A 71,297-nucleotide genomic window follows, 5' to 3' on the forward strand; every position below is an offset into this window, starting at 1 on the left:
GATCTTCATCCTTTTTTAGCTCACATGAGCAATGCTCAGGTGAGTTATTGTGATCGCACGATGCCCGGCGTCTGTCGTCTGTCAACATTTAGCTTGTGTATGCGATAGAGGCCGTATTTTTCAACTGATCTTCATGAAATTTTGTCAGAATGATAAGCTAGATGAAATCTAGGCCAAGTTCGAAAATGGGTTATTTAGGATCAAAAACTAGGTCACTAGGTCAAATCAAAGAAAAACCTTGTGTATGCGATAGAGGCTGTATTTTTCAATTGATCTTCATGAATGTTTGTCAGAATGATTATCTTGATGAAATCTAGGCCAAGTTCGAAAATGGGTCATCTGGGGTCAAAATCTAGGTCACTAGGTCAAATCAAAGAAAAGCCTTTTGTATGCGATAGTGGCTGTATTTTTCAACTGGTTTTCATGAAATTTTGTCAGAATGATTACCTTGATGAAATCTAGGCTAAGTTCGAAACCTTGTGTATGCGATAAAGGCTGTATTTTTCATTTGATCTTCATGAATTTTGGTCAGAATGATTGCCTTGATGAAATCTAGGTTAATTTTGAAAATGGGTCATCTAGGGTGAAAAACTAGGTCACTAGGTCAAATCAAAGAAAAACCTTGTGTATGCAATAGGAGCTGCATTTTACATCGGATCTTCATGAACTTTGATCAGAATGTTTGTCTGGAAGAAATCTAGGTTTGAATATGGGTTATCTAGGGTCAAAAGCTAGGTCACCCGGACAAATTAAAGAAAAACATTGTGTACACTATAGGGGCTGCTTTTTACAATGGATATTCATAGAATTTAGTCAGAATGATTGCCTTGATGAAATCTAGGTCAAGTTCGAATGTGGGTCATCTGTGGTCAAAAACTAGGTCACTAGGTCAAATCAAAGAAAAACCTTGTGTATGCAATAGGGGCTGCATTTTGCACCGTATCTTCATGAAATGCGATCAGAATGTTTGACGAAATCTAAGTCGAGTTTGAATATGGATCATCTAGGGTTAAAAACTAGGTCACCGGGTCAAATTAAAGAAAAACATTGTGTACGCAATAGGGGCTGCTTTTTACACTGGATATTCATAAAATTTAGTCAGAATGATTGCCTTGATGAAATCTAGGTAAAATTTGAATATGGGTCATCTGTGGTCAAAAACTAGGTCACTAGGTCAAATCAAAGAAAAACATTGTGTATGCGATAGAGACTGTATTTCTCAATTGATCTTCATGAAATTTAGTCAGAATGATTACCTTTATAAAATCTAGGTCAATTTCGAATATTGGTCATCTGGGGTCAAAAACTAGGTCACTAGGTCAAATCAAAGAAAAACCTTGTGTATGCAATAGCCAATAGGGACTGCATTTTGCACCGGATCTTCATGAAATAAGTCAGAATGGTTGCCTTGATGAAATCGAGGTCATGTTTGAATATGGGTAATCTTGGGTCAAAAACTAGGTCACTAGGTCAAATCAATTAAAAGCTTTGCACATGCAACAGGGACTGCGTTTTACACCTGATCATCCTGAAATTTGACCAGATGTAATCTAGGTCAAGTTCGAATATGGGTCATCTGGGGTCAAAAACTAGGTCACCTGGTCAAATCAAAGAAAAACCGTGTGTATGTAATAGGGGCTGCATTTTGCACCGTATCTACATGAAATGCGATCAGATTGTTTGATGAAATCTAAGTCAAGTTTGAATATGGATCATCTAGGGTTAAAAACTAGGTCACCGGGTCAAATTAAAGAAAAACATTGTGTACGCAAAGGGGCTGCTTTTTACATTGGATGTTCATAAAATTTAGTCAGAATGATTGCCTTGATGAAATCTAGGTAAAATTTGAATATGGGTCATCTGTGGTCAAAAACTAGGTCACTAGGTCAAATCAAAGAAAAACCTTGTGTATGCGATAGAGACTGTATTTCTCAATTGATCTTCATGAAATTTAGTCAGAATGATTACCTTTATGAAATCTAGGTCAATTTCGAATATTGGTCATCTGGGGTCAAAAACTAGGTCACTAGGTCAAATCAAAGAAAAACTTTGTGTATGCAGTAGCCAATAGGGACTGCATTTTGCACCGGATCTTCATGGAATTAAGTCAGAATGGTTGCCTTGATGAAATCGAGGTCATGTTTGAATATGGGTAATCTTGGGTCAAAAACTAGGTCACTAGGTCAAATCAATTAAAAGCTTTGCGTATGCAACAGGGACTGCGTTTTACACCTGATCATCCTGAAATGTGATCAGATGTAATCTAGGTCAAGTTCGAATATGGGTCATCTGGGGTCAAAAACTAGGTCACCTGGTCAAATCAAAGGAAAACCTTTTGTATGCATTAGGGGCTGCATTTTACACTGGATATTCATAAAATTTAGTCAGAATGGCTGCCTTGATGGAATCTAGGTCACGTGTGGCCAAAAACTTAAGTCATTAGGTCAAATCAAAGAAAATACTTTTTTGAGACCACATTTTTGGTCCAATCTTAATGAAAATAGGTCAGAATAGTCGTTTTCATGAAATCACTAGGTCAAACATGTTAACACTGTTATGGTGTGTTTCTGAGGTGAGCGACCTAGGGCCGTCTTGGCCCTCTTGTTTTTTGTTTTAATCTAGATAAATCAGAATAATTAACCATTTCCAGAAAAGTAAATTAGCCTGACCATCTCTCTTTTCTGTATCTGGCCAACCAATACCACATGTTCCTTTATTTGTTTGTTTTGACCTTGTATGTCTGCTTTGTGTGTTGATCGTGTGTGCGTTTGGGGAGGCTGCGTTTTTAGGACGTGGCTTACCCTGTTGGATATTCTTTCTTGTTTTAGCCCTATTTACCGGTAAAAAAAATGAAGGAAAATTAGATATAGGTACCGCACATCGACGGGACCGGTTAAGTCATGCTTGTAACGGGTCTTAATACAAACTCATTTATAAACTCCGTTAAGTTTCAACCTGAAACGTCAATATTTTTCCATAATGACGTTCAAATTTCATATCGTGTGAGTGACGTCATTTGTGACGACAGTTTCATGTATGCTGTCGCGTTCAAAGTTCTTTAATGACGATACTTTCAATTTAACTCAGGCTTAATAACACATTTCAGCGCCGTAGCCACACTGAGGCAAACCGAGGCAGCCTCGGTTAAAATTTGAGGAGCCAAAAAAAAAGTAAAAAGTATAGGCCTATCACACTGATGAAAAATTCAGTTACAAAACTTCAAAAAAGTATATAAATATGAATAGAATATATCAGAATATCATTTGCCTCATCAATTCCTTGAGGCAAGGTGAAATAGAAATCCTAGAAGATATATTGATAGCCATGCCAGGCCCTTTCCCCATCCCCAGTTTGCTTTTAAGTGACCTATACTCATCAAAGTTAAACCCAATTGTTTATTATCATTATCAAATTTAAAACCCAATACGCACCAGTGGCCACTATTTCATACCTATATTTCACAATTTTCCAGGGGAAGAGTCCCCTGACCCCACTAAAATGAAGGTACTCCTATACCTTAAACTTAAGACTATAAAATGCACAAGAAGCCACCACTTTATATCTGTATTTCATTTTTTTCAAGTGAGAGAGCCCACTAACCCCTCTAACAAGAGAGGGTTCCCCATTCAGTACCTAAACATTTACACCAAACAATGCACCACCATTTCGTATCTGTATTTCAAAATTTTCCAGGAAGAGAGCCCCCTGACCCCAATACAATGATGGGGGAAGACCCTCCCATCCTTTAAAATCTAGACCATACCTGTATTTCAGTTCTATTCAGCGAGAGAGGCCCCTAAATTGGACCCCCTACAGTACCTCATAATCAAGACAAAAAAAATGCACCATAGGCCACCATTTCGAATCTGTATTTCAAAATTTTCGAGGAAGAAAGCCCACTGGCCCCACTAAAATGAGGGGGAAATCCCCACCATACCTTAAACTTTAGCCCGAAAAATGCACCAGAGACCACCATTTCCTACCTGTATTTCAAAAATTTCTATGGGGAGATCCCCTGACCCCCCCCCCCCCCCTCCCACACAACACGGACAGAGCTCCCTCCCGTACCTACCCCATCTCGGCCTATATAAACTAATAAACTACTAGTAAACTGATGAATACATGTTCTTGTATGTCTTTATTGCTGGTTTTCTGATTTTATTGCCTTTTAGTTACAAAAATGATTGTATCCGACCATATCCCCAAATATCCTTGTTATCAATATTTCTTTCTTAAAATATGAAAGTAGAACTGTGATAAATAGGGCTAAAAGGACGATTTTAACTGTTATATAACACAGTCTGAGAGGGCTCCAGAACGCACCAGAGCCTTCCTGGGGACAAATGTTTCAGGGAGGAGGGTATGCCCCCGGACCCCCTAGATTGCCTCGGTTAAAATTTGTGTCTGGCTACGGCACTGCATTTGAATCATTTATATAACAATTTTAAATGTAGATGCATATATAATAAAAAGCTTATTAGATTTGCATCTAGATATTTGCACTCGTTCTTTCGCAGAATCATATTGTGCTCCTATAGTCGCTCAATACTACCGCTGCAGAACTGATACAAACCTAATAACCTACGAGTATAATTATGGAGCTTTTATGAAATGTTTAGCAAAAATATCAATCTTTGTTATGGTAATGTATATTTGACAGATTTCTTTGCTTGTTCAGTGACCCTGTCAAAAAAGAATGTGGCGTGAATACACCACTTAAAACAAACGTAATCGGCACAAATTAATCATTTAATTCATCAATGTTATACTTCGAAGCAGTTTTTTTAGAAGATTCCGCTTCTTTTTGAAAATAAATGCGACGACGTGTAACTAGAAGTGTTTTTGGATCGATTGTCTCAAAATCGATCCAATGTTAACAATGTAGAAATTCCCTTACTGCAAACCGAACAAAAGTAGTTCCGTAGGTACAAACAAGTAGTTCCATGCCATACATTTATTTAACCATCAAAATATAATTATATTGCTACGACGGTATTTTCAGCTGTCGAACAACAAACTTCTAACGTACTTTCAGTCAGTGTATTAAATATTTCTGCTGTTTTCTTTTGGTTTTTTTTCTGACTGCAGTAACATATTAATGCGCGGAAACTAGGTCACCAAACAAACGCCGAAGATATAAATAGATTTACTGGCTAATATAATTACAACTATTTTGGATTCTGACATACATTTACGATTATAGTAGCATAGTATCGCGAGACACGGGAAAGTTGTAAATACATACTTTTGAGCTGTAAATATTTGCGAATGAGTAATATACAGTCGAATACCGTTAACTCGATATTCAAGGGACTGTAAAAATTGTATGTTCGATTTTATATATGTTTTGTTTTGGTTTTTCAAGTCTTAATCATTCATTCCGTTTGTAGCGTTTAAATACAAATGTACATGTATTCCATCAAATGTTGATACAGTAATGAAATGACGGCGCTAGGAACATTACACGTTATCATTAAATCAAAGGTTCACATGTGACAGCATGTTACGGTGGCACAGAGGTGACATGCACTACTCTTTTTTTTCAATTGTACTTTTCTTTTTTATGTCGTTCCCACGAGATACTAACTCGAGGGAACGACTTAGTATGTCGTGGTAACGAGTTACATAGTCGTGGGAACGACATAAAAAAGAAAAGTGCAATTTAAAAAAAAGTATTGCTTTGAAAAAAAGGAGTAGCGCAATAAAAAAATAGTGTAATAAAAAAAAAGAATAGTGCAATAAAAAAAGTAGTGCATGCTAGCTATGTCGAGGGAACGACTTACTAACTCGTGGGAACAAGTTAACTATGTCGTGGGAACGACTAACTGTCTCGTTCCCACGACATAGTAAGTCGTTCCCACGACATAGCTAACTCGTTACCACGACATAGCTATCTCGTTCTTACTAGTTAGTCAGCCAGTCAAATTGTTTTTTATATTTATTATACCTGTGATCATCATGGACGACCGAGGAACAAACTTGGACATTGTCTGTGGTCCCAGATATGGCTGCTAAGTTTCGCTTTCTGAGTCAATCCGCATTAACTGTAGTGGGTTGGACGCCCTATTGAATGGTAGAAGCCCTTTTGGTATGCCAGTGACACTGTATAGCTTACGGATTACTGATCAGAGGCTAATAAATTGTATGTTTCGAGAATCATTGACGAGGAATATGTATTAAATAGTCATAATTTTACATGCGGAGAAAGCCATATCTATAGGGAATCTATGGAAGGCCGGTGTGCAATGCTAATTGTCAAATACCAAATGCAGAATAATTAATGTTACATGCCAATAATTTAATGCAAAACGGCAGTTACTTATTGCTAAATGACACTTACTTAATGCTTCTTACCAACTGCTTTATACCATATAATTTATGCTGAATTTCTAATGCTAATTGTGAAATTGCTAATATTAGTTGATAAATGACAAATGCTAATCGTAAAAATCTTGTACAATCTGTGTTGTTTAGAGACAATCGATCCTCCAGTACTTTCAGTCCTTTGATTAAAACATGGGACTTACCCCTTAAACATTTAGAAAAGTAAGTCAAGAAAAAGGAACTTTCGACGCAAGTGTGCAGCATTTGTTATTGAAGAAGACGCCTTGTTTTACAACTCCGGACAGAAGCTGCTTAAAAAAGAAAACCACGAAAGAGATAATAGCAAATAATCATTGTTAGCTGCACGGCGGTCACATTGGAGTTCTAAAGACGTGAGTAAATTAGTTTGACTTTCTTCCTTTTTAGAGTAAAGTATATGTCATAATGTCGGGAAAATATTGAATGATGACTTTGGAAATATAGTCACTACCCTCCTTAAGTGAACCAAATTCAGAAAAATGTAGCCTCCTCGACAGTCAGATGAGTACAGAACAGCTGTGCTATAACTGTAAACAAGTATAAATACTTTCAACATTTTATCTCAATCAATTTGAGAGAAAAACTTGTATTTGACTGGGTAATTTATGTATTCATGTTAAACATATCTACGTAAGAGAGATATCGAAGTTCAACACTGAGAGAATAGTGTAACTATATTTTTACATTTAACAATGTTTAGTAAATCTCTATTGCTGCAAAACATTAGTAGATATAGTGCGTTTTATTTGTTAACACACAAAACGAGCACTATAGTAGAGCTACAGTGATACAGTGATTAAGTGTAAGGTAGTTGGCCAGTGAATAAGAAATCAGGTTGCCGAATATACTACATATCTTGCAAAATAATGCAGTGGACCGTCGCGAAACTCCGCCCCGCCAGGTTGATTAAAATTGACTATATCATATAATTTTGAGCACTGATATTTTACACTTTATGTCAATGTGTTTTACTTTAAATAAGATTTAATTAGATGCACAGTAGCATTAAACATTTTAAAAAGATGAGGCAAAAACTCACGCAAGGTAACATTATTCGTATTTACACATTTATACAACATGTTTAAAGTGATTTTTTTACCGGCATGAAGGTGGCATAAGAGCAGTAACAGAGGTATTACTGAACCATGCTGTCACTGCTTGAAGTTATAGCAGTAAGAACAGTTACTGTTGTTACTGGTAAATAGTTATAGCAGTTACAACAGTAGTTCGAGATTGTATGAGATACTTTTGAAGTCAGTTTTAGCAATTAATGTATTGTATGTCGACGAAAAACGTTCCGATTTGTTAAAACTAGTTTTGTCATTTTTCGTGTGTCAGGAAATGGACTCGAACCCTTGTTACTGCTGTAATTTATAATGTTCAGGAGGGATATATATATTATAATTCAACGTTAGATGGATAGATTTATTTCTGCATACAATGTACAATTTCATAGCACCATATAAAACATACAAACAACAATGAACAAAATGTATGTTAAATACAACCATGTCATCAACATTATATAGCAAAGGATGACACAAAAAAGAGATAGAAGAATCCCTTATTTCCATTGTGGTCCTTGGCATATAATAGGGTATGACATAGGAAGACATATCACAGGCAAATAAGAAAGACTCAAACTTATCACAAAAATATTGAAAAACTGGGTAATATCAAGCAGTCATTGCAAAATATGACAACTAGAGGATTTATATTAAGACTCTTAAAGGTTAATATAACAATAAATTGGTAATAAAAACTGTATCTACAAATGAGGTTGCAAGTTAATCACCTAATCTCATAAAAGTATATAAAAAATGCCATGACTAAACCAAAATTGACTAGAATGAAATTTAAGACTAGCAGAACTCGCAATGCTCCGCTAACCAAAGCAGGAAATAAACCTATCAAATAGTATACAATAGTAATACTGAAACTTAGAAATGATACTTCTACATTAAAAACTTAAAAAATAAAACAACTTTACATTACATTAAACATGTGCTCCCTTAGTTTTAGTTTGAAACTCGACAAAGATATGCAGTCCCTCAAATACTGAGGCAAACTGTTCCACAAGGTAAGCCAATGTATGCAAAAGAGTTTTTTTCCAAAACCTTTAACTTTTTTAATTGCAAAACACTTATTATCAGAGAATGGTATATCTCCATTAGTAATTGTATTTCTAGAGCTGGTATTAACTCTGAATCTGGTAGGATAATTGTGCACATGGTTAACTGGAATAAAATGTTCACCCATATAGGATGGAGCTTGATTAACATAAATTTTAAAAACATGACATAGGATATTCTGATTGACTCTGCTAGACACTGGAAGCCGGTTAAGTTTTTTAAAATGTACTTTATCAATGTGTGACCTAGGATGAAGATTTAAAATAAATCTGACTAGTTTGTTTTGAGTAACCTGTAACTTGTGTTTTAGCTCTTCTGTTAAGCTATTAAACCAGGCAGAGGAGGCATAGTCAAAATGACACTGTATAAGGGACATAACCAGAAGTCGTTTTGTGTGCTGAGTGAGAAATTCACTCTTTCTGTATAAAAATTTCAACCTAGCATTAGCCTTTTGTATAACCGCCCTAGCCATGAATTCAAAAGTTAAACTTTGATCTATGGTAGCTCCAAGATATTTGACAGATGACTTGCTAGCAATCGTTTGACCATTGCAGGAAATATCGAGTTGGGAGTTAGATTTTAACTTTTGCTTAGACCCAAAAAAGTATGGACTCAGTTTTTCCAAGGTGCAGGGAAAGTTTGTTACCAACAAGCCATTGACTAACACTTTGCAAATCCTGACTGAGAAGCCTTTCAATATCTGACTTACGTTTGGCTGAAATAAGAATTGCAGAATCATCTGCATATAGTAATAACATATTTTTTATTACTGACATGTCATTGACATAAATTAAAATCAGTAAGGGGCCTAATATTGACCCTTGTGGCACACCAAAGGTAATATTTACATTTGAGGACATAGTACCAGAAATATCAACTAACTGATGCCTATCTGTGAGATATGAGGAAAACCAGGTTACAGAAGGGGTGTTAAGACCTAACGCCTTTAATTTCATCAAAAGAATTGAATGGTTGACGGTATCGAACGCCTTCTGTAAATCAAGTAGGATCATGCAAACAAGATGGCCTTTATCCATCTGAAGACGGATGAAATCTGTCAAGTGAATAAGGCAGGTATCAGTGGAGAATCCACGCCTAAAACCTGACTGAAACTGATATAAATGACTATTTTGCACAAGATAAGCCTCCAGTTGGTCATAAATTACACGTTCAAGAACTTTAGACACAATACTTAGTATTGAGACAGGACGGTAATTTCCAACATCAGTCTTGTCATTTTTTTTAAATAAAGGAACTACTCGAGCGGTCCTGAGGTCATCTGGCACCACGCCTTGAATAATTGACAAGTAAATTATATGGGTGAGTGGCCCAGAGATTATGGAAGCTGAATCCTTAATAAAACGCGAAGGAATCCCATCTAAGCCTGTAGCCTTATTTGTGGAGAGATTGTTAATGTAAATAAAAACTTTGCTTTCTGGCACAATGCCAAATGAAAACATATCAGGTCTAACGCCCAAAGATGAATAAAAGTTATGAACAAAAGTGCTTCCAAACTTATTTGTTATTTTTGGAAGTTTACTAACAAGCTTGTCTGCAAAAGTAGTGTAAAAAGAATTGAACTTATCAGCAACTTTCAACTTATCAAAACAGACTTCACCATCAATATTCAACCCTATGTTACTAGTGCACTGGCTTTTCTTGTTAGGTAACCCTAAGTTTTTAAGACTTTTCCACAGAGATTTTGAGTCTGACTTATTGTTTTCAATAGAAGTTTAACTAACTTGAGTTTTATTCAATCAGGGCTGTTATATTTCGATCATCTCAGATCGTTCAGCACGACTTTTATGTCGTGATATTGGTACTGTTTAGTTTCTCAACATGACCATTTCGGCCTGGGTGGTTCCAATACTCCCGCTTTCATAGCCTTGGGTATTGTTTAATCACCCCTTGGATATGGCGCCTGCTTTTTAATTTGGTCTTTTGACAGTTCCTGTGATACACAGGCTCCATAACCTCAGATCCCCTTCCTAAATTCCAGTTTGTTTAGTTCTGCCCATTGTTTTCTCGTTTAGGGCAAACCCTTTACTTTATCTGGGGACCAAACGCCGCTCTTCATGGAATTACACGCCTCAACACGTGTATCATTGAAGGTTCCATGTTCACCGCCGTTTGAATACATCTGCGGATGTCTCTAAATTGCTTTTTGTACTTTTAGCATGTGTAAATGTTGAGTTCTGCTCCTGCAACATTTTCGTTTTTGTCGTGTTGAGCGACCTGTGAAGTTTCCACTTTTCTCTATTTTAAAATAATTCTTTTTTGCATTTAAAATAACAGAATTAGCTTTATTTCGCATTGCTCTAAAATGGTTCAATGTTTCTTCACATTTATTTCTTTTAAATGAGTAAAAGGCCTTATCTCTATCCTTGATGCATTGTAAAACTTCGGAATCTATCCATTCTTCTGTTCGTTGTTTAATACGAACTGATTTACAGGAGCAAAACTATCTATATGTAGCAATAAAAATAGATTTAAAATTTTCCCAAGCTTGATTAACATTATCACAAAATAAAACTGAGGTCCAGTCAGATCCTTACAAAGTCTGTTGAAAACTATCTTTATCATAATTTTTTAACGAACGAACAGGTACTGTATTGTGCTTTCCTACAAAATTACGGAGAACCTTTCTAGTACAGTATGTTATCATATGATCACTGACACAACAGTCAATTACTCCACTCTGGGAAATTTTATTTGGATCCGAAACTAAAATAAGGTCTATGGTTGTAGATGTTGTAGTAGATATTCTGGTACAGTTCTTTACTATTTGAGTAATGCTAAACATATCACAAAATGATTTAAATTCAGTAAGCAAAGGACATCTGTGGGTAGCAGAAACATTTGTATTAAAATCGCCTAAAATCACTGATTCGACTGTATTAAAAGATGAGCATGATAAAAGTACAGATTCTAAAAAATCTGATAAAAGTTTGGCTGTTTTGATGGTCTATAAGGCACTCCACACAAAACAGGTTTCGTTTTAGGTAGTAAAATGTCGATAAAACAAGCTTCAAGTTCTTCGTGTACGAGATCATCCCTGACATTAAAAGCAATGTCCTTGTGGATATATATATACACTCCTCCCCCGTGACGGTTTCTATCTCTTCGTTGAATAATATAGTTGTCGATCAATACCTCAGAGTCGAAAATAGACTGGTCTAGCCAAGTTTCAGTCAGTAATATACAAGATGCATTGGAATTTCCTGCAATAAGTCGAACTTCATCAATTTTGGGAAGTAAACTACGGATGTTCAGGTGAATAAAGTGAAGGCCTCTCTTCTTAAAATGTTAAATTTGTTATTACCGGTGTGTTCCTTGCTGGATGTTGGACCTGGGCAGGGGTGAATGTCACCACATAACAGAAGACTTACACGTAACCACTTTGAACTGAAATCTGTATTGTGATTTAGGAACAAATATTTTCTTGGCTGTTTCTCAACCATTCGATATGAAGTAACAAAGTGTTCATAAAAGGTTAGATTCCCAAATGTAATCGTATCCTGTAAGCAACTATGTATATGGAAGTCAGAGAACGGTTGAACCGTGTACTGTCCGAAATAAGTTTTGTCCGGATATACGGCAAGTGTAATTTCTCCATGATAAAAATAAGCACACAATCGTAAAAGAGTTGGAAGTATATACAATAAAACGTTTAAAATGTCCATTTTCTAATGATCCTGGTATAAAATTTCTCTTCTTTCTGGAAACTGTAAAATTCATTAATATTTTGTTTGTTTACTTGATTTGGAAGCCTTCCGGCCGCAATAACTCATCGTTGTCGTCTCGATCTCCGGTAAATATTTCTTACAATGTAAATGTCTCTCAGGTAGTGTTTTGAAATTAAACCTTTACATTTAAGCATTTATATGGAGTCCGGTTGTGTTATCGGCCAGAACTGATTTAACAAACCTCTTTGACCTATCAATATATTGGGTAAGTTCGTCTAATATAACGGGTCTTATGTCTTTCCATGGGTCGTTTTCTCCTGAACTAAGTAACAATTTGAGATCAAGATTACGTATACCAGTTCTGAGATGCAAATTTGTTTTCATTATCTCTCTGTGATTCTCAATAATTGGGCATTCCAGAAGGTAATGCTCTACTGATTCTGGGTCACAACATTCACAATGAAGGTTACTGTCCAGTCCAACCTTGTGTCTATGCTCTTTTAAATTACAGTGGCCATTCTGTAATTGTATAAGAATTCTTTGATTTGTACTTGTGCTGTAATCCATTTGCTTCAGTTTTACTTTTGGCTTCAAGTCATACAATGGCTTTCCCTTTCCTGATGTATCCCATCGTCTTTGCCACAACATTGCAATTGTTTCCTTGGCTGCCTTCTTTACATCCCCTTGAGTGATGGGTTCTTGTGACTCTCCTTTCATTTCTTCAGCCTGTAGTGCAGCTTCCTTAGCTAGTCTGTCTGCTATTTCATTTCCAGCAATTGCGGCATGCCCTGGTGGTTCAAGTTTTATAGTGGTTCCACCCTTTTCAGCTGCTTTCCAGATACTTTTAACTTCTTGAACAGCCTTAATATGTAACTTGTTTTCCCATCCTAATGTCAAAATCCCAATTACTGTCTGACTGTCTGAAAATATGTGTAATGAAGGTATTCTGTATTTTGTTTGCTCCTTTACAATGAATTCTAATGTGATCTTGATAGCTATAAGCTCACCAGGGAGAATTGAAGCCATTTTAGAAACTGGCTGCTTTAATTCCATCCGTTCACCACTTGGTAAAAAAACACATGATCCTGCACCACATGGACCAGGATTTCCTCTGCATGATCCGTCAGTAAAAGCTATAGCAGCATCTGGGTTTATGTCTTGTAATTGTTGGTTGATAGCTTGTCTAGCTTGTATTTGTTGTTCAGCTGTTCTGTTCTTTGATGAACCTAGGTTGTTCCAGTATGTTGGACGGCGTCTACTTGGTTGGAGGAATTCTAAGTAGGACAGCTCAGGCTCTATTAGCGAGTAAGATATGGAACAAAAAATGGCAAAGATGTTCCCGTTTGTGAAGAAAGCACCAAATTTTGCATGAAATTACTTTAAGGTATCCCAAATCCTACAAGAGGAGGAGACACGCTATATCTGCCCTGGAACCTCCTTTTAAATCAGTTTATAAAAGGGAGGTAAAAATGTCTTGAAAAAAATATTTTTTTACTTTTGAATTGAAATTTATCTATAAAGTAATGTTTCATATGATCTAAACATGGATAACATATCACTAGCATAGACAAACAACCATTTGGTATTGACAAATATACAAAGTTTACTACAGAATACTCTTATTTTTCAAGATACATACTAAAAAGGGAGGTAATCAGATTTTACTGTATGTTTAATTTCAAAACTGCGAGTGAAAAGATGTTTCTTACGAAGAAAGAATGAAAGTTTGTATTTAAGTATTATAAAGTATACTGGATCAGGAATGGACTACACATACGATTTGTTGGCTTGAATAGACCAAAACATGAGGCCCCAAAGGGGAACTACCTTTTTTATTTCTATTAAATATATCTAGAACAATTTCAAAAATGTTTATTCATTACCTTAACCAATTATAACCCTTGAAACAAAATTTATTCAATTAGATTTTATAAGCATTCAATACACATGACTCAGGAAAAACAATACGAGGTCCTTCAACGGAAAATTGTTAAAAGTCATATTTTAAGGGCAAATTATTATTTCATTTGTTAAAATATCATATTACTGAACTTAACATAAGTAAAGAAACACAATTCATGGATCTTATATATAAAATATCAAAAATTTAAAAGTAAAACTATTCATATGTTTAGGTCCACGAGGTAACCTATATATCTGGATTTATTAGGGCAATAGATTTATCTAAAAAAGAGAGGCCTTTCAATGGACCATTTTTTATGTTACATAACAGTATATGAAATAATCATGTTTTCAAATCAAATGACTCATCCAAAAACCCATAAAATAAAAGAAACTTATATTTACACCCATTCAATAGATATCTAAGAATTCTAATAGGCTTTCCAGTTCTTCTCTAATACATTTGTTTGACAAATTTATATTTTCATGAATGTGTTATTGCACTGGCATTTGATGGTTCTATGAAGTGTACATAGTAATGAAAGTGAAGTGTCATTACTGGTCAATCCAGATTCAACAGAATTAAGCAATGCAAGGGTCACATTTATGGTATACAGAAACTAGATAGAAAACTGGCGCGGAAAAAAAATATAATGGTAATCGCAAAATGGCGCGTGCAAAAAGTCCTCCTACATTGCTCTGTAGAGCTTTTTTCCTTCCTTTTTTATATTTTTGCTGAATTACATAATAGATCTATCCTTGACATATAGGAAGCATTTTCGCAATAATATGATAGCATGACAGATTTATTATGGAAATGTAGGTCATACAATTTGGAGTATCATTTTTAGATGATATTGTAGTTTGTTTGTTTGATCGAAGTACATGAGCCCCAATTTTCTTTTGATGTTATTTTTCCAGCACTGACAATATTCTTTAAGAAAATGTAAAAATATAAGCTACAGACATTTAAAACGGGTCCTGCTCTGTGCTGTAGCCATTTGAAATTTGTCAACCTTATCTAGAATATAGAAGGCCAGCTATTTAGTATGTTCATACCTTAATGTCTTTCCCCAAACATGGCTTCGTATATAAATATTAGAAATGTGAACATCAGGTAATTTAGATATTTTCATGCTGTCTTTTTCCTTTTGGAACTAGAATGGTATCTGGCACCATTTACTGACTTACAGCTTGATACCTTTGTTTAAACATGATCATGTATTGTTCCAAAAGTTTGAAGTCACAACATGTGGTGCACTAGCTGGTATGCGTGCGACAAGGTACACATTTGTTTGCCACAGATGCATAAAAACAAAACCACAAGGGGATAATTTTACGAGCAACCAATACTGATACACACTGGTATTTTCTATAGTAAAACAGTTTGCTAGTTGTAAGCTGTAGCTTCATTTGACTGTTCCAAACAGTTCTAGTACATGCTGACTAATTCCGTAGCAAGCCGTCTTTTTGGCATAAAAACAAGGACAAAAATCCAACAGGAAAAGACACATCCAAGAACGTAGACTTAAAGCTAACATTCTTTATAATGCATTATCTTGTTGTGATACTGTCTCAATACGTTTGCAAGGCATAGGATATCTTTACTTATGGTTATGCCGTTTTTAAAGATTCAAGAAACGCACATGACATCTGGAAGGATAGGTTGTTCTATCATGCAAAGAAATATCAAAATGAAGCCAGAGAACATATTTTCTTAAGCAATTAGACGTAATGAAAGCAAACCCCTGAGAGATGTTCACGTATGCAGCAAATAACATTATATCAAGCAGGTTGTAGACAGGCATTTATAGCATGCATTGACATTGCTAATCCTGTCAACTGGAAATGGTCAAGAGAACTGGTACTTAGCTTTAATTATGCAATATGCTTCATAATTAACTGCTATAAGTTGGAGGAAACTCATCACTGTAACTACAAGAATACATACAAAGTCAGATATAAATGCATCAAGCCAATCCTGTGTACTTAGACATTTTGAAGGCATGTGTGCTAGAGAGTGAAATACTGGCAAATTACAGTTTTAGTTAAATATTGAAAGGGTTGTTACACTTAAAATTAAAAGCTGTTTGTTTAGGGTATCCTGGTCGTAACTTTTCTTTCAACTTTTGTAAGTTTATCAGATACATATTATTACTATATGGGCTGATTTGGAACCTAAGACAGAAAATACACTATTTCGTTATTTATCAGAAGGCTTAATATGCAAAATAACTGTAGCTCAGTACATTTTAAGGAGACATTGTTTATAAACTAATCGATTAATCTTTATCTTAAAAAATTTACATCTAACTCTATTTGGTATGACTTTCTTTATTTCTGTATCATATTTTCATCTTAAACATATTTTGATATGTAACTATTTGCGTTCTTGTGGTGTCTGCAGGAAATCACTGCTCTTTGGAGTGGTTCAGTGAGAGAGACCGTCTAGTGGTAAAAGTGTGTCAGATCAATAGGAAGGTCGTTGGTTCAAACCGTATAAAGGTTAATCTATCATACAATACCAGTGCTATTTTTAAGAAAGCGGAATTTAGACTGATTCTAAAACTTGAAATCTTAATCAAATTCAAATAAACTAAAATCATTGAATATAGTATAAATTAGCAATAATAAATACAACAATACATTTAGCTCACATTCCATATTCTTTTGTTGTGAAGAAAGCATAAGGATGATCGTATTCTTTAGCTTGAAGTCATTAATTGTCTTGAAAAACATAGAAATTATGTTTTGTATAATACGTTTTACATGAATTTACATTAGTTATTGAATTTACAAGAAAAACACAAAATAACCCCTTCTTTAGCTACTCTTTTGAATGCTTAATAATAATATTCATAGGGAAATTAAACTATCGGTACTCCATGTAAAGTATAAGTACTGTAAACTTAAGTTGATTATATGAATTACAGTATGTACCTATATGTGAACTTGTTTTATAAAATACCCTTAATGAACCTCAAAATGTAAAGAATGTTTAAATAATATTTTGAAATAATTTTAAAAATACTAAAATAAGTTTTGTTTACAAGAGTGATAAATAATTCACACTAAAAAATAAAGTCATCCTGTAAATGAAATTCTTAAACGATTTTCCCCCTTTTAGGGCCTCATCTATGTCATTTGTCAGTGTCCTATATATTAAATGTGTATAAAATGTAACTAAATAAATATTATGTCAATAATAGTTACTTATCTAGGTTATAAATTAACCCTTTGGACATTGCTTACAAAAATATATGATTAAAACACATAGAATATAGGTCCCTTTTTGGGGCCTCATTTTAAGCTAATTGAGGTTAGCGAACAGCGTGTCTCCTCCTTTTTTTGGATTCAGCATACTTCAAAATAGTTACATACAAAGTTTGGTGCTTTCTTCACAAAAGGAAACATCTTTTTCCTATAACCTACTCACTATATGCATCTGGTATTAGTTTCAGTAAGTGTTTCCATTTCAGATACTTGCATTAACATTTTTCCTACGGGTGTTGATGAAATGTCATTGACCTTTTCCTCTTCTCTACATTTATCTAGACATTGTTTCAAAGGGTGGTTTAAGCCTTTTGCCATTAATTTAGTGCACTCTCTTATTGCTAATTCTGTCCTTCGCAAATCTAATGGTGGTACTCCGGATTGTATTTCTAAGCTTTCGCAGCTGCTTGTGCCCATTGCTCCCAAACAAATCATCAGACCTTTTCGCTGGACTTTTTCTAATATTTGTACTGAAGTACTTGTTTGCCAAACAGATGACGCGTACTCTAGATAAGGAACAATTAGACTTTGATATAGTTTAATCATATTCTGTGGAGACACCTTTTCTGATTTTGCTACACATGACAGTAATCCAAGTGCTCTTAATGCTTTTGTTTCTGTATATTGTACATGTTGATTGAAGGTGAGCTTTTCATCTAGTACAACCCCAAGAACCTTTGACTGCTTAACTCTTTTCAATCTTAATCCATTTAGCTCGAGATGAATGTCTGGTGTGTTGTCTGGGTCCTTTGAAAACATGCAGTATTCCGTTTTTCCTGCATTCAGTTTCATGCGCCACTTACTTGTCCATTCTGATTCGAATTCAAATCTTCTTGTAGTTGTGTCTCTAGTGTTTTTATGTCTGTATCAGTACGCCACACTGTACCATCATCAGCAAATTTCACTTTATGATTATTTACTTGTTTTAACATGTCTGTCAAATATAAGTTAAACAACAAAGGTGAAAGTACTGAGCCTTGAGGTAGTCCCAGATTTGTCTGGTGGCTGTCATCCTTGTAACCTCGTAGACAGCATGTTGCGGTGCGGTTTTGTAGGAAATTGGAAATCCAATTCCAGATAGGGCCTTTTATTCCTATTTCATATAACTTCACTAATAAACCATCTCTCCAGACACTATCAAATGCCTTCTCAATATCTAGAAATATGGCTACTGTAACCTGTTTATTCTTTAAGTTTGTTGCAATGTCTTGTGTAAGGCGCAGAAGTGCATGTGTAGTACATCTTCCTTCTCTAAACCCTTCTTGTTCTTGGTCTAACAGTTCATGGTGTTCAACAAAGGAATACTATCTGACATTGACAATTCTCTCAAGGCACTTTCCTAAAACACTTGTTAGACTAACTGGTCTATATGAATGTGGAACATAGTAGGTTTCTTTTCCAGGTTTTTTTTTAAATTTAACTTCTGCTGCTTTCCATTCATGAGGGAGTATACCATGGTTGAAGGACATCTGAAACAGTGTTGTTACTGCTGTTATCAAAGCATCGTTAGCTTTTCTGACCAAATCAGTGTATATATTGTCTGGACCAGGTGCTTTACCCTTTACAAGTCTCTGTAAGGCTGCTTCAACTTCACTTCTAGTTATTTCATGATTCAAGAAATCATCCACTGGTTCCTCTGCTATTCCATTTCTGATCTTGTTGAGCTTATCTTCTATCTTGAATTTGAATTTGGCGTCGAAACTCTCATTTTTAACATGTTCCCCCTCCAAAAAGGTATTTCTCAGTATTCTGCATTTTCCTTCTTTGTCAAATACTGGTTTTCCTTTGTCTAATAATGGCAACATAATATCCACATCAGACTCTTCATAGGATGTAAGTTTGTGAAAAGTTTGCCACTTTTGGCCTGGGTCAGTGTGTCTATCAATCTGAGTGCATGTTTCGTCTATCCATTTTGATTTCGCCTCTTCACACACTTCTTTATATATTTGTTCTTTTTCTTGTAGGTCTAATAGAAGATTCGGTGTTTTCCTCCTCCTAAAATGCTTTTTAGCTGAATTTAAATCTCTTTTAGCTGTTTTCACATCTTCATTTGTCCATGGATGAGTGGTTCTCCTATGGTTAATTGGTACCCTAACCTTAGGTATACATTTATCCATACAATTTTTGAACACTCTTAAGAAGGAGTCAAAAAGATCAACCATACTTCTATTTGAGTTATTACTCCCATTCCATTCATTGAATTGAACTGTAGTTTCTTCGTTCCATGCTTTCCAATCTACTTTTCTTAAATTGTATTTTTCAATGTATTCATTTTGCCCTCTAGGTATGCCATCTTCAATTTTCACAAGCACAGCTATGTGGTCAGATCTCACATTTTCATGATCTAATGTTTGACAGCATTCAATTTTTCTCCTTAGAGTTGGTGTGATTAAGATCAAGTCAATTACACTGTCACTGTTGCGTCTAGTTGGAATACCATCATTAATGCACATAAAGCTACTTTTCAAGACAAAATTCTCTAAGAGTTCACCTGCATAATTATCTGATTGATTCCCCCACAGTTTACTTTTTGCATTGAAATCACCAGTTACAAGAATATTTTTAAATGAATTTCTGTAGTCTTCGAGCATAGAAATAAATGTTTTCATGTCTTCAGTTTTTGTGGGTGGAATATAGCAGGCTAACATTAATATTTCTTCCATTTTTTCCATTTTCACAGTAGCACACAAAACTTCTATGTTTTCTTGCTCCAGATGTTGCTGTCTTTCAATTAAATAATTTTCAGATTGTCTACTGTAAATGGCAACGCCACCATGGCCATCTTTGCCTCTAGGTTTTGATAAAATATTCCAGTTTTTGAAAGATAATTTCTTCCTAGGTCACACGCCACCAAACGTTCAGGACGGATTGAGAATGCATTGAACCATGTCGATTTTTTACTGGTATGCTTGTTAAATAAAAAGTACATATCACATTGCTGACGGATTTTCAATATACCGGCGGCATGCGTTGAAAAGTGTCCCTTTACGTAAACTGAACATGTTCTTGTACTCATATACTGTTCTATTCTGCACCGAAACGGCGGACTTAAGCGAGGAGTTGCTGTACTTAAGCCGTCATCGGGGACAGTGTGATATAGATTACGAAATCGATTTCAGAAAACAATCCATTATGTGCCAATTCTACTGATTTTTCAAGTGATAGGAAGTGGGTATGAATCCTTTTTACTGCTGTAATGAAGAAATGAAATATTTTTTCGGTGTTCATGCGAAATGAACGACAGAATAGAATAGGCGAATCCATGACGTTTAATTTGTCAATCCTATTATGTCGTTCATTTCGCATGAACACCGACAAAAGGTTAAACTTCATTTCTGCTATTTACATTACATTTGCTGTCCATTTGTAAAGAAGATTAAATTATAAATTGCACTCATTTTGTTGTATTTAACATAAATATCAGCTTCCCGGCCAGTCTGTTTTCTAGACAGAACAACTGCGACGTCATCTAAGGAACATGTAGATATATTACTGCTATTTTTTCCCATAAATAGTACATATAATATTGCCGACGGATGTTGAGGGTGTCTGTGTCATACGTCCAAAGAAGGCTCAGTTACGAATTCGAACACGATTAGATGTTCAGATTGTGTGGTATTTTTCACCGAAACGATAGACTAAAGTCAAGGTTCGGTCCACTCCGACCATCTTGTGGGACTGTATGAAACATACTTTGAAATCAGCTTGAGTAATTTAAGCATTGTATGCCGAGAAAGGATAGCCTAATCTGTGTAAAATCATAATTTCGGTCATTTTCCATGTGTCAGAAAATGGCTCGAATCCTAACGACTGCTGTTATTCACTACGTTCACGAGGGTTTAGGGATGCATTGAGCCATGGTATGTATGTTCAAAATTCAGTACATACAACACTATCGACAGTTTTTCTGGATGCCGATGGTAGAACCAAAGAAGGCCTGATCTCGAAATTGGAACATGTTTCGGTGATAAGATCCTGGTTTGTTCTGCACTAAAACGATGGACTGAAGTCAATGTAACTGTATAAGGAACATTATGAATTAAGTTAACCAATTAAGACATTATGTGTCGGCGATTGACAATCTTTTAACTTTCAAATATAAACAAAGTCAAATGTTTTGATCTTAAAGCATTTATTTCAAATTTGGATATGTCATTCGCAAGCTACATCTACAGAAAATAATACAGAAGCATCCTGTCCGCTAGAGTTTTTTTTTTGTCGTGTTGGACGACCTGTGGGTTTCTTTTTTTTTATCTTAGACATATATTTATATTAAAATTGTCTACGAAATCGAACATGGCTCGATATAGCTCTGTTTATTTTTTTTTCAACTTGCTAATACATCTAAATTTTTAACACAGTTACCTTAATTAAAATCTCTATTTACTACCTTACTTTAACTATAGTGGCCTGTGTTTATGTACATACATGTGATAATAAATCAAACAAATATATATTATGTCAACACTGACTAAAATAACACCCGACTATAAAGTAATCTTTTTAACAATATTACCCAAATTATGAAAAATAAACTAATTTTCTTATAACAAGTGCATATCAAACAAATTAAATATTCAATAAAAAATCCAGAAAAAAATCCGGAAAGCCTGCTTCTGAAAACAAACGTATGAACAAAGTATATTTGTATAAAGGATATAAAATGTGTCAAAAGAGATTCTATTACTGGCAGAGACATTTGCAAACTGAAGCTTTAAAAATTTACCTAAAGGAATATATTTCCAATATAACAAAGAATTTTTTTTTCAAAACCTAATGAAACGTTACATAACAGTGTAAACAAAAAATATAGACAAATGTAGTTGAACCCTGCTTAGTTATATGTATATACAAAGTGAAACAAAAATTATATATGTTTTTTATAACTTAATATCTGATTTATGCCACGAACCTTAACTTAGATTATGGGCATTGAAACTACACCTCCTGAGACAGGAAAGAACTAAATAAATTATATTGTTCGTATTTATCCTGAAACACAAAAATACCCTTGATTCATTTAAATGCTTATAATTCCAGTCCCACATTGTTCTAAAATGGACTTTAATCACAGTAAATACATACTTCTTACACACATCGTCTATAATATCATGATACTTATATTTAGTTGCATTTAGGTTATTTCCCCTGAAATGCAATGCCATTTTCTTCGAATGATTTACCAAATTGAGTTGCTACAAAAATCGGACTTATTTCATTGAAAATTGGATGAAAAAAAGCGTACTAATTTATTTGATAACATCAATCTACATTATTTTGGTAAGGGTAAACAGTATTGATGCATGTCTCTTTTCTGTTTTCTGTTTGATATGATCAGCATTTTGTATAACGAAAGTGGGTGGGGTAAGAAATTTACATTATGCAAAAAATGTAAAATAACAGCAATGCTTCAAAAATATAAATGATAAGTAGTTTCCATTTCTCGGAGTACCTAGATAAGTATGTTAGACACACTTTTTAACAAAAAAAACAAAGAATCAGCTACTTCTGATATATATATATATATAATACGAATTTCACGAGTCTGTTCAGAATAATTTTCAAATGAAATTAATTTACCCGAGGGGTGGTATCAAAGGTTTTACATGATCCTTAAGAAAGTTTAAAGATAGAACAAGAGTTGTCCGTAACACATAACGCTCGACGTTTCTCAGTGCTTGACTTTGAATTAGAGCTTTGCCAGTAAAAGGGACTTAATAGTCAATAGCTTTGAAAGTAACAGATATATTGGTCGTTATATAAAACTTCAACAAAAATGTCAATGTTAAAAAGGGGCATAACCTAATGTAAAAGGGTTGTACATTCTATTTTAAGGTTTTCATTAGTTAATCGAGTCAAAACAAGACAAATATATTTCTTCGTTCTTTGCTATTTAAATTTTTTTTCGCTCGCTTCCTCAATTTTTTTCAGAAAAAAAAATCGGATGAACAACTTTTCAATTTGGTGTGGCCTTACTTTAATTATAGTGGCCTGAGTTTATGTCCATAATAAAGACAACAAACATATATATATATTATGTAAAAACCGACAAATAGAACACCCGACCATAAAGTCATCTTGTTAACAATATTACCCAAGTATGAAAAAAGCAAATTTTCTTAAAACAAGTGCATATCAAACACATTAAACATAACACTTCAATAAAAATACTTGAAAGCCTGCTTATGAATACAAACGTATAAACAAAGTATACTTGTATACAGGATATAAAAATGTGTCAAAAGATATTCTATTACTGACAGAGATACTTGCAAACTGAAGCTATAAAAGTTTACCTAAAGAAAAATATTTCCAGTATAACAACGAAACAATGTTAAAACCTAATGAAACGTTACATAATATTATAGCAAAGGAATTATGTATAAACAGAACAAAATATAGTCAAATATAATCGAACCCTGCTTAGTTATGTATATACGATGTGAAACAAAAACTATGTATGTATTTATAACTTAATATCTGATTTATGCAAAGAACCTTAATTTAGATTATGGACATTGAAACTATATCTCCTGAGACAAAATAAATTATATTGTTTGTATTTATCCTGAAACACAAAAATACCCTTGATTCATTTAAATGTTTATCCTAAACCGAGTGAATTTCCAATCGAATTCAATATTTTCGCCAGTGACGAAATCACGAGTAGAAATTAAGATCTGGTGTTCACATATTTAATTTTGATACGCTAATCGTCAATACTTTACACTATATACACAATGATCTAACAAACCTAATCTGGTAACTGTACAGTAAATAACACAATAAACAACTCACATACGGCATTAACAATATGTTCAAAACATGCTCATAACATACATTTAAAGTATACAATTATAGAATGGTTCGATGGTCAATAGTCAAAGGTATTGTCCAAGTCCCGAAGGAGCGAGGGCTTATAGTTTTGGATGTTGATCGGCAAACCATATAGTGTTTCATTACACGATATCAGAAGTTATTTTCGTTTATTCAAGTCTTAACGTTTTGACTTTGACAGTCCGTTAATATTTAGTGTTGAACATAGACCGACCAATTGGCACTAACTATGTACCGGTGATTCAGATATGGCGTCGTGAAATAATAGATACTAACTACATTCCAAATCCATGCTTTCACGAAATCCTGTTTGATTGAGGCTGAGGTAATGTTTAAATATCTGATAACTTCATGGTTTTCTTTCTCCTTCCAACTGGTGGCACAGCAACCAGGTCCTTGTCTTCAATCTAAATAAACTACTCTTTATTAAAACATGTTTCTACTGTCAATTATAACATCTTACAATTCTTTTACGTGCTAGATTGTCTAAAACATAATCAAGGTATCTCAAATTAGACCAATTACGAAACAAATAAATAGGACATTAATTTAGAAAAATAAGTGATTTTTTCAGATTATATTTGATCAAACAACTGAGTTTTAAAGAGACTTGCTCATGTAATACGATTCATATTATTATTTCTATATCGTAGACTTAATTTATCTCCGCTTGTTCTCGTCTCTTTAACCCAAATTAAAATGTCCGAGAGAAGTTCCCTCTTGATTTCATTATTTTACCTAATAGCAAAATTAGTCCAGTCTATCGTTGCTTTCTTCTATGACAAACGAACTTCTACCAGGGATGCCTAAAATGAAAAAAAGTAGCAATTACTCATATGGAAATTTTAAAGTATCCCATGAAGGCAATACTTTAAAACAAAGTACATAAAACAGATGTAATATTTTGAGACAATTACAATCAGTTGACATTTTATGACATGAAGTATTTGGCAGTAAGTATTTGCATCTAACATTTTCGGAGTTGACAATTAACATTTCGCACCGGTCGATATACATGGTGCTTACTGGTTCTAGTGCAAAATATTAATCAATTGGTGTAATAACGTTTTCCTTCTAAAAATAACAGTCCCATTGCGAGTTATATTGTAAACTAAAGATCATGCTAAAAAGGCAATATATCAAAAAATGGTTACCGGTGCCGCTGACTGCAATTCTCATCAGGTGGCCACCACAACCTTTAAAAAGAACCCAGCATTTTGTACAAAATAAAAACTGTACTGATTTCGTTGTGGAGTAGCATTTGAATCTAGTATATTTTAGAGTTTGACTTACTATAAACTATTATTTGATCCATTAAATCTGTAATAGGACTTTTTGCTCTATTTAACAAGACCAAGATATCAATTTCGTATTTTCGTATTACGATATTTTTAACTTAAACAACATCTTTAAAATGTTGATTTTATAGAAAAAAGTTTAATGTAAAATTCTGGCCTATGGCAAAATTTGATAAAAGGTTTGTTTTGAAATTTATTCTAAGAAATAATGTAGTGAAAAAGGTGTTTTAACGAACGTTATTAATACACGGAAAGAGGATACACGTTCGCGGAATAATTTGACGAGGGCGTAGTCCGAGTGAAATATTCTGGCGACGTATTACCGATTTTGAGTGTATTAATTTAGGTAACACATGACTTTGCTATACATTATTTCGATTCTAATATGTCCTTAATCTAAAACACAAAATAAAATATAGTAGCGTTCTTTCTTGGTCGCAACAATAACATTGATGTGAGAGCATTTAAACGTGACGTCATTTTAGCGTAAGCGTATTTTAACAGAAACAAGCATATTAGAATAAAGTTTTAGACAGTAATATTTTCTAATTTAGACAACCTGTAGTTTTATAACAAAGTATAATAAAATGTAAATTATTACCAGCAATGTATGCTGCAAATCCTTGAGATACACCATCAATCCCTATAACAAAAGGTAATAACGTTAGCTAATTAAAGTTCCAAAATGGTTTAGGTACAAAATGCACCACATTACAATTTGGAAGTATTATCCTTAAGGTACTTCTGCACCTTTACTACACCTAATGTCATCGCTTAACGTCAATTATAACATGTTTAATTTCCTGGGAGTGAAATCAAGCAATTGCATAATGTTCGTATTACACTAGTGTAATGAAGCCGGTTTAAGTTAAGAAGACGTTTATCGACTTGACTTGGTCTATGATAGGTAAAGAAGAAAAAAAATGATGTTTTAGCTTGAAAAGCTAACATGTGATAACTTTTTTACATTTATGTCTTTCCATATTGACTTTATCAAACTTGTGGAATAAAATTGATAAAATATTCGAAAGAGCCTCGCATTTCATTATTTCTTCAACATGTTTCATAAATTATATGAAAAGACACTCTTTGATCTTGAAAAAAACAACAATGAATAAAACCTCAGTCCGGCATATAGAAACGTAAAACATAATAACCGAATAAATGGTATATATATGATAAAACTAACAACGTTACAATCCTTCTAAACATTAAATACATGTATAACGACACATATACTTTCACGCAAAATAATTCCAAATAATTCATAAAATCAGCTTCAAACTTGGCATATGTGTCTGTACATTTTATTTGAACATGTGATAGAAAATACTATGAGAAGTTTTATCAAAATCTACACCCTATGACTTTTTCTATATGCGAAAATGTCATCAAAATTGTGATTTTCCAATAGTAACAACTATTGCATGACAGTGTTAATTATCAGTTTTTGCACCCCTACTTAAACATTACATTTCATTAAGATACAAGTATGTAAACGAAGTATTACCTATACCGCTTACTGCAATTGTTCCGGTCATACCAACACCAAAACCTGTAACAAGATCGGAATGGTCTTTATAGTGTTATTATTCGATAAGAATAGAAGATGCTATATTAAAGTTTTCTCATTTTTGTCGAGCCCGCTTGCGGTGAGCTCGATATCGGCGCTTTCGGTGTATGTGCGTGCGTGCGTGCGTGCGTGCTTCCGTCCGTGCATCCGTCCGATTTTGTCCGGACCATAACTTTGACATGCATGGACCAATCTTGTTTATATTTGGTATGAATGTTTACCTCAATGAGAAGGCGTGTCATGCGTAAACCCCATCATCCTATCTCAAAGGTCAAGGTCGCAGTTGGAGGTCAAAGGTAAAACTGAAGTTTGTCCTGACCATCACTTTGACATACATGGACCAAATTTGTTTATATTTGGCATGAATGTTTATCTTTATGAGACGGCAAACCCATATGTTCAACACCATGTGGTAACCTTTTTTTAGAATGACTTCCCTTTGTTGTTACTATAAATAGCTTAAATTGAAATTTTTTTATTACTGGCCGAGGGGAAAATTGAGACCATGAGCTCGATATAGTCGTCACTTTTGGTGTTTATGCGTACGTGCGTCCGTCCGTGCATCCGTCCGATTTTGTCCGGACCATAACTTTGACATGCATGGACCAATCTTATTTATATTTGGCATGAATGTTTACCTCAATGAGAAGGCGTGTTATTCGCAAACCCCATGTTCCTATCTCAAAGGTCAATGTCACAGTTGGAGGTCAAACGTGAAATTGAAGTTTGTCCGGACCATCACTTTGACATGCATGGACCAAATTTGTTTATATTTGGCACGAATGTTTACCTTAATGAGAAGGAGTGTCATACGTAAATCTCATGTTCTTAACTCAAAGGTCAAGGTCACAGTTGGAGGTCAAATGTCAAATTGAAGCTTGTCCGGAGCATTTTTTCTTCATACATGGTGGGATTTTGATGTAACTTGGCATGAATCATTATGAGACGGAGTGTCATGCGCAAGAACCAGGTCCCTAGGTCAAAGGTCAAGGTCACACTTAGAGGCCAAAGGTCAGATACAAGAATGACATTGTCTGGAGCCTGCTTCTACATGCATAAGGGGATTTTGATGTAACTATGCACATATGCTCAACACCATGAGACAACCTTGTTTTTTAGAATTACTTCCCATTGTTATTACTATAAATAGCTTATACTGTAACTGTTCTATTATTGGCCGAGGGGAAAAATTGAGACCACTTTTCTGTGGTACAACATGCATGTTACATCCAATTTTTCGGTGTATTTTGACCTATCTCTACCTGGTAAGGAGTTTTGTGTGGACTTATGTTATATAGATTTTTTTTAATAATTGGTAAAAAAAAATAACATATGTAAATACAGGTGCTAGTGTAAATCAGTTCTGACACCGCCAAACAGTATAATACGTGATACTTTTTTAGACAACTGGCGGGCTCAACATTCTGCCCATGGGCATGCAGAATGTATTTCTAGTATTACATTACTACAGTGCAGTTCGGATGTATATAAAGCAGCACTGAAACCGGTTGATTATAGTGGAATATGCTTGCTCGTCAGTACTGCTACAAATTGCCGTAATACAGATAGAAAAACATCTATGAAAGGGCTCTTTGATTTATGTAAAGTGAAATCGGACTATGATAGTTTGCTTTTAAACCTAAGATGCCAACAAACAAGATCTAGTGCATTGGAAGTTTTTGAAAATATCAATAAACAAGGTCCATTATTTTTGCATGACCGGATACATATTGAAATGGCAGACATACAAGAGGTAAGAACCAGTGAATCATCCAGTAAGCACTTAGAATAAATGAACAGTTAACAAGAGACTACTTTTGAAAGGTGCCCCCCAAACTGCTTCATTTGAATGGAAGTGGTATCTGATATGTGATATCTGGGTAAATTGTTTGGTCAAACTTTCTATAACCTATAACTCTGTTTAACGAATGAAACCATACTCCTGAGATCATTATAATTACTATTGTAAAATTAATTGTAAATCGTCGCAAAGTATGATAAAGTAAATGATAGGATAAAACTGTACTCGCAAAGTATGATAAAGTAAATGATAGGATAAAACTGTACTATGACCAGTCAGTTCAGGTAGAGAACAAGGCTTCATATTAAAACAATACTTCATCTGAGGAATAAAGCTTGCCCACTGCTTGATCTGCAATGTATTGCCCATATGTCATATCAGTGTTTATTAACTCTGGGGCAGATTTCCAAGAGGGGGCATAAATATAAGCGAGGAAAAGTTGTGGTTCTTGTCCAATGTACGTTCTGTCAATGTCCGTTATCACCGTGTGCAGACTAAATAAATTACCTTCAGTATTTTTAGATTTATGCCTTATAAATTACAAACCAATTAAGGGAAATTACTGCCACAATAAGAGTGACAGAGTCATGGTCTATGTACATTGAGTTATTTTTTTTTAATCCGTCCAAGAAAGACATAGTTACAGACCGGACAGTAAATTCGGGTGGACATTAAATAAAGGGAGACAATTGCTTTAAGGTTCTGGCACGCGACACATTGTTCTGTCACGCTGATCACTGATTCAAAGTTGAAATCCATCCATGAACGACGAAGTTACAGACCAGACACGAAATCGAGATGGACATTCAGTAAAGGAAGATGATTCAAAGGGTAAACCGTTTAGATTTATGGTTCTTGTTCGCATGACACTGTCATGTCATACTGATTATTTGTCCCACGACTTTTTGAAATACATCAAATAATGACAAATTTAGAGAGCGTACACAAAATCAGAGCTAACGCAGTTTCACACAAGAGGATTCTTAAAGTTTCCACTATATACATATAGGGAAAAGTGATCACGCCCTCTAGCGGCCATGTTTTTGGACGAATCGGTATAATTTCAACAATCTTGGTAGAGGATCATATAAGAACCATTTTTGTGAAATTATTCTAAAATCGGGCCAGCAGTTTCACACAAGAAGATTTTTAAAGTTTCGACTCTATACATATAGGGAAAAGTGACCACGCCCCGGCGGCCATGTTTTTTGACGAATCGATATAATTTGAACAATCTTGGTAGAAGGTCACACATGGACCATTTGTGTAAAATTATTCTAAAATCGGGCCAGCAGTTTCACCAAGAAGATTTTTAAAGTTTCCACTATATACATATAGGGAAAAGTCACTATATACATATAGGGAAAAGTGACCATGCCCTCTGGCGGCCATGTTTTTTATCGAATCAAAATAATCTGAGCAATCTTGGTAGAGGGTCACACAAGGACCATTTGTGTAAAACTATTTTAAAATCGGGCTTACAGTTTCACACAAGAAGATTTTTCTAATTTCCACTATATACATATAGGGAAAAGTGACCACGACCCCTGGTGGCCATGTTTTTTTAAGAATCAGTATAATTTGAACAATCTTGGTAGAGGGTGACATAAGAATTATTGGTGTGAAATTATTTCAAAATCAGACATTCGGTTTAGGAGGAGATGTCGTTTGAAGATTTCTCTACTTTTAGCTCTGGCGGCCCCTATGTGCAACCAAGCGAAACCGTTTGAAAAATTTTGATAGAGGACCATCCAAGGAATATTCATGCCAAGTTTCATCAAAATCCATTTAGATACATTACAAATTAACAGAGTGACATATATGTAAAAATAACTGACAAGAAGTTAAGAGCTACGTATATGACAAGAAGTATTATAAAAATATTACCAGACATGTAAACTGCACCTGCTTGAGATCGTCCATCAGTGCCTGGTAATGGAATAGGACAAAGTTATTCATTAAAATAAAAGCTCTAAAAATACAGGTTAATAATGATATCCCTGTTTCTTCAATTATATAATATTGTTACCCTTATCAATCGTCCACCTGACATTACAATAATCATTACATACTCGTTTATATTCTCTAGCGGACTAATACTGCGCTCCTAAAGTCGCACAATATTTGCGCTGCAGACCTTGTCCATTTTTCTTGATACAATGCTAATATTCTTTAATCATAGACAACATAAGAGGGCAACACGCCATTTTGGTGGGTACGTTCTTGCTCTGATTTGAATTTTATTTATTCTTTAAAATAAGAGGGCCATAAAGGCCAAGATAACTACTGAAATTTGTCAGTAGGTCAGGGTTAAGAATATTCAAGATGAGCATTAAAATCTGTATCAAATTTATAAACGTGGTCCAAATTTCAATGCTGTACCTTCAAAAATAAGAAAGTAGGTCAGTAGGTCTGGAACAAGACTATTCAAGATGAGTATTAAAATCTGCATCGAAAATAATACATGTGGTCCAAACTTCTATGCTGAAACTTCAAAAAAGAAAAAGTTGGTCAGTAGGTCACGATTAAGACTATTCAAGATGATCATAGAAGTCTGTATCAAACATTATACTTGTGGTCCAAATTTCTTTGCCATTGCTTCAAAAACAAATAAGTCTATGTAAAATAAGGGAACACCCGAGCGTGGCCTTTATTGACCCCAGGGTCATGATTTGAACAAAATTGATAGTTGACCACTAGACAATACTAAATATCTAAGGTCTGGGCCTTATGGGTCTGGACAAGAAGATTTTTAGAGATTTTTCCTATATAAGTCAAGATAAAACAGGGGATCCTTTGGGCGTGGCATATATTGACCCCAGAGTCATGATTTGAAAAGTCTTGATAGAGAACCACTAAAGCATGCCATATACTAAATATTTAAGCTCTTGGCTTTTTGGTTTAAGACAAGAATTTTTTTAAAGTTTTTTTCCTATTCAAGTCTATTTGAACCATGTGACCCCCAAAGCGGGGGCAGTTTTGACCCAGGGGGATAATTTGAATAATTTTGGTAGAGAACCACTACACAATGCTACATACCAAATACGAAAGCCCTAGGCCATGTGGTTTTGTACAAAAACATTTTCAAAGTCTGTCCTATATAAGTCTTTATAAACCATGTGACTATCACCACTCAACTATAACCACTCAACTATATTCTACGTTTGCAGTCAATACCTTGAATTGTTATCAAGTTATGCTCTGCGAACAAAATATGACGGACAAATTTGACCTTGCTGTGACATTGAATTTTTACGCCTTGCTTTTAATTCATGCGTTCTGTACATCGTCTCATTGCTACCTACCTTGCCAAGATAGAAGTCAATGCTATTAATGTTTATTAAGTTATGATCCGGGCACGAAATATGAAGGCAAAATTTAACCTTTGAGCTCCATTTGTGACCTTGACCTTTAACCTACCAACCTGGCTGATGCGCTTTGCACACTGTCGTATCACCAGTTACTTATATTTCTATTCTATACCTCATGTTTTTATTTCGATGTAAATGAGATGTGAAACCAAAATTTTAGTCCTGTTTGGCGCCATATAACCTATACTGTGTTGGTGCGCCGTAAAACACAAATAGATAAATAAAACAACTTACTTATATGCCAAGCTTAAAGTCAATGCCTTTAATTCTTAAAAAGATATCAGACATGAAATATCAGCCCTTGGAGCTCTAATTGTGACCTTGACCTTTGACCTACCGATCTAATTTATGTCATCTGCATATTTTCTTATCGCCAACTACCTACATGCTAAGTTTAAAGTTAATACATTATTGAGTTATGCTCAGGAAAAGTAATAGGACGGACAGGTGCATGCGCCATCACATAAACAGTATGTTTAACTTCAATTTGTGCAATTTTAACATGTTATAAGCAAATGAATCAAAAGTCAGATATGTAACAGTTCCTCGAACAATGTGAGATATTAAACAAGAGGGCCAATATGGCCCTAGGTCGCTCACCTGAGAAACACACCATAACAGTGTAAGTATATTTGACCTAGTGATTTCATGGAAACATATGTTCTGACCAATTTTCTTTAAGATTGGACCAAAACTGTGGTCTCTTAACAACAAGTATTTTCTTTGATTTGACTTAGTGGCCTAGTTTTTAACCCACATGACCCAGATTCGTGCTTGTCCGAGATTCCATAAGACAAACGTTCTGATAAAGTTTCGAGAAGATAGGGGCAAGAAAGTGGCCGCTAGAGTGTATACAAGCTTTTTCTTTTGATTTGACCTAGTGATCTAGGTTTTGGCCTCACGTAACCCAGATTCGAAATCATTTATGATAAAAAAACATTCTGACCAAATTTTATGAAGAAAGAGTAAAAAATGTGACCCCTAGAGTGTCAACAAGCTTATTATTTTATTTGCATGGTAACCTAGTTTTTAACCCCACTTGACCCAGATAAAAATTAATCCGAGATTTCATGCAGACAAACATTCTGACAAAGTTTCATGCACTTTAATTGAAAAATGCATCCACAATTGCATAAACAAGGTTTATCTTTTGATTTAACAGGTGACCTAGTTATTGACCCCAGTTGACCCAGATTCAAAATTGAACCAAAGATCATAAAGATAAACATTTTGACCAAATTTTACGTTTGCGGGAATAATTGAAAGGATTTTAATATTTCGTCCATCTGTGTTTTGAAATTATGTTTATAGGACCGAACAGACATATGTCTACATTATTATTAATTCTATTAAATATATAGCAACGCACTATTACCTATACCGCTGATGACAACTGCTTCAGACTGGCCGACATCATGTTCTATAAAAAAAAAAGCATCGTGTCTGTAGAGACGGTCGTGGTAACATACATACAAGTACATGTATTAGCGAAATATTCAAGAAATTATTCCTGTAAGGGTTCTCGAAGACAAAATATTCTTTGCACAACGTTTAACGCCGATTTCTTAAGAAAAAAAGGCATTAAGTCCAGATTTGTATGAAAAATATCTTTACATGATAATAATAATAATAATAATAACAATAATAATAATGATGATGATGATGATGATAATGATGAATGATGAAATTTCTTAGAGAATCATTTAAAACTCAAGTAGTTACAGGAGCTTTCTTACATATTGAATAATACATCTTTAAAACATTACCGCAGTTGCTGTCTGAAACTCCATGATATCCTCCACAAAAGCCTACAAAAGAAACATATTCCTATTGCTCACCTACAATATGTTGTATTCCTGTACTTTTTTATAACGTTGTAAAACCATGTAATTGTAATGCTGTAGGCATAACGGTTAAACCTGATATGAATAATAAAGTACGTACGAGTATATATGCTTGTGTACGCTTAAAATTACTGAATTTTGCGTCTATATAAACCATGTGACCCCCACGGCGGGGCCATATTTTAATTCTAGGGGATAGTTTGAACAATCTTGGTAGGTGACCATTAGATGCTACAAAAGATCAAAGCCCTAGGCCATGTGGTTTGGACAATACGTTTTTCAGTTTTTCCCTATATACGTCTATATAAACCATAAGACCCCTAGGGCGCGGCCATATTTGACCTTAGTGATATAATTTGAACATTCTTGTAAAAGGCTCACTAGATGGTGCTACATACCAAATAACAAAGCCCTATGCCATGTGGTTTTGTACAATAAGATTTTCAAAGTTTTCCCCTATATAAGTAAACCATGTTACCGCCGGGGTGGGACCATATTTGATCCCAGGGGACACTAGATGATGCTACATACCAAATATCAGCCCGAGTCACTGTTGTTTTGGACAAGAAGATTTCCAAAGTTTTCCTCATTATAAGTCTGTAAAAACCATGTTACCACCAGAGCGGGGCCATATTTGACCCAAGGCGAATAATTTGATTAATCTTGGTAGATGACTACTATATGATGCTACATACCGAATATCAAAGCCTAGGACCTGTGGTTTTGGACAAGAAGATTTTTTATTTTTCCTTTTGGTTTCCATGGCAACCAGAAATCTGTACGGAATTCAATTCTTTGAATAATTTTTAAAGAAGACAGTCCAAGGAACATCTCTGTGAAGTTTCATTACAACTGGCCTGGTGGTTTAGGATGAGATGTTGTTTAAAGGTGTTGATCGACGGACGGGCACCGGACGGTGCGCAATTACAGATGAGATAAAAAAAAAACACCAACATCTAAGCCAAAAAATAGACTAAAAAGAATATTCACTGTGATATGAAAATGATTGATTACATATCATATTTTCTGATGAATGTAGGACAAATGAAAATAGTAAATATTAGTGAAAAATGAGAAAAAAGGAGTGCTTATGAGTACATAATAACAAGACCATTCCCAGCTGTAGTGTCCTATTGTAGGGCTGTATAACAAGTGTGTGACATCCGCAGTCCCCAGACATAAACGTTATTGAAAAATGTGTGGATAACATTAAAATTCTGACTGCAATGGCTATTAACTGAAATTATAAACAGACGGGTATTAATTGATTCTGTAATATACTGAAAGTTGGAAGTCTCCTACCTACATAAAAGCGCTTTGTCCAAATAGGGACAGTTTTAGCTTCTAAATTATGTATAATTTAAGTAAGTTGCAGTTTTTTGTGAAATGTGAAACTATAGTTTGGCACATAACTGAAATTTTCTGATGTGTAATCACGCACCAAGCATCTTCACCATATCATGCATTAAAGAGGAATGTGCATCGCCATATACCTAATAGGTACGATCGCTGTATGCAGTAAACATATTCCTAAGGAACGGATAATGTTTGGTGTAATTACATTTAAGTCTGTACATTAATGTACAATAAAATGTATCATATTTACCTTTTTCTTGCACAGAACCTGCTTTGTGTTTCTTTACTTTGGAATCTGAAAAATAGACATTTGCACTGAGCATTGTTCCAATGTAATCGATAAAAGTCATATTCAAACTATAACTAAAAATATTAACACGAGAACAATTTTGGGAGTGTTGGATATACTCAATTAGACCACTTTGTGCTCAGGTTAGCTAAAAAGACCACCAACATCTAAGCCAAAAAAACAGACTGCCATTGCATACTTGAAGGCCGTAATTATAATCACTGTATCGTTGACAATGATTGATCATATTTTCTGATGAATGTAGGGCAAATAAAAATAGTATATTTGGGTGAAAAATGAGAAAAAGGAGTGCTTATGAGTACATAACAACAAGACCATTCCCAGCTGTAGTGTCCTGTTTTAGGGCTGTATAACAAGCGTGTGACATCCACAGTCCCAAGACATAAACGTTATTGAAAAATGTGTGGATAACATTAAAATTCTGACTGCATTGGCTATTAACTGAAATTATAAACAGACGGGTATTAATTGATTCTGTAATATATTGAAGTTGTAGTCCCTCGCTTCTACCTAAATAAAAGCGCTTTGTCCGAATAGGGACAGTTTTAGCTTCTAAATTATATATAATTTAAGTAAGTTGCAGTTTTTTTTTGTGAAATGTGAAACTATAGTTTGGCATATAACTGAAATTTTCTGATGTGAAATTACGCACCGAGCATCACCACCATATCATGCATTAAAGAGGAATGTGTATAACCATATAACTAATAGGTACGATCGCTGTATGCAGTAAACATATTCCTAGATAATGTTTGGTGTAATAAGATTTAAGCCTGTACATTAATTTACAGTAAAATGTATCATATTTACCTTTTTCTTGCACAGAACCTGCTTTGCGTTTCTCCACTTTGGAATCTGAAAAACAGACAGTTGCACTGAGCATTGTTCCAATGTAATCGACAAAACTCATATTCAAACTATTACTGATAATATTAACACGAGAACAGTTTTGGGAGTGTTGGATGTTTCATTTTCTGTCATCAAATATACTCAATTAGACCGTATCTGCTATTATTTTACTGTTTTTTGCTTTTTTTTTAGACCTTCTATAAGATGTAATCTATAAGATGTAATTTATAGTTAAAATGAAAATTATCATGATATTCTGATATTAGAAACCAGCTTTACATAAACTACACTAATATGTGTCACCTTGTTCGGTAACATGTATTTTGTCTTACAACACATTTACTTCGGCTGTCCACATTCTATTTTGTAGAAAATATCAAACTTCTTTTTCAAACATATTTTTTCTCTCTAAATTTGTTTTTGTTGTGTGTCTAACATATTTACCTAGGTACTACGGAAAATGAAAACTGATATATTTTTTTTAAATATTGCATTTTTTTGTCATTTTGACAGCTCTACTTTCACTTTCATTTTAGATTTGTTTAATATACATTGTTTGTAACACTTTCAACTTCCGGAGAACCTGGAGAAATATGTTAGACACACAATAATCATAAAAGTAATGACAAAGTACTTTTGAAAAAGTAGCTTGATAGCTTCTACAATATAGAACGTGAACTGTCAGAATTCATGTAATATAGGACAAAATGTGTTGTTCAATTACAAATAGCCTGTCTTGAAAGTTTCTTCTACTTATTATGAACACTTTGGTATATTCTTTATGATAAACCAAGGTATATGTGGCGTAAAAAAACTAAAACAAAAATTCACCCACAGGTGGTATCAAAGGGCTTTGCAAGAACCTTAAACATTTTTGGACCTATAAAGGCAGCTAACAATGTTTTACCGGTTAAATTTATCAAGTGATTTGCGCGCATACGAGTCATTCACTTTCTGTAAACATAGCCCGGTATAATATACAGCTGGTGTTAAAAAACGCTTTTTTTCTCAGGTCGTTCACAATGTACCTTTAATTTATTTCTAGTCAATTCTTCTATTAAACGGGACCAAACAAAAATAAAATATAACAACAAACCAAAAACGTATCCCTATAGCTAATATTTTATTTCCAAAGTTCAATTGAATTTGTACAAAATATGTGTTTTATAGCACTTTCGTTTTGTTGAATTCCATAAAGTAGTTCAAACGAAAAGAATTTTTTTAACAACTGGACAAAGTGGAAGTTAACAGAAAGAGTGGTCATTATTTGTAAAATGATAAATCCATTTTACTGGAGGATGCTTTTTGTATATCTTTTTATATATTTTCATTCCCTACCGAAAGGGAATGCTTCCAGTCAAATTTGCTTTGTTGAGAAGACTTATTTTAAAGAAAAACTTTTGAACATTTTAAAGACGCATCACCCGGCCGTCAAGTAAGTCGAGATCCATAAAAATTAAAATTTCTATTACAAGAGTATGTCCTTTGTCATTTGTAATATTTCACTGCTGAGAATAATGACAGAAAATACAATAGAAGTGTATAAATCAGACATAGACTGTGAAGTTTTTCTGTTATACTCTACAGTAATTTAGATGATTTGATGATATAAGGGGACATTACATGTGTAAGATTTCTGTGCATGAAGGCTTCAGAAAACAGCTGATGCTGACGCAGACTCATGCGGAGGGTTGAGAATATAACATGTAAATGCTAAAGTCACATATGCGAACAGTCGAACAGATCATATATACACTTTCCATGTGTATGCATTTACATTTATTGTTTACAATAAATTAGAGAACATCCCTCCAAACATTTTATCATTTGTAATAAGTTAACGGTATTGATAACTGCACGCAATTATGTATTGGTTATTACGTGGAAGTACGGTGCCTTTGAGTGATGCTCTGGTTAGGTGATTATAGCCCGAGGTCTTTAGCTCGAGGGCTATGATCTTCATCAAGGGAGATTATCACTCAAAGGCACAGCTCTTCCATGCATTTACCTATTTATTACATGTTTATCTAAAATACAGAGAGAAAAGTTTAGTGTACAATTTTTAGGGACAACATGATCTACGATAATAATGTTCTGTTGGTAGGTTTGAGTTCCAGTTTTCATCTTACTTTTTACACTGCATAAAAATCAAATGCATTTTGATATAATACAGGAGAACTTTGTTGATTATAGTATGCCTTTATACTGAAAATAAGTTCTATTCACTAAAAATAAATGACGTTACGCTTTAGATAATAAAACTAGAAACTGAACTTTTCGCAGTTTTACCGGTATGAAACTGTTTACGGACGTTAATTTCCCGCGCTAGCATCAGGGCCATTATCGATAATGGACCGAGGCAAATCGTGATAATCTGGTTATGCATAAAGCAGTTCGATTATAGGAAAATTTCAGCACAAAATGTTACTATTTATCGGTACTCATACAATAATGAGAGGTTAACATACGACTTGGTTGTGACTTCTTGCCATAATGGCGCACCTAGTGTCATAATTGCCAGTGAGCTATTATGAAACTAGCTGTGTCATTATGGCTAGAAGTCACAAGCAGCCGTTTATTGACCTAAAATTATATACCTTCGCTTCATATTTATTTTGGTATTTACATACATACTTACAAGCGTCATTAGCATTGCTTTTTTCATCAACAATGCCATCAAAATTTTACTATCGATCTGAAATGATTCAGCACCCTTTCACTCGCCATAATGACGTTGATATATGACGTCAACGTTAGAACCCGATGACGTTCCGGTTACCCAGGGCCATTATGATTATTGCGCGTGAGACACACTGTGCCATTATAGATTCGTCAACAGCGGCCATAATTACAGGTTAAAAAACTACAGAGCTCGGCCGGGAGATGATAATCGGCCCGGAAAAATGAATAATGGCCCGAGGACGATTATCACCTGTCGACCCGGTGTAACAACCCAGTTTTCCCCCAGTCAGTTCTTTCCCGGGGAAAAAACTGACTAGTCAGTTCTTTTCCCCGGGAAAAAACTGACTAGTCAGTTTCTCCCCTCCCTCCCCCTAATCAGTTTTTCCCCCTTGAAATTAGTTTTCTGATAGGGGAAGAAACTGACTAGTTAGTCAGATTTTTCCCCGGGGAAAAAACTGACTAGTCAGTTCTTTCCCCCTCGTCAATTTTTCTCTTCAAGTACTTGTTTCTTTCGGCACTGTTATTAGGTGTCTGTTCATTTTCCATTTAAATTTCAGATGAAATATGTATTGTTTTTCATTTGAATGAACCTATATGATTCTTTTTTTGTAACTTTAATCAATGTTGTTTTTTTTTTGTCAAATCAAATTTTTTAACTTCTGTCTGATGGCCATTACTATTTAATATCTGTCAGGGGAAGAATTTTACCAGTCTGTTCATTCCCCCCTAGCATGTACTTGACCTTTTTTCTGACCTGTTAAGTGGGAAAAGAAATTGACTGGTCAGTTCTTTCCCCCTTGCATAAACATGACCTATCAAAGCGGGAAAGAAATTGACCAGTCAGTTCTTTCCCCCCAGGCCAGTACTTGACCAGTCAGGTGGGGGAAGAAATTGGCCGGTCAGTTCTTTCCCCCCTTACCAGTACTTGACCTGTCGGATGGGGAGAAGAAATTGACCGGTCGCTTCTTTCCCACCTAGCATATACTTGACCTATCAGGTGGGGGGAAAATTGACCAGTCAATTCTTTCCTCCTTAGCATATACTTGACCTGTTAGGTGGGGGAAGAAATTGGCCGGTCAGTCCTTCCCCCCTAGCCATACTTGACATGTCGGGTTTGGAAAGAACTAACCAGTACATGACCTGTCAGGTGGGAGAAGTAATTGACAGGTCAGTTCTTTCAACCCTTACCAGTACTTGACCTGTCGGTTCTTTTCCCCCTAGCATATACTTGACCTGTCAAGTGGGGGAAGAAATTGGCCAGTCAGTCCTTTCCCCCTTAGCCAATACTTGACGTGTCGGTTGGGGAGAAGAAATTGACCGGTCAGTTCTTCCCCCCCCCCCATATACTTGACATATCAGGTGGGGGAAGAAACTGACCGGTCAGTTCTTTCCCCGCTAGCAAGTACTTGATTTGTCAGGTTGGGAAATGAAATTGACCAGTCAGTTCTTTCCCCACTAGCCAGTACTTGCTCTGTTAGGTGGGGGAAGAAACTGACCGGTCAGTTCTTTACCCCTAGCCTGTACATGCTCTGTTAGGCGGGGGAAGAAACTGATAGGTCAGTTCTTCACCCCTAGCCTGTACATGCTCCGTTAGGTGGGGGAAAAACTAACAAGTCAGTTATTTTCCCCTAGCCAGTACTTGACCTGTCAGGTGGGGGAAGAAATTGACCGATCAGTTCTTTCCCCCCTAGCCAGTACTTGACTATCAGGTAGGGGGCGAGAAATTGACAAGTCAGTTCTTTCCCCTCTAGCCAGTACTTGACCTGTCAGGTAGGGGAAGAAATTGACCGGTCAGTTTTTTTCCCCATAGTGAGTACTTGCTCTGTTAGGTGGGTGAAGAAATTGACCGGTCAGTTCTTCCCCCCTAGCCAGTACTTGCTCTGTCAGGTGGGGGAAGAAATTGACCGGTCAGTTCTTTCCCCCTAGCCAGTACTTGCTCTGTTAGGCGGAGGAAGAAACTGACTAGTCAGTTCTTCCCCCCCCCCCCCACCCACCCCACTCCCCTAGCCAGTACTTGCTCTGTTAGGTGCGTGAAGAAATTGACCAGTCAGTTCTTTCCCATCTAGCCAGTACTTGATCTGTCAGGTGGGGGAAGAAATTGACTGGTCAGTCCTTTCCCCTCTAGCCAGTTCTTGCTCTGTTAGGTAGGGGAACAAAATTGACTGGTCAGTTTTGCCCCCTAGCCAGTACTTGACCTGTACGGTGTGGAAAAGATACCGATCGGTCAGTTCTTTCCCCTATAGCATATACTTGACCTGTCAGGTGGGGGTGAAATTGAACGGTCAGTTCTTTCCCCCCTTACCAGTACTTGACCTGTCGGGTGGGGAGAAATTGACCAGTCAGTTCTTTCACCCCTAGCATATACTTGACCTGTCAGGTGGGGGAAGAAATTGGCCGGTCAGTCCTTTCCCCCCTAACCAATGCTTGACGTGACGGGTAGGGAGAAGAAATTGACCGTTCACTTCTCCCCCCACCCCCACCCCTGTCAGGTGGGGTAAGAAATTGACCAGTCAGTTCTTTCCCCCCCCCCCCCCTAGCCAGTACTTGACCTATCAGGTAGGGGAAGAAATTGGCCAGTTAGTTCGTTTCTCCCTAGCCAGTACTTAACCTGTCAGGTGGGGGAAGAAATTGAACATTCAGTTCTTTCCCCCATAGCCAGTACTTGACCAATCAGGTGGGGGAAGAAATTGGTCGGTCATTTGTTTCACCCCTAGCCAGTACTTGCTTTGTCGGGTGGGGGGAAGAAATTGACTGATCAGTTTTACCCCCCCCCACCCCTAGCCAGTACATGACCTGTCAGGTTGGTGAAGAAATTGACTAGTAGGTTCTTTTCCCCCTGGCCAGTACTCGACCTATCAGGTTGGGGAAGAAATTGGCTGGTCAGTTCTTTCGCCCCTAGCCAGTACTTGCTTTGTTAGATGGGGGAAGAAACTGACTGGTCAGTACCTTCCCCCTAGCCAGTACTTGACCTGTCAGATGGGGGAAGATATTGACTAGTCAGTTCTTCCCCCCCCCCCCACCCCAGCCAGTACTTGACCTTTCAGATGGGGGAAGAAATTGACCATTCAGTTGTTTCCTCATAGCCAGTACTTGACCTATCGGGTGAGAAGAAGAAAATGACTGGTCAATTTCTTCCCTAACCTGACAGAGCAAGTACTGGCTAGGGGGGAAACTGACCAGTCAATTTCTTCCCCCACCTAACAGAGGAAGTACTGGCTAGGGGGAAAAGAACTGACCCGTCAGTTTCTTCCAGCACCTGACAGGTCAAGTATATTCTAGGGGGAAAGAACTTACCGGTCAATTTCTTCCCCCGCCTGACAGGTCAAGTATATGCTAGGGGGGAAAGAACTGACCGGTCAGATTCTTCTCCCTACCCGAAAGGTCAAGTACTTGCTAGGGGGAAAAGAACTGACCAGTCAATTTCTTTCCCTACCTAACAGAGCAAGTACTGTCTAGAAGGAAAAGGACTGACTGGTCAATTTCTTCCCCTACCTGACAGGAAAAGTACTGGTTAGGGGGGAAAGAACTGACAGGTCAATTTCTACCCCCTCCTGACAGGTCAGGTACTGCCTAGTGGGAAAAGAACTGACTGGTCAAATTCATTTCCACACCTGACAGGTCAAGTACTTGCTAGGGGGGAAAGAACTGACCAGATAATTTCTTTCCCTACCTGACAGGTCGAGTACTGCCTAGGGGGTAAAGAACTGACTGGTCAATTTCTTACCCCACCTGATAGTCAAGTATATGCTAGGGAGGAAAGAACTGACCGATCAATTTCTTCCCCCACCTGACAGAGCAAGTACTGGCTAGGTGGGAAAGAATTGACCAGTCAATTTCTTCCCGCACCTGACAGGTCAAGTATATTCTAGGGGGAAAAGAACTGACCGGTCAATTTCTTTCCCCCACCTGACAGGTCAAGTATATGCTAGGGGAGAAAGAACTGACCGGTCAATTTTTCCCCCACTTAACAGAGCAAGTACTGACTAGAAGGGAAAGGACTGACTGGTCAATTTCTTCCCCCACCTGACAGGTCAAGTACTGGTTAGGGGGGAAAGAACTGACTAGTCAATTTCTTCCCCCGCCTAACAGAGCAAGTACTGGCTAGGGGGAAAGAACTGACCGGTCAATTTCTTCCCCCACCTGACAGAGCAAGTACAGGCTAGGGGGGAAAGAACTGACTGGTCAATTTCTTCACCCACCTGACAGAGCAAGTACTCACTATGGGGGAAAGAACTGACCGGTCAATTTCTTCCCCCACCTGACAGGTCAAGTATATGCTAGGGGGGAAAGAACTGACCGGTCAATTTCTTCCACCCACCTGGCATGTCAAGTACTGGCTAGGGGGGAAAGAACTGACCGGTCAATTTCTTCCCCCACCTGACAGGTCAAGTATATGCTAGGGGTGAAAGAACTGACCGGTCAATTTCTTCTCACCACCCGAAAGGTCAAGTAGGCTACTGGCTAGGGGGGGGGGGAGGAAGAACTGACCGGTCAATTTCTTCCCACAGCTAACAGAGCAAATACTGGCTAGATGGTAACGGACTGACTGGTCAATTTCTTCCCCCACCTGACAGGTCAAGTACTGGTTAGGGGGAAAGGACTGACTGGTCAATTTCTTCCCCCTCCTGACAGGTCAAGTACTGGCTAGTGGAGAAAGAACTGACTGGTCAAATTCATTTCGCCACCTGACAGGTCAAGTACTGGCTAGGGAGGAAAGAACTGACCGGTTAATTTCTTCCCCTACCTGACAGGTCGAGTACTGGCTAGGGGGGAAAGAACTGACTGATCAATTTCTTACCCTAACTGATAGTCAAGTAATGCTTCGAGTGCGGGAGGTCGTGGGTTCGATCCCCGGCCGCGTCATACCAAAGACGTGAAAAATGGTACCGGTAGCTCCCTTGCTTGGCGCTCAGCATTAAAAGGGAAACTGGCCTCTTCTCTCATACCCTCGTGACGATTGATTCCATCAGGAATGAGGTGTCGAGAGTGATTAATATAAGTTGTAGAACTTCCTTCACAATCGACCTAAAATAAATTATGTATAAACTAAGTAATGCTAGGGGGGAAAGAACTGACCGGTCAATTTCTTCCCCCACCTGACAGAGCAAGTACTGGCTAGGTGGGAAAGAACTGACCAGTCAATTTCTTCCCGCACCTATCAGAGGAAGTACTGGCTAGGGGGAAAAGAACTGACCGGTCAATTTCTTCCCCCACCTGACAGAGCAAGTACTGGCTAGGTGGGAAAGAACTGACCGGTCAATTTCTTCCCGCACCTAACAGTTCAAGTATATTCTAGTGGGGAAAGAACTGACCAATCAATTTCTTCCCCCACCTGACAGGTCAAGTATATGCTAGGGGGGAAAGAACTGAACAGTCAGTTTCTTCTCCCTACCCGACAGGTCAAGTACTGGCTGGGGGGTGGGGGGGAGAACTGACCAGTCAATTTCTTCCCTCACCTAACAGAGCAAGTACTGGCAAGAAGGGAAAGGACTGACTGGTCAATTTCTTCCCCCACCTGACAGGTCAAGTGCTGGTTAGGGGGAAAGAAGTGACTGGTCAATTTCTTCCCCCGTCTGACAGGTCAAGTACTGCCTAGTGGGGAAAGAACTGACTGGTCAAATTCATTTCCCCACCTGACAGGTCAAGTACTGGCTAGGGGGAAAATAAACCGGTTAATTTCTTCCCCCACCTGACAGGTCGAGTACTCGCTAGGGGGGAAAGAACTGACTGGTCAATTTCTTCCCCCATCTGACAGGTCAAGTACTGGCTATGGGGGAAAGAACTGCATGGTCAATGTGTTCCCCCACCTGACATGTCAAGTACTGGCTAGGGTGGGGGGGGGGGGGGAAGAACTGACCAGTCAATTTCTTGACAGGTCAAGTATATGCTAGGGGGAAAAGAACTGACAGGTCAATTTCTTCCACCCACCTAACAGGTCAAGTGTATGCTAGGGGTGAAAGAACTGACCGGTCAATTTCTTCTCCCCAACCGAATGTTCAATTAGGCTGCTGGCTAGGGGCAAGACTTGACCAGTCAATTTCTTCCCCCACCTATCAGAGCAAGTACTGGTTAGTGGGGAAAGGACTGGCCTGTCAATTTCTTTCCCCACCTGACAGGTCAAGTATATGATAGGGGGGAAAGAACTGACCGGTCAATTTCTTCTCCCCACCCGACATGTCAAGTTCTGGCTGGGGGGGGGGGGAAGAACTGACCTATCAATTTCTTCCCCCACCTAACAGAGCAAGTACTGGCTAAGGGGGGGGGGGGAGAACTGACCAGTCAATTTCATTTCCCTGCCCAACAGGCCAAGTACTGTCTAGGGGGGAAAGAACTGACCGGTCAATTTCTTCTCCCCACCCCACAGGACAAGTACTGGCTAGGGGGGAAAGAACTGACCGGTCAATTTACTTCCCCCACCTTACTGGTTAAGTACTGGCTAGGTTGAAAAAGAACTGACCAGCAGTAATTTCCTTACCATAGAAGAAATCAATTAAAAAAGTATTAACATAAATTAAAATAAGTTAGTTTAAAACATTTCTTTAATTTACACAAAATATGAAACATATTTCTTATATTATATGAAATTTAAATGAAACCCACTATCAAAAATAAAAAGCAGGCTAGTTAAGAATAACCAAGAATAACCAGTTCCATTTCCCTAACAGGGGAAAGAATTGACTAGTCCTGAAAATTGATGAGGGGGTGGGGGGAAGAATTGATAAGTTAGTCCCCCCGCCCCCGTAAGAATGATCAAGAGTAACCAGTTGCAATTGGAGGGAAAAAATTGACTAGTGGGGGGGGGGGGGGGGGGGGGTTGAACTGACGGGGGAAAAATCTGACCGTTACACCGGCTCTGTCGTGAATTAATTTCTTTAATACATATGTTTGGTTGCACTACTCAAGGGGAGTAATAACAACTCCTGACGCTAGTTTGGAGTACTTTTGTCTCAAAATCTGTGTTTAGTCGTACCCGGTAACAATATGGGGTCAATATGGGGAAAATATAATTGATTGCACTAAACTTATTCTAGCACATTTAGACAAATTACAGACTTTCCTGACAGTAAGGAGCGAAGTAAATTCGTATTAATGTATCTTTCAAACTTTTCAAATGGTTCGCCATTCTAAAAATGTGGAACACCGCATAATTTGAGCAATTCCATGAAAAAACTGCAGTTTTCTTAGCAGTAGATCCATGTTTATCAAAAGCAGTCATAACATTTTCCCCAACTTTTTAAATCACGAATGTCGAGCATGTTTCTTTGTAATAATTAGGGGAGACAACTGCCATTGAACCCTGCAGGTTACATACAACTATTTAATTACTGGTCTTGAAATGAAATGAAATAAACAGTTCGAGTTTTACTTAATGAAAAATATTAAAATGAATCATATACGCCAGCCATGTTGAGAGCGCAATGACAATGATGTGGCCATTGGTTTCACGCGCAGTGGGCGGATTAAGATTATGAGTTTTCGGCCCGGGCCGATAAGTTATAACAGTGCGTGGAAGCAATAGTCTACTAAGGATTCATTTTTGTTACTATACTTAGAAACAATTACTATATATAGAAACAAATGAATAATTGACCGTTTATAACGGCTTTTTGCTACTATTTATAGTAAGGTATATAACAAATATATTTTATGTACGTCACTTTTAAGACTTTAATCTAAAATACATAATGCTTACCGTTAACTGCAGCCATACCCCCTTTAATCATCAAAGATGAAAAGATTATAAAGCGGAAGTTGAAATTATCCGTTCCAACGGATTTAAACAGCTTTATCCGTAGTCGTCCGAACTCGGGCGATATATTTAGATAACCTTAACTTCGTTACGCCTTATGTGTTTTAAATGTAATAAGTGCTTACCATGAGAATACGTCGTGTCTGCATTCAATGATATCCGTCTTTATGCAGTAACAAAACTTTTCCAGATTTATCAGTATCGACATGTTGAATAATGAAATAATTACACTGTTTGAAATATTGATACGATTTAACATTTTTTACTAAATCCCTATCCATTTGGTACATGTATGTCACAGGGACGCGTGTCTGCTTGAGATATAATTTAAATGTCTGCTGGTCATGTTACAACATGACCTATTCTTCTATGTTTTAGTCCGTGTAATACTTTATGTTCATAGCGTTATAATTTAAATGTCTGCTGGTCATGTTACAACATGACCTATTCTTCTATGTTTTAGTCGGTGTAATACTTTATGTTCATAGCATTTTTAAATTATTCTGAAGTTATAATTCACCATAATGCAGTTTTCTGTCATCTTACGATACAAAATTATGTTTCTATTAACACAAGAACTTGAGGAGTCTGATGTACGTTTACGGGTAGACGTTACTGAACGCAACTTTGACTCTCAAAAGCAGACAAATACAGTCAAATGTGACTATCAAATCACTTTATCCTCAAACATATAATATATCCCTGCTACCCTGACTTCGTTTCCTGTTAAAATTGAACGTATTAAAATTAAAAAAGTTAATTTCCACTGTTACTGTGTTTTTAATTTAATATACTAATTTGATTGGATAGTTTCAAAACTAGGATGTTTACAAGTGCATATAATTGATTTATGTGTCTATAAATACAATCGTAAGCGAAGGCACTTCACATAAAATACTTAATATCTCCTGCAGAAGACTATTTACTTGGGTTTAGATTTATTTGCATGTCGTTGTTACAAGTACAAGTATTTATCCTATACCTTCGTGCGAAATAAGGGGTGTACTAAATTTTGCTTTATTATTTCAGTGACTAAATAAAGTTTTGCCGGACTTCTTTTAGGACGTTTAAAACAGATTTTAGGATAAAAAGAACATTAGGTTACTGTCTTAAAGATTTAAACTTGTTTGGTTCGTCTACGAAAAAATAAAAGTCACGGCTTATGATTTTGATTGTGTTGGGTCTTTTCTTCATTCGGGGTTTGTCTGCTTTGTTCAAACCAAAACACAAGTTAATAACCAAAGATTGTGTTAACGGGATTCGAAGCCCACTCCCACTCGATTGGTAGTTAATCGGTTTTATCCTATACTTCGTCTCTCGTCACATTTGATCGTTGATAAGAATGACAAAGCTACAGGAAAATGCCTTTATGTTGTTAACCTTATGCTGAAACGAGTTGCAGTTAAAAGGTAAATAAGACAAAAGCGATGTACTTTATGATACAGACTTTACACGAAGTATCAGGTTCAAACCAGTACTCTTACAATAGATGTATTGTATTACCGGTTAGGGTGTTATAGTCAACGCTATTAAGTTTCGTTATACATCTAACATTTGTATAATTTATTTCCTTTACTATATAACTGATACCAAACAAACAACTTAACACAAATAGCTTTCAAAGATGGTGGTTTACTACTGTTCATATAACAAATCAAAAGCACAATAACACAATACATCAATGGAACGCCTTCAAAATATATTTAGTCAGAAATATACTAAATACTGACGCAATCAATATGCCAAAGGAAATATAACACATACCGGACTATTTATGAACACTTGCAATAAGGCAGAATACAGAATGGACAGTTCATATCTAATACGACAAATACTTGTCATATTATCTTAATCTTCACGCTTTTTTGTTTTATTTATTTATTTATTTAACTATTTATTTATTTGTTTTTATTTTTTATTTCTTCTAAAAACTACCCAGAAAGACAGGTTAATCGTATACTGCGAGCCGGCTGCCCCGACCCTCCCTTTTTCATAATTCTTATAATATTTTTATATATGAGAGGGGGTGGTAGGGAGAATCCGAGGCTCTGACTAGCGAAAAGGCTCTCTCCGTTCCCTGCTTTCCGAGTATTTACTTATATCTTATTAATATTTCCAGTAGATAAAGCAAATGTGCCAAACTTAACAAAAACAATACAAAAAACTGGTTGATGTCCATGAACTGTCATCCAATTATAAATCGATGAATTTCTTACAGAAATATTCAAGACGTAATCCCTATTTATTAGGTTAAGTGCACAAATTTATCTATCTATCTTTGTATACGGCTAGACTCCCCTCACGGGTATAATAGCCGGGTTGCGCGTCACAACCAGATAAAAGTTGGTTTAAAAGCAGTGAAAGGAAGGCTTCAAAAATGAAGATAGTGAGAGGGAAGATAAAAGTGTGAGAGTGTTAAGTAAGACGAAATATTCACAAGTTAAAAGGGGTTAAAAACATCCGCTTTGTGAGTTCAGGGGCGGTAAGAGAGGAGAAAGGGGTCAAGACATCGTTTGAACCCCTCAAGGTCAGGCTGGAGTACAGTTTGAGAAGGCAGGTGGTTCCACAACACGACAGTATAAGGGAAGAAGGAGTATTTGAAATAATTTGCTTCAGTATGGACTTGACGGAAGGAGAGTTCATGCATATGCCGCGACATTCTCACGGGCCTTTCTAAGTAAGATGGAACTGGTACCGCAACTAAACCATACATGACCTTATAAAACAAGGTCAGTCGGGCTAGGTCGCGTCTGTCCTGTAAAGTCTGCCAACCCAACTCGTTCCGCATACTGGTGACACTGTCATAGGTAGAATAATTATTTTTAACCCATCTAACTGATCTTTTTTGAACTTTTTCTAATTTATCAATGTTGGTATCTGTGTGGGGGCTCCAGACTGTAGAGGCATACTCTAATTGCGGTCTTACCATGGTCTTATAGGCTGTTTCCTGAATATGTTGGTTTGTAGTCTGGATATTTCTACGTAAAAATCCTAATGTTTTGTTTGCATTGAATGTTATTTGCTCTATGTGTTGATTCCATGAATGGTCTTCAGATATATTGACTCCAAGATATTTCGCACTGGGTACTGATTCTAATATTTGGCCATGTAAGGTGTAATTGAATTGAATTTTGTATTTGGTACTTTTAGATATATGAATGACGACACACTTACTTGGATTGAACTCCATCTCCCAAGCATCATCCCACAACACAAGTTTACCTAGATCCTGTTGGAGAATGGAACAGTCTTGCCTGTTGTTGATCGCAAGGTAAACGGCAGTGTCCTCAGCAAAAGGACGAACCTGTGAAGAGAGAGATTCAGGAAGATCATTAATATAAAGAAGAAAGAGAAGAGGACCAAGTACTGAACCTTGGGGGACCCCTGATGTAACCGGGACTTGATTTGATGATTCTCCACCCAAGACGACTTGCTGAGTTCTGCCTATGAGAAAAGAATGAATCCAGTTGATGGTTACGGTGTTAACACCATGTTCCTGAAGTTTAAAGAGAAGTTTTAGGTGAGAAACTTTATCGAATGCTTTACTTAAGTCAAGGACATTCAAGTCGGTTTGTTGTCCAAAGATGAGGTTTCTGGCTAGATGGTCCACAAGCTGCAGAAGCTGAGTCTCACAAGGGCGGCGTTCTCGAAAACCGTGCTGCAAGTCGTATAAGATGTTATGTTTATTAAAATGAGCTGAAAGGTTTGATGATACGATGTGCTCTAAAAGTTTACAAGAGATACACGTTAGTGAAATGGGACAATAGTTAGCAGGGTCCTCTTTGTTTCCTTTCTTGAAGATTGAAACAACGTTGGCTGATGTCCAAATATCTGGGAGTTTACCGGAGTCTAAGGATTTCTGAAATATGAGCTGCAAAATAGGAGAGATTTCATGTTTTAGAGTTTTGAGAACGAGAGGCTTGATGTTGTCCGGGCCTGCTGCTTTGTCAGAAGAGAGATTGGAGAGTAGCTTCTGCACCCCGTTAACACTGATAGAAATCTCTGGCATATCTGGGAATTTCCTGAAAAATGAAGAGATAGAAGAGGACATGTTGCGGGAAGCTGAAAGGCAAGACTGAGAGAGTGTTAAAGGGGACATGGGAGTAAAAACAGATTAGAATTGTTGATTCAAGATGTTTGCCTTGTCTTTGTCATCGGACTTAGTAGAGCCTGTAGATTTGTCGAAAAGAGATGCGATGCCAGTAGCGTCTTGTTTGGCATTCTTGATGAGGCTGAAAAGTTTCTTAGAATTGAATTTTTTAGTATTGTTGTTGTCTAAATCTTCAGGTTCTTCCTTGTTTCCTAAAATATATTCAAGGTAATTATTATATAAGATCTTGATTTGACATTTAATTTCGTGCTTCAAATTGAGGAAGGCTGTTCTGATCTTGCTACTCTTATCTCTCCTGGATTTAAGATATAATTTATGGCGTCGCCTCATCAAACGTTTGATGGACTGCGTAATCCAGGGTAGTGATCTCTTGCCGCTGATCCTCTTGGATGGAACGAATTTGGATATGTCCTCCGTAATAGCATCTGAAAATAATAACCAAAGTTCATTTACATTTTTAGAGTGGTGATTTTGAAGGATGTTATTTTGACTTGACCCATGTATTCTTTAAAACCGTCCCAGTCAGCCTTTCTGTACAGAGGAACTTCTCTTGGAGGTTGTCTTAGTTGTTTGGGTTTCATATCTGCAATAAAAGAGATAATTTTATGGTCAGCAATAGCTGGAAGAGTACAAACCTGGTTAATGAGGGTATAATTTGAAGTCAGGAAAAGGTCTAAGGTGTTTTCTCCTCTAGCGGGTTCAGAAACCATCTGAGTAAGGTTGAAATCTGAAATAAGATCTAAGAAATATTCGTATAGGTTTACAAAGCTACACCCGGGTTTGATTGATGGGTTGTGGTCTTGATCCCAAGAAAACTTTGGATAATTCATGTCGCCTAGGATCCAGATGTTACCCTTTAATTTCCTGGTTAACTCTAAGGACTTCCTAAATTCCTCGGCGCTTTTGGCATCATTTTCTTTTGGTCGATAATATGCTGCAATATAAAGAGGCTTACATTGAAAAATATTAATTTTTACCCATAGAATTTCGCAGTCGGTCTTAAGCTGTTTCTGTTCCGTTGCAAGTATGTTGTTACGGACTAGGATGAAAACACCTCCACCTTTGGTTGTTCTGTCCTGACGAAATGGAGTGTAACCTAGGTGATCGGGAAAAAATTCAGAACTTCTATGATCATTTGTGAGCCATGATTCTGTGCCAACAAGTATATGTGGTTTATGGTGGTCAATGCATGCATGGAGTTCTGCCTTTTTGTTTACAACGGACTGGAAGTTAACTAGCAGAGTTTTCAATTTTGGAAATTTGCCAAAAGGATGACGGTTGGCTGGCGTCTTGATCCGTTGTTCAGTTTTAGTCCGAGACTGGGTATTTGTCTTGTCTTACAAATTTGTGATAACTATTACCTGACTTATTCTTACCAAACGAAGTATATCCGTGTAGATCAACTTCCTGTTCTGTCAGTGCTCTTCAATACTGGCATCATTTTAAAATGTTTGGTTCTATCAATTGTTGGCAACACTGTTCCACCAAAGGTCGTTTATATACCAACCGCCAGTTACTGCTTTACATATGTTTTGAATCATTGTTGTGTAATGCCCTCGATACTTTGTGAGACGCAGTAATTTCTACAATATCTGAATTTATCGCCAATATTTACTTCATATGACTTGTTTCTTGCCAACCGTCACTCCATATTTGTAACCAAACGATTATGATTAACGATTATAAAATTATATTGTTTTCCACTTTCACTTTTAAACCAGTTTTATACGTACATTTTGTGAATCTCCTTATACAGTATAAAGGATGACATAATCTCCTGTTTATCTTGCTTCTTTGATAGTTGTAACGTTCATTACCACCAATATCTTACGTGAAGCTCATTAACCCTAGTTTAGAAATTTTTAAAGCAACGCATATTTCATTTTTATCTGTATTCTAAGTCGAGACAAATTTCCTGCTTCTTTATCATTTTCTTAATTGGAGCATTTCGGATAAAGAAAACATTTAATTAATGATTTAATTGAAAATATTTATCATGCCCAAACCACACTTGAACTCAACTCTGATTATAGCATTTACATGTTCTTGCGTCTCTTTTCGTCTCACTGTGTATACCTTTTGCACAATTTCTGTTGAGAAAAAGTCCCTTCGGAAAAACTACATGTACTATCACTTCATACATCGTCAGAAAAAATAAAAACAAATAAAAACAATATGGCTAACAGTTTTCCGCGGACTTTATACACATCTCTCATCTTTTTGACAATACCCTAAAGCAAGAGACATCTTTACTTGCGTAGAGTTTTATAGCCTAATCCTTACCTTGTCAATGGTTCAAGATGTGCATGGTATTTGTGAAAAGGCACTTAATGCTTTTCAGTCTCTCTTTAGAGATTAGTCCGCAGCTTTTATTATGTCTTTAAATTGCAATTTATAATTTATTGTTTTTATACATGAATAACTTGGTACCAGCAATTTTATGACATTGTTTCATTTATCTGCTCATGTTTGGTTATTTTTTTGTTCTGTTATGAAATGAAAGTGGTTAAAAGTTTTAGAGACTTATTTGTCTGTTACATGGTGGCAAATTTTGACTGTTCGTTTTCGATTAAATTTAGTTCTCTGAAATATAGCTTTTTATGTGGAATAAAGGTGATAAAATACAGAAACTTTGGCCTTAAATTGTCCACCTTGCTGTAGCTGAATGAGTATTGGGAGTTCAATACAAAATACTTCTAGTTTGTTCTTTGTTTTAAATGGAGCGACAAGTGTCTTTTTTCACAACTGGCATTGTAGACTGAAAACGAAATTAGGTAGTTTAACAGAATAAATCGCAAAATACATACATACGCAAGCACACACGCACACACAGACACACTGATGAGGAGTTTTGTTTTGGAAGCTTTGCCATTCCTTAAAGCTTTGCCTTTGTTTTCCCCACAAGATTGATATGAAAACATGGAGAAATAATAATAATATTATGATATTTGCGTGTAATCACAGGACACTATATTTTTCCGTACAATTCTAGAATTCCGGCCCGTTTCTCATAAATCAAGTTTTTTGGTACATTCAAACTCGTTTATGATTACAAAGATGTGGTGTGTAATATTGAGAAAACAACAATGTTACAGTATACATTTTATTAGTTTTGAACAGTTCAATTGAAATTTACATCAATGGGAATGGGGATATTGGTATGATATTGTGACTTGCATTGTTTCTCATATATTTATTTACACTCCGATTCACATTTCATGTAGGGGAAAGAACTCTAAACACCTTGTTTGAATAAAGAAACCATAGCTTATATAAAACGTAATCTTAATTCTACATCCGGGTTTCTTAATGCATGATTTAGACATTTTCGAACAGAATATAATGAAATAGAGATAAAATAGATAGAGATGCTTAATTTAACTTTCTTTCTATCGTTGGTTCCTATATTTGTGATTTGAAATATATGATATTGATATTACATGTAAAAGAACCACATGTCAATAGAAATGCTACAAAGGGTACAGCTCGGCTCATTTTTGGCAAAAAAGACATCCGTGGCTGATTGGCTAAGGCCGCTGACTACCCCTCAGCGCCGTGTGGTGGAGGAATCTTTTGTAGTGTGTGCCTCTTTAAGTGATGAAGTCATCAAGCAGGCTTACGGAAATCCAATACGGTAAATGACACTTTTGCGAAATCAGCCAGTCAAGTTGCTGATATTGCTGACCGTATAGATATACTCTTTTTAAAAAATATATTGAGTCCGTTTTTAAATAGTGTAAGCGAGTAATAAGAACAGGGCGTAGTCGGGGTGTATTAACGAACATATGAATAGATCTACTAACATGCTGACTGTAGTACACGCATAGGCTCGAGTAATGTAAACAAGAAAATAAACATGTTTAGTTTGTGTTATTGAAAGGTCATGTGAAATGGGAAAGCTAGTCTTTGATACATAATTGTAAGGTAAAACAAAACATAATTGTGTCATAACAGAAAATAAGTCTAAAAGGCCTTAAAACAGGATGATAATAAAATCTAGAATAAAATTCTTTGGAAGCATAGTACGTAACCAAGCAAAATTGTAGTAGACTTGGTTAACTTGAGTTTATTTGTTGACGAGAGGACCAGTAAATATAAGAACACAAGTAAGTGCAAGAGTTCAAAAACACCTAATTTCTTTTTTCCCCACCAATTGTTGATCTTTTATTGTTTACTGCTCGTTTGAAAACCGTAATGTGAAAAGTAAAACTGGAAGTCATCTGTAGAAAGCAACGCAACCCGGAAACATACAGAGGATATTTGTTTGTTTCAATGTAATACCGAAATATCGTTTTACCGGGTGAAAGCCAATATTAGCACGAGTGGCGTAGAAACGGGTGAAAATATAAGCTCCGGTGTTCATGACTTTCGTACAAGTAACAAATATGTTTTGTATTTTCACTCTGAAATTCCCAGATATATATAACTGCACTTAACTATACATGTTATAAGAGCCTTCCACAGTTTTAGTACTCAGATTGAAAAGTCAGTGGCTCAAACAGTATACCGTAGTTTGTTGATAAAGAATTCGATCCTACATGCATAAACGTGTTTGCGTTTTGTTTCAAATCTATTTTTAAAACTGAGGTATGTCTTTGTGTAGTTTTAAAAGTGGTATCGTTTATCAGTGTGCATTAATTCATATCTTTACACATTATTGATCGTAAAGTTATATATTACATCTCCATTTACTAACATTATAACATGCAGTCTTCTTAACTCCTGCAACTACATGGTTCGAATTGTTTGTATTTATCTTAAAATGTCTTAGGACTTTTCATTTCTCTTCGTCATTAACTTTGTATTAAATTTATAAAACAAAACGATACTGATTGTTTGCAAATCGTTAAATAATTGTCAGCCATGTCTGAGGCTACTGGAGACAAATGAGTCTGCGTTTGCGACCAGTGCAGATCAAAATCAGCCTCAACAGCTCACTCAGACTGATCATGGTCTTCTCTGATCGCTATTCAATCAGTAATTTTTCAGTGAACAGCCCTCCGAATAATATATGATGCTACCTAAATTGAATGATTGACCAGACCATTTTAGAAATTAAGCAAGCTAAAGTCTGGCTTGTTGCCTAGTAGCGTCGATAAAAGATTTAAGACTAAAAACGGATCATATCCGTATATAAATATTTAATAGTGATAACCATATGTGTTATGATATTCATCCATTTAACATATTATTACGATGTTTTTTAGAAGTTGTAGATAGCGAAGAATCCTACAAGGAAATTAGGATTGATGTACGCTAAGGCACAGGATTTCCAATGGTTTACACAATCAACCGCAAAATACATTAATTTTAAAACAATTTTTTAACTACTTTACAAATTGACAAAACAATGTTTAATTCGTCTAAATGTTCACAACCAAATAGTGTGTATCAGATGATAGTACAATAGTCTGTATCACCCTGACCTAGATGTTGTGTCTTTTATAGTGATTCAGTTATAGTAGAATGTCATACTTCTGAAACAATTTTACTGGCTGCCAATATCACAATGGAAACTAGAAAGATATAGAAAGATGTGTAGATGTCTACTAAATCTTCAAAGCATGTAACAATAACGACACACAAGCTCCCCGAGTCAAAAACTTGTTGTAACTATTTCTCTGCATTTCTCTGTATTTTTAAATCTGTATCTTAAGATTAATACAATATCATAGTATTGAATAAAAGCGTTTATGAGAACAATGTGTCATAAATATGACATGACTCTTGATCTAAAAATACACACTGTCCCCGTTACGCTTATCATCAGTCATTCAGCTCTGATCATTGTTGAACAGACGAGAACAAAGAGAGAAAATAATATCGATAGTGCATTTAAACTTTTGTTTAGTCTATAACCGTCATATAGCTATTTTGAAATTTTATATTCATATACTTGATCAAGTAAACAATCCCTATTATATCATGAAATAAGCCAATCACATGCTAGAATCATGGAGACACCCATTCATATCGTCTAACGTGCATGTACAACATAACGTAGCTAACACAAGTGGAGTGAATTTGTACACACATATTTTTAAGTGTGTGTGTGTGTGTGGGTGTGTTATCAGGCCGTTATTACATGATAATAACTCATTTAAGAACTTACTTATTAGGAGGATATATTTAAAAATTGAATTGGGACAAGGTAGGTATACCAACAAGAACAGGCTAAATCTGGTGGTTGTGACAGGAAACAAAATGGCGTTTCAGTTCCAAAAAGAGGAAAATATGTATAGGGAGGATTTGAATGAAGTTAAACTAGTTCATGACAGAACAATTCGAATCAATGTTGAGATAAAAACGTATCAAGGATTGAAGTATGGGAAATATACACTTACCAAACGTCAAGTACATTAAAATATATAGCATATGGACTGGCGGAATCCGTTGTAAGGTTTTAAACATACTTTCAAATCTAAAGGGAACATATAAGTGGGTAGTAAAATAGTTAAATTTCAATTTCATTTGATAGTGAATTTAATTTTTGTTTCATTGAATTTCATTTTTGATATTCAGTTATTACTACTTGTTTCTATGTTAATTCAGTTTTGTTAGTATTCGGTATGTTTTACAGAAGAACTCGTTTTATGACGTATACGTCGTAAACTGTTTTGGTTTGAATGTAAATGTTTTAAAACTACTGATACATAAAGGATAATAAGGTATCCGTTCGTGTATGTTACAGACAGATACAATAAAGCAAAAGCATTGCAGTAAAGTTAGATTTGAGAAAAGACGTAACTATGTCTTCAGAAAGTTCTACAACGCGTATTTTTAATGATAAAGAACGCGCTTTTTGTATAAATTTTAACATATTTTTGTTCTTTGCTGTTTGTTGTAGCTGACGAAGCTTATTTGGAATGAAAAGGAACAACAATTTGCTAGACCTCAAAGAACAAAATGCATGTCATTTAGTCGTGTACGAGCGACTTTAATTGTCAAGTGTTTCAAGTGAAAAGATGAATGTGCGAGCAGAAAAATACAGAAACATGTAAGTGACTACTTGCACCATTTTTTCAAAAGTCAAAGCGAGGTTCAATTTGAATATTACAAAAATAGAATTTGGAATTCCGGTTTTATCCGAGATATTCCGAGATTTGTAATTGTTACTTCCCCTTTGTTATGATGGCAGCCATGTTTAAAGAACCGACTGATAAAGGTGATATTGTTTTAGGATTTACTCCATCAAAAGGTCATTATTATTCAAATATCAGTTCTGCAATGTTACTTTATACCTCAAGCAAATTCAACCGTGAACTCATCTACCTATTATGCAGCGAAACGGTGTTAATCCATCGTTTTCTCCCTCGTCCCACCCATCTTAAATTCTCAGACATCTGAAGGCTAAAAGAATAACATGTGAAATACCTCACATATCAATTACTCTCCACCTCCCCTTCATAAAGTTTTGTTATTATTTAAGTAACTCGGTCAGTCCCTGTTTCTTTGGACAACACATCTGAGAAATCAGTTTCTTTGGACTACGACTAGAAATGCACTATTGGTCTTGTCCGTGAGTCACTGGCATTATGAATTTATTTCAGAAAAGAAAGACTAAATCCTTTTATACATGTGTATTTATATACACGATAAACACACAAAATAAGAATCAGGTATTTTCTAAAATCAAACCGAGAAAAGAAGTAGATTTCATGATTATTGATTTTATTAAAATGATTTGTTTGATATTTTGATATCATGCCATTATATATTTCTTACCACCTTACACTAGTTAGTCTTTTTCCCAGTTAAAATCATATTTAATGTTTAAACGTGTGTAACATTGAATGACATTCATCTATTATATTTTTATATAATTTCTGTACACTGTGAGATGCATGGCTCTTTGGCTGTGTTTGGGGTTGAAATCTATCCTTTAGTACAGAGAGAGAGAGAGAGAGAGAGAGAGAGAGAGAGATCTTCCACATTGTTAAAGGTTCAAAAACCAGTTTCTTGACTTTTTGCTACAGTTTTGTATGCAAAATGTAGTGAATCAGTCACTTTTTGTATGAAATAAGCCTTTCGAATAATTAAATACATAAAAGAAAGTAAATAAACCTCGGTTTGCTGAAATTTCCCAAACAGGAATTGGATATGAATATAAAACAACTAAAATACTGTTTTGAAATTTCGTTTAGACCCTCAAATGTAGTTTCAGTTACGCAGAATATATGGCTTCGACGTCATTATGTCCATTTTCACACGTTTTCGGTCATACAAAATTGATAAAGACTACTTATTTGGTTAAAGATATGGGCATATTCATATTGTGATTTAAGTCAAACTCTTCCACTTGCTGTCTTACCTTTGCTTCGTGTACATGTATAAACGTTTTCTATTATACAACAGGCTATCGTAAAGGGTAAAACTCTCCGTTTCTTTAAAACAAGAGAAATGGGATTAAATGAGCGTATACAGTCATACCACTTGAACTAAACTTTTATGGAGGAAATATATGAAATACCACAAAATAGCACGTCTTACATTTCTAAGCATACACAGACATATTTACATTACGTTACTTTTCTTCTTATTAATAACTGAAGATGAATATGAATATAATCATTTAGTTCGGAATAAAGAGATACTGGAAATGTGGAACCTGACTCAATGATAGTATATAATGTAGAAATTGTTAGTTTCAGTTATGTTCTTCTTTAAAGATGCATGTACATCACTCGAGGAATGTTATTAATTCCTCTTGTGTTTACAGAGTTATCATGTTATATAAATCAAAGGAAACCTAAAATAAATAATACAGCACAACAAACTCAAAGAGAGATGGTATTGAAAAGGCTGCAGCATCAAAATAATATAAACATTACCTTGGATCTATGGAAGGGGATATCCGCCGCTTCACACATTTTATTAGTTGATATTTCAATATGCCAATTCATTTCCCCATGTTGTTTTTTATAAGTGCATAGTCCCTATTTGTATGTACATTAACATTATATCATTTTATATAGTCAATGTTTTTAATGAAATATTAAAATGTTTCAGTTATAAATTAATCAATGAATTTCAAATGCAAACATTTTAATTTAAATTGAGTTGATTGTTTTATAATTGCAAAATTCAATTTCATGTTACATTTTTGTTGTTTTCAAAACATTGTTTATATTTTGATACATCAACAGTACTTTAAAAAACAGAGGCATGGATATGATCTTATCTATGTGTCTGATAAAAACGAACATCATTCGCACAATGAAATGTTGATTATCAAACATATAATCGTCCTCATAATAATGACTGCAACAAAATAAGATTGTTCTCATAATAATTTTGATGTTATAAAACGTAGCCGAGAACCAGTCCTCATTATTACGACAGAGGTCGCCGTATAATAATTAACTGCTCCCTCTCCGGTGCAATGTCCATTTTCACCTCGTAAAAAACACCGCGATGAAACGTTCAAGCTTGCGAAATTTGACAATTTTGACCATATCTGAAAGGGTTTAGACCCGGCTCGAACCCCTGTGACCATTATATATACAGTTATCATACATGGTCTTGTAGGCATACGTCCTAGCTAAAGACTGAGACCCTGTTCCGGTACCTAAGGTAGCCCTAGGGGTCACAAGGTAGTGTTCGAACTTAGAAAGTCTGCCTATTTTGACCACGTCGGAAATAATTTCAATAAAGTTCGACCCTGTATCATCAACACATATACCCTTTTCATACATTGATGTGTAGTTATGGATCCTGGCTATCGATTGACACCATGTTCGAGTACATTGGATAGCCCTAGGGGTCGGGGCGGGTCCTATAAGAACACTATTTGGTCTTCTAACTACGTATTTGACCATGTCTAAAAGGTTATTGACCGGGTTCGAGCCCCTTTGCCAAAGAAATATATATATATTATAAATGGCCATATAGGTATGAGTCCTAGCTACCGAGTGAGACCAATTTTGAGAACTGACGTACCCATAAGGGTCAAGGCAGGCCATTTAAGGTCACCGGGAAGTGTTCAAATTTAGGAAATATTTTAATTTTGACCATGTCTGAAAGGCTTTAAACTCGGTTCGAACCCGTATGACCATGATATATACATGTATCATACATGGTCGTGTATGTCTGTAGGGTCGAATAAGGACACCGTTTTGTCTTCCAGCTTCGTATTTTGACCATGTCTAAGAGATTTTCGACCGGATTCGAGCCTTTATGCCAAAGAAATATACATATATCCTACATGGTTGTATAGGTGCAATTCCTGGCTATCGATTGAAACCCAGTTTTAGTACCTAGGATAGCCCTAGAGGTCAGGGCATGTCATATACGGCTACAAGATATGCCCCCAACATAGAAAATACGGCTTTTTACCATGTCTAGAAGGCTTTGGACCCAGTCGAATCCCCTATACCATGCATGGATGTTGGTAGATATCTAAGCTTTACATTCAAACTACTTACAAGTCCATTTGATGCCATCAGGGCTCAGGACAGGTCTTAGAATGTGACTAAATTTGTTTTATGCGATAGGATGCTGGCCAAGACTAAGCTGGCCCGAACAGGAGAGCCGTGCGAACTGGACTGCCTTAACTGTTTTGAAAAGTTCATATTTGGCCTACTTCCTGTACCTTTTGGCTTGCCATTTGATACAAAGTATAATTTATTAAAATCGGACATAAGGTTATGAAGATATGACTCTCCGACAAGGTCCATCCCTTCAAGTTTTTATTTGCAGTTATTAACGCAAAATAAATATATTATATAAGCATGTTTCCTTATTTTACGGCTAATATTTTACAAGTCAAAAATGCCAAAGCTCAGCAAATGTTCCCGACGGCGTGTCCGTCAGGGAAAAATGATTTTCATATTCGTTTAAATGATAGTTCCAACCGTACTTGATAAAAGAAATTTCAGTTTGATATCTTGTTCCCAACGCTTTTTATAATAAAATGAAATTTTCGAAAAAATGCGACAAAAATTACCGTTACACGGTCCCTATATCAAGTCTACAGATTGTACAGACTGGCAAAACTTACCTGAATCTATTTATTTTCATAGAAATAATAGATATAAACTAAACCGTGTTACTTTAGTTGCTGAGATAAATAAGGTATATTAACCGGTTTCTTTCTACGTTTGGACCTGACACCCAGGCGACCCTTAGGATCGGGTTTGAACCTTGTGCTATACCTATATGAAATAGTTATTGGAAATTATTAGGCTACAGATACACGTAACTTTTATTATGATATCTTTAGTAAGTTTGCCGTAATATTTGATTGAAAATGACCATTTAAAAGAAATATGATTTCAGGCCCGGGGCCCGAACCCCTCTAGAGACCGGTCTGACCCAACCAGGGGATTCTGAATATCTTTATTGTGTAGTATTTAATAATAGCTAAGCTAAAAATGTCAAACCCTACGAGAAAAATACAGGTTTTGACACTTTAATTTCGATTTCAAAAATTCGATATCAGAAACATATCCGACACCCGGACCCTAGGGGTGAGAGGAAAAATGTTCGAATCTGACCGTAATCTTTTGCATATCGACTCCGTAACCCCTGCGAGATTTTGCCTGGGTGTGTCCATCATTTAAAGCCCTTTAGAGGAAAATATATCATTTTATTTGGTAGTCTAAGAGCTGAAAAATGAGATGGTGAATAGTGAAAATCAAGCATACTTAAAATGACAAAGTTAGCAAAATAACTTCTTAATAATAATTAAAATAATTGCATATTAAGTACTTTAAATTAATTTTGACTCAACGGTTTTCATATTGATAGCATAGTTAGCAAATTGAGTACTTAATTATTATTAAACTATTTGCATATGAATTCTTATGACTGAATTATAAGAATCATTTTAATTTTCATGGGTTTCAACATCAAAAGTAGTGTTATAATCAAAATATCACAATTTACATATAAATAGGGATAACGCACTTCTAAACAGAAACATGGGAAATGAATTGGCATATTGAAATATCAACAACTATAATGTGTGAAGTGGCGGATATCCCCTTCCATATGGATCTGTTATGTATGCTATAGTTAACTTAGGTGTAAAGCTTTCACAGTAGGATTTCACTTTTGAATTTCAGCAAGTATCTGCAGCAGTTAAGGTATTGTTTGTCATTTAGAATTATCATTAATCAAATTAAAGCAGTACATACACGCAATGTCTAAATTCTGAATGAACCAGATTCTTATGACTTTTCTGTTTGCAAATGATTGGGTACAATTTATCTCTTCTTTCAAAGAATATTTTGTTTGTCATTTCTTGTGGAAGTGAGACTTTGGAACTTTAGAATTACCATTTAACCTCGATTTATAATAAGCTGTCTTGAAATCTTCAGCAGAAACGATACCAATAACGCTTAGACACCCGTTCTGGGGCAGGGATGTACCCCCGCTTTACAGAAGTAGATAATGTACCCCTTCCTCACGCACCACAAAAAAAACAAAAGAAAAAAAGAAGAAAAGTAAACATAAATGCAGTTTGATCAGTCTGATTTACACCTAGTTAAGAATGTTGATACCTGGAAAAATCTTTTGTTTTGCATTTTCCATGTGACAACTCTAAATGTATTGTATATGAAAGAAGGTAAAACTCCAGAACAAAAGACTGAAATCTATATGAAAATGGACAAAAGTGACTTACTCCAAAGAAAGTTTTTTTTTTTTTATAACTAAAACAAGGATATACAAAAAAAGTTAAGATGCGTCTCATATATATATAGAGAGATAGCCTTATGTCTATATAAAATTTATGTCGACATCATTACATTCATGACTTAATCCATCAATTGATCAATTTATTGGATAAAAAGTAATTCGTATCACATACTAAGAAATTAATAAATATATAAGATATGCTTACATAATGAAAGTTCCATGTCAACCGCACATTACAACGACAAAAAAAAATGAGTAAAATCCTATATTTCCATCATAGTCCTTAAAAATTAAAATCATTACACATAATCATATAAATAGAAAATGTATCACATCTGAACTTTTGAAAGACTTTAATCGAAAACTACATTAAAAATACTTCAAGACTAGACAGCAGTCTCGATTATAAAATTAATTGGTACGACAATTTTTGCCTTTAAGTTATCCATGCTCTGTCCTTATATCTTGCTAAATCATAGTAATTTTGAGAACATGGAATAATTGTTTTTCTCAGTTTTGATCTGGATATCATTTCATTATCTTAAAATGTTCTTTATTACTATGAGCCAAAGAATTTAAATTCAAATATTCTAGACAAACCTTATTAAGTCGTTGCGGATAACCTGCAATTAACCTTTGAAATTTTGAGTGAGACTATGGTAACAAAGGTCATGTTTTAATATCTTAGCATGGACTTATGATAATATTGCTATAGTGACACTGATAACTGGGGACACAGATCACAACAAAGTCTTTGTCTAGAGAAATCCCGAGGGAGTAAAAGAGAAGTGTTTAGCTTACGCAATTGCCATCACATATCATGCTCAAAGAAGAGCTTGATTAACATTTTTTGGCTTTAATAAAAAGAACGTAGAGTGGTCACCTTGTGATTTATGTGGAATGGTACATAATTAACTTAGATGCCATCTAAACCAGTAAACCACTTTTCTCGTTATACCGAGCCCCTAACTTCAGTATTACAGTATTTCAGTCCTTGCCAAGAGTAAATGTAGATTGCAAAAGATTTTTAATACAGTACAATACTCCAACGTTAAACTTTAAACAAGAAGCTGCGTTCAATAAACGCTTGATGCCCCCGGTGGCATCCTTGCCGATACATTTAGGCAACCTAAGTCCAAAACGAGGTCAAGTTCAAGGTCAAACTGAGGTCAGGTGATGTCTGCAGATGAGGAATAGTCACAGGTTACATCTGCATTAGTATCAAGTCATTCTAGTAAGGGGTATTGATGCTAGACGAAACGGTCCCATTTCGTTAACCAAGAGATGGCCCATATAAAGCAACCAGAGTCCAAAATGAGGTCAAGGTCAAGGTCAAACTGAGGTCATGTGATGTCTGAAGATGAGGTAAGGTCACAGGTTACATCTGCATTAGTATCAAGTCATTCTAGTAAGGGGTATTGATGCTAGACGAAACGGTCACATTTGGTTAACCTCGTACGGACGGAAGAACGGACGGACGGACAGGACAATCACTAAATGCCTCCCGCATCATATAGATATATACATCAAATAGAAAATAATCTAAGAATTCAACAATTCAAGCTTTCACATGATCACATTCGCCCTCAGAAATAGCCAGATACTTTCTCGTTGAGCCGAAACTTGTGATTTGTGTACTAGATCTAAAAAACTAACACCTTTTCTGAAAAAGTTTTTTTAGAATTAAGAACAGGTATACATATAACTGTGATTGAACATAAGAAAGTTTTACAATATATTATTTACTATTTCCTATAACAAGGTAATATACTACCCCAGTGTTTTTAAATAAGCAAATGATGTGCCAGTATTTTCCGTTGTGCATATCTTCGTGTAAATGTGAATAATGCCATTTTATTTTTACTCCTTCTCAATTGTCATATGCTTTGCAACAATATGCTTTAAATCTGTGTGACAGGAAAGGCCGTACCGGCGACAGTAACCATCAGAACAAATCAACACCCTTTACAATATTTACAAATTTATTTACATAAGATGATTATTAACAATGAATAGATATGAAAAGAAAAAAAAACTGATTATAAGAAAGAAAAAAAAAAGAAAGTTCAGTATCTCTAGATACAAAAGTTCTTAAATTCCATTCTAATTTCTGACTTTGACACAGTTCTTTAATTCAGTTTTTTGAACTTTAATTTAGCAAAACAAAACGTAGCTTCTAAATTCAAAATACGTCCTTTAAACCCGTGAATACGTTGATTCCGTGTTGGCTCCCTATGGTGGTAGGTGATTGCATCCCTGAGCTGACTTCAGGGGATAACAAAAATTATCGTCTCTGCGGTTTACGGCACAACCATGGGACGAAAGCTCTGCGCTGGGAATATAACATCCGGCGAGTGAAGACAAGTGAACCTGGGGCTTGGGTACTTCCGGGTTATTGAACATCACCAGGTAAAATCGTCTGGCGGAAGAAGCTAAATATAAACATAGGGAAAGGGCACCATAGCAAAACAAAAAAGTCAGGGCAAAAACTGCCCCTTTGGGTACACCCATACCTCCGAAGGCTCCCTAAAAAATACGTGCTACTTATACAAAATATATGTGCTACTAAGTTCAAACGCCCACATGATTAAATACGTCACTTATTACTTCCATTATTACAAAGATTACTTATTTTAAAAGACTAAAGTTAAAGTATGAAAAAGATATGAAAAGTATATGAGGGAAACATTATAGATACGGATATGATAAAACTGCAGCTATTATTTACAACTACAACTTAACAAAATTCAATATAAATCAAACGTTATATGATAGTTGGCACCATATAATATCTAATTTGCCGTACACTACAACGGACATTAATTAGATGTGCTATAGACTGGCACACAATTACAAATTACAATAATAATTACATACACAAGTACTAGACTTGCCATTTTGATTTATACATAACAATACAATGCAGTAATGGCGTTTCCATAATTAACAAAATGTTTGACAAAGTTTTTGAAACAGTGCTTTACAATTATCACGATACAAATTTCAGTACAAATTTTACATCTTTTATAAATGAAACATTTTAGATTCCTCTTTCGAAAAAATTTACAAAAGTCTGAAAAATTTAATAAATCATCCTGACATACCGAAACTAGCTAAAATCACATGCCGAAAGTAAATTTTTAACAGATTCTGTAGAATGAACAAAAATTTACCAATTAAAAATCGTAATGCAAAAATCATTTACAAAAATCTAAAAAATAAATTTCTTACCTCGATCGAGCATAAATTTCTAGCAGAAAAATAATTCAGACATAGATTCGTCTATAAAGTCGTAAGGGTGGTGTGCGAAAGGGCATATCTAGTCCAGTCATTTAAAGGATAATGTCCCGCCAATTACTAATTCATGGGATTCACGGCTAAGCCATGGACTCCGCTATTTGTGTTTCCACGGGATTCACGATATAGCCGGGGAATCTAATACTTTGGCGCGAATTTAAATGACAATTTGAGGCCCATTATAGTGGTTTTGGGGATAAAAACAAAATTATGAAGTTTATAAAATATCAACTTTCTTTTACTGAACAGAATTTTAATGAAATTTACATGGACATTTAAGTTATGAATACAGAAAAACATGAGAGGTTTTTTCATGCGTGAAATCTGACATTTACTCAATAACTCAAAAATTTACAAAAGATGATGCAATACCTGCATTTACACTACATATAAAATAGGGCCCGTTGTCAATTTGTGACACACGTCCCCCCTTAAAAAGGGAAAATTTATAATTTTCTTAAATGAAAACAAAATGACATACTGAAAATAACAAACAAACACACAAAAAAAAGACACTGTCACTATCTGTACACCATATATATAGCCACTTGTCTTACACTCAAACTCAAATACTGCGCCTACATTTTCTCTACCAGGAATTGCTCAAATTTTACTGATCCTATATGGTTTGTAATGCTAATGTCCTTTCTCATCAGCCTGGAATTGCTAAGTTTCGCTTTATATTCAAGTAAGTGAGCGGCTGATGATCTGTCTCTAAGACAAAGTCTTTACCGAACAAATACCGGTGAAACTTAGCTACTGCCCATACTATCGCTAAACACTCCTTCTCTATCCTGAGTACTTTGCTTCCCTAGGTAGCAATTTTCTACTAGCATACGTACAGGTAATTTTCTCCATCATTTTCCTGAAGCAATACTGAGCCTAAGCCTACATCTGAAGCATCTACTTCAATATAAAAGTCTGATCTAAAATCTGGCAACTTCAAATTAGGCGGACCCATTAAGCTAGCCTTCAAGTCTGGAAAGCCTTTTCTTGACTTTCACCCCACTCTACAAGATTTGGCTGACCCTTTTTCTTTCAAATCTGTGAGCGGAACTGCAATGGCTGCAAATTTGGGATAAACTTTCTGTAAAATCCAACTACACCTAAAATAAACGTATTGCCTTCTTGGTTTTCGGTCTTTCGGCATCCTGTATAGCCTGTACCTTTTTTTGGAACTGGTTCAAGGGTCTGAATCTCCTATCATGTGCCCTAAACATTCTAACTTCTGAAAACCTTTTAAAACACTTGGGTCGGTTTTGCTGTTAACTTAGCCTCTCTTAGTCTGGTTAAAAAACAGTAAGGGCTACTACATGTTCTGGGCCTTGTGATTGTATACCCAGGATATCATCTATGAAGCTATCTGAGTGCCCTAGGCCCTTTTCAAAACCTTCCGAATCAGTTCTACAAAACGTTGCTGGTGCGTTAACTATACAAAGGGCATCTTACGGAACTGGAAAAAACCTTTCGGGGTTTCAAAAGCAGTCATGGGTTTTGCCTTTTCGGGACAAAGGAACCTGCCAGTAACCTTTGCTCAAGTCTAGTTTAAAAAAATATCTATACTTAGATAGCTTTGAAAACATTTCCTCCATGTTTGGCATAGGTTCAGCATCGAAAACCGTCAGTTTGTTGCCCTGGCGAAAATCTATACAGAACCTTATACTGTTTTTCTTTTTTTCCTTATGAGGACAATAGGGGGGGAAAATGGAGCATTTGATGGTTCGATTACTCCCAACTCCAACTTTTATCTACTTCCTCTTTTACTACGGGCTGTGAATGAAAAGGAATTGGATAACCTTTACTCTTATCGGATCTGTATTTTGACAACTGAATATCATGTTCAACTAGTTAGTATTCCAGGAATACTGCCCAGTACATCTGAGAAATTTTCTAACAATCTACTACTTCCTGCTTACATTCTACTGGTAACTCTGGATTTACCTCTACATCTTTGTACGTTTCTGTACCCTGCTTTATAGGACACAAAACTATATCCTTTTCTACTCTACTCGAAAACTCATAAACTACTTTCATTCGGATCTAATCTGTCTAATCTCTCTGTTTCCTTCCCTACAATAGCTGCTCCAACCTTACTTAAAATACCCTTATCTGGTATTGACTTAACTATCATCCTTTCCTTTCACAGTACTGTTTCATGTTTTGCATGAAACGTTTTCAACTTTCCGTCTACATCTATCCTGTAATCTAGTCTATTTACTACCTCTACTACTACGTAAAGTGCCCCTTTCCCAAATGTAACAACAACTTATTATGTTTCGTAGGTAACAATACCAGTACCTTACTACCTGCCTTAAACCTCCTATCTCTAGCCTTCCTATTGTAATACTTCTTGTATTAGCACTACTTTTTTGCTAACTGTTGCTGAGCTATTTTAACACGTATCCTCCAACTTTTCTTGCAAATCCATAACATACTGGTAAGTGGTTTTAACCTCATCATTCTCCGTCTTCCCAGCCCATAACTCTCTTAGCACAGTTATCGGTACACGGATTGTTCTACCGTAAGTAACTCAAAGGGAGAAAATCCCATACTTTCTTGGGGACTTCACGGTAAGCAAACACATAGCATTCAAATACCTATCCCAATCTCTAGGTCTCTCACTACACTTACGCTTTCAACATTTGTTTTCAAACTACCTTTTAAACTTCTTACTAAACCGTTACACATAGGGTGATACGGTGTTGTAGTTAACTGCCTTAATGACAATAACCTACTTACTTCTGCCATAAGTTCTGACGTAAACTGCGATCCACAATCGGTAAGCTTTTCCCTCTAGCACTCCTAATCTACTGTACATATTTACTGTGCCCTGCTACTCTCTCAGTTTCAATACTAGGTAGTGCTAGGGCTTCCGGATTATCTAGTAGCAAAAATCACCATAGTCAAAATGTACCTGTTTTTCCTATCAGTCATAGGTTCGATCGGACCAACGATATCGACAGCAACTCTCTTAAACGGAGTATCAATCAAAGGCATTTTTCCTAACGGAACTTTACTTACCTACCCTTAGCTATAGTTTCGTTGACAAATACACATGACTGACAATACCTTCTAACCTCTGCCATTTTCTCCTGGCCAGTTAAAATTCGCCTATACCCTATCACCGTTTTCCTTATACCTAAACGGCCTGACAGTAACGAATCATGTGCAACTTTCATCACAGTTTCTCTAAGACATTTAGGTACAATCACTGTCTATTTTGTCCTAATTCTGGGCGGTATACTCTCTATATAACAATCTATTCCTTATCTCAACCTAACTGAACCTTTACCTCTACACTGCTTAATCGTACCTTCCTTAGCCTTCTTTCACATCAAATCTAAAGTGCTATCTTTCTGTTGCTTTTTTTAAGAACTCCTCTCTAGATACATCTAAAAATCTGAGACGGAACTTTAAGCTTTACTTGCTCTTAACTTTGGCTTGCGCCCTAGTTTCTACTGTGACGCTAAACTACTAAACTGAGGTTCTACAGCTCCCCCTACATTACCAATTATAACTCATTTGGTAGGATTATCTAAAAAACCAAAAGCCTCTACTGTACCTTGAAATACGGACAATCAATATCTATTCTAGCTACATCTAGCCTATGTTCACTCCCATCTATGTCTTACATCTAGGGTTTTCTCTAAAAACTGACTTGCTTCTACTAAGTTCCGTTTCAAATATCACACATGTACAACCTGTATCCCCCATAGCGTTACATCCCTCCATTACAAGTACCGGGTTTTGTAGGGCATGTACTTACCACTAAGCATACCTAACTCCTCAACATCACTTAGTTCTATAATGCTATTTCCCCTCTCTGACCTACTTGACTTACTCCCATCTCTATCTTATTTTTTTCCTCCCACCTCTACTCCTGATCGTTCACGACCTCTTACCTCTATTTCTACTTTCCTTTCTATTTCTATTCTCCCCTTTACTCTTCCTGTTCCTGCTCTACTTTCCTAACTCTGCTGTCTGCATTAGCATGTTACCGCCGTACTTTCCACTCCTAAGTAATATGAACTATGCCCTATTCGACCACACTTATAACACTTCAGTACACCAAAGGGTTGAAACCTCTACCTCTTTAGCACATTGCTTACTACCTCTATACTAGTGCTACATTACGACTAATAGGATACTGTCTCGAGGTGTTTCATATGGTTTATAGCTCCGGTCCTTATTGGTTCGATTACGACATACTTGGGACCTCCACG

The 71,297-nt window shown here is 35.9% G+C and overlaps 1 protein-coding gene and 1 long non-coding RNA gene across 2 annotated transcripts; one reads left to right on the forward strand and one right to left on the reverse strand.

Annotated features, from left to right (window-relative positions):
- Positions 1-21,477: 21,477 nt before the first annotated feature.
- On the reverse strand, positions 21,478-47,050 carry LOC123545700 (uncharacterized). Its single transcript, XM_053532848.1, has 11 exons — positions 46,971-47,050; positions 36,557-36,601; positions 35,687-35,731; positions 34,003-34,044; positions 33,612-33,656; positions 30,753-30,794; positions 27,002-27,046; positions 26,093-26,134; positions 25,348-25,389; positions 24,932-24,999; positions 21,478-24,600 (listed from the first exon to the last, which is right to left on the reverse strand). The coding sequence occupies exons 1-10, from the start codon at positions 46,999-47,001 to the stop codon at positions 24,944-24,946; spliced, it is 435 nt and encodes a 144-aa protein (XP_053388823.1). The 5' UTR covers positions 47,002-47,050; the 3' UTR covers positions 21,478-24,600; positions 24,932-24,943.
- A 10,047-nt stretch (positions 47,051-57,097) lies between these two features.
- On the forward strand, positions 57,098-58,138 carry LOC128551899 (uncharacterized). Its single transcript, XR_008368915.1, has 2 exons — positions 57,098-57,533; positions 57,986-58,138. It is a non-coding gene; the product is annotated as an uncharacterized LOC128551899 (long non-coding RNA).
- Positions 58,139-71,297: the final 13,159 nt, after the last annotated feature.

Source organism: Mercenaria mercenaria, unplaced genomic scaffold (assembly GCF_021730395.1).
Source record: "Mercenaria mercenaria strain notata unplaced genomic scaffold, MADL_Memer_1 contig_1817, whole genome shotgun sequence".
NCBI classification, from domain to species: Eukaryota; Metazoa; Mollusca; class Bivalvia; order Venerida; family Veneridae; genus Mercenaria; species Mercenaria mercenaria.

Bases quoted from the DNA above. Each gene is read 5' to 3' on its own strand.
- LOC123545700 (XM_053532848.1), bottom strand. From the start codon at position 47,001: ATGATTAAAGGGGGTATGGCTGCAGTTAACG. The intron at 33,657-34,002 runs GTAATGTTTTAA...TTTTTTTTATAG, and splicing joins AGTTTCAGACAGCAACTGCG to AACATGATGTCGGCCAGTCT. The intron at 26,135-27,001 runs GTAATACTTCGT...CTTTTGTTATAG, and splicing joins AATTGCAGTAAGCGGTATAG to GGATTGATGGTGTATCTCAA.